This window comes from Triticum aestivum, chromosome 3A (genome assembly GCF_018294505.1).
Source record: "Triticum aestivum cultivar Chinese Spring chromosome 3A, IWGSC CS RefSeq v2.1, whole genome shotgun sequence".
In the NCBI taxonomy this organism is placed as follows: Eukaryota; Viridiplantae; Streptophyta; class Magnoliopsida; order Poales; family Poaceae; genus Triticum; species Triticum aestivum.
This window is the reverse complement of record NC_057800.1, coordinates 418,230,439-418,302,527: the sequence shown is the minus strand read 5'-3', so window position 1 is coordinate 418,302,527 and position 72,089 is coordinate 418,230,439.

Genomic DNA, 72,089 nt, shown 5'->3' with positions numbered 1-72,089 from the left:
CTAAATGAGCGATCGGTCCCACCGAGATTGCAATGCAAACTCTCTATTTCCCCTTCGTAACGTTTCGATCTAACCGAGATGAGCGAATCGGTCCCACTGAGTTTGCCTGACCAACTCTCTGTTTGCCTGTTACCAAAATCGGTCCCACCGAGTTTGTATAATCGGTCTCACCGAGATTACTTTATTCCCTAACCCTAATGGAATAGGTCCCACCGAGTTGACATGTCGGTCACACCGAAAACCCTAACGGTCACATTTTGAACTAAATCGGTCTGATCGAGTTGTATGATTCGGTCCCACCGAGTTTGGTGATTTGTATGTAACGGTTATATTTTGTGTGGAGGCTATATATACCCCTCCACCCACTCTTCATTCATGGAGAGTGCCATCATAATATGCCTACAATTCCAACATACATTTTCTGAGAGAGAACCACCTACACTTGTGTTGAGGTCAAGATATTCCATTCCAACCACATAAATCTTGATCTCTAGCCTTCCTCAAGTTGCTTTCCACTCAAATCATCTTTCTATCAAATCGAATCCTATGAGAGAGACTTGAGTGTTGAGGAGAGTATCATTTGAAGCACAAGAGCAAGGAGTTCATCATCAACACACCATCTATTACCTTTTGGAGAGTGGTGTCTCCTAGATTGGTTAGGTGTCACTTGGGAGCCTCCGTTAATATTGTGGAGTGGAACCAAGGACTTTGTATGAGCAAGGAGATCGCCTACTTCGTGAAGATCTACCCTAGTGAGGCAAGTCCCTCGTGGGCGATGGCCATGGTGGGATAGACAAGGTTGCTTCTTCGTGGACCTTGCGCGGGTGGAGCCCTCCGTGGACTCGTGCAACCGTTACACTTCGTGGGTTGAAGTCTCCAACAACGTGTATACACGATAGCACCACCTATCGGAACCATGCCAAAAATCTCTGTATCTACATCGTGTTTGCTCCCTCCAAACTCCTCCCCTTACCTTCATTAGCAATTGTTTTACATTCCGCTGCTATACTCTTAGAATTGCATGTGTAGGTTGATTACTTGTTTGTGCTAAGTTGCTAAAATCTGCCAAGACTTAAAATTGGGAAAAGGCTAGATTTTTTGTGGGTCAAGTAGTCTAATCACCCCCCTCTAGACATACTTTTGATCCTACACTATCTGTTTTAGTTAAACAATATACATGTCAATTATATAATGCCCTCTTTTTTCCACACTATATATTGTATCTGTCTCTCATACAATGTATGTACATTCAATTATGTTTCCTGTTTATCAGCCATTTGAATTGGAGCGGGTGATGGTAGTATCTTGCAGAGTAAAAACACTGTCTAAAAATAAAATAGTGCTACCTCTTGGTGGAGATAGCACCCAGGTTGTAAATGCACGAGAACCAGTCGTACCACACATAACCCAGACTCTCGCAGATTTTACCCCTACTACGATGGATAGAGAACCAGCTTCTCCCAAACTAACCCCAACCCCAGCCAATAGTAACCCAGTTCCTGTTGACACAGCACCATCTCCACCATAGAGCTCCCAAACAAGAGCAGTTAGTAAGGCAGCTCCAGTGCCCAAAGCCCCAGTACTACCACGGCGAACCCCAACTCCACCAGTTAGCACACCTATTCCTGTGGAGGAAGCACAACCAGCCATTCATAGTTTAGCATCTATCGCATTTGATGTTGTTAAATCCTATATGCGTATCTTCCCGTCATGGAAATATTATACTGAAGATGAAGGAAATGCAAGTTGTAGGTGTTTGTCCAGGAGTTATGTGTAAGTAATGTTATTCATGGCAATTACTTTGCTTTGTCCCATACATTCTACCTCCATGATGGTTATAATACAACAAATTTTCCTATTTTTATCTATAGAGAAGGACCAATTTGGAAACTCATGATGAGGTAACCTGTGCTAATACCTCTGCTATCTTCAAGAATGCTTGGTGGCAGTATCAGAATTACCTGAAGAAAACGTACTTCACTGGCAAAGAAACTCATCAAATTCCCTTACATTCTCCTGAGACACATTTACTAGACAATGACTGGGAATGCCTTGTTCTTTACTGGTCTCGAACCAAGAATGTGGTAAGGTCTCCTGAGACACATTTACTAGACAATGACTGGGAATACACACATTCACTATATGCTTGCATCTTACTATACTCTGTTCATGTAGAACAAGTGCTTAAACCTAAAGAACAACTGTTCTCATTTAAGATTCCATTGCTATCTTGCATACTGCTTTGTTGTTGTATCACTGTATTTACTCATACAAACTTATTTTTAAATTGAACTATCCAATGGCAACTCCAATGGCACAACAGGTATGTTTACGCATGTTTCTTTAATAGGTTTGCTCTTATAAATAGCTCTGTTGATTTCAATTTCAATTGTGTATACACTTGACTTCTCATATCATGCACATTACTAGCATCATAACAGGGGCAATAGTTGTAACATCCCAAATTTTCAATTTGGAATGTTATACATTAGATCATCATGCATATCATATTTTATTTTGCTTTTGGTTTTGATCCTAGAAAATCCTAAGCAACTCAAGGACCCATGGAGAGAGTTGGGGATTTCGTTATTTACATATTTGAGTTTTCTCAAATTTTGTAAACAGGATCATTTGATTTTATTTATTTTATCATCAATTATTTCTATTACAAAAATATGAGAGAGCGAATAAAATGATTTTCACAAAATATAGAAATATTGAGGATTTAATAAAAAACTCAAATAAGTTTTATTTCGGAGTTTTTCAGTTTTTTATTTGAATTTAGGAAAAATGCGCGTTTTCCAAAATTGCGTTTAGGGCCTAAATAAATGTTCACTTTATCGGGCTTGATTTTAGAAACCCGGGAAAATTTATTTCGTGATTTTTGGAGTCCGTTTAGTATTTCTTTTTATTTTTCTTCCGAGCGTAATTATTTAAAAAAACAGCGGAACCGACTATGGGCCGTACTCGGCCAGGACTCCCCTGGCCGGGGCCTTTATAAGGCGCCACCCCGAGGCCCGAGAGCCCAGCCGCCCCAGCCCCAAACCCTAGCGCCCGCCGCCAGCCGCCGCCGCCGCCAGCCGCCGTCGCCCCGCCGCCGATCCGCCGGAGCCGCGCGCCGCTCGAGGTTCGCTGCCTCGACTTCCGTCCCGTTCTTTAAAAAAATCCGTTCATCGTTTTTCTTTTTCGTCGGATTTTTCCGCGGTTATTTTCTGATCGTGATTTCTGATCCGATTTTCGTTTTAGTATAACTTTTCGCTCGTTTATCGAAATCAGGCGATTCAAGCGCCTGGAGTTTCATCTCGAAACCCTCTTTCCGAATAATCAACTTAAACAAGTTTTTGCTACTGTAAAATTTGATTTAGATCCAGATTACTAGAATGAAGTTGTTTTCTTTCGCCGTTTGATTTCTTTTGCTTCGTTCGATTTGATTCTTTTTGCAAACCAGGGTTCTTAAGTTGAACTTTCTGGTTAGATCTTCTATTTGAGTTTTACCTGTGCATTAGATGAGTACTTATTGTATGCTTGTTTGTTTTTCTGCGATAGAATACCCGGAGTGCACCGCCTGTTACTTTGAATCTCTAGGTTTCGCGGATCATCAGCAAGGCAAGTAACACTTTGATCATACCTTTTTCTACAACCCAGTTTTATTGCATTAGATCAATCCTCACACATTGCATGATTAGGATCTAATTAAATTGTGGGATGGGAAGTAGATGAGGTAGTACCTATTACCTGTTTATTTTCAAACCTTTGGGAGTTACTTCTACGTTTGCTTATTATGCCATGTTATGCTAGTAGACGTGGATTGGGTGAGTGATATCCATGACAGATGTGAGATTGTTAATTAATGGTTTATCTAAGGTGGCAACCTAAACACACATCTGGGCGGATTGAGGCACCTGGGTATTCCAGGACTTGCCTGTTTTCTCTTTTGGACCGCCACCTAGGCTCAAAGGAATCATGAGATTATTCATACTAGAAACTTCCGTGTGCAGCCACAAGCCATTATGGGCTCTGGCATAGTTGATTAAGTTGTGCGAACTCTTACAGTGGTAGACTAACAGATGTAGGGGATGTAGGTGGTACGGTCTACCCGATCTAAGGTGCTAGCGCTTCTGAAAGACTATGTCTCGGTCATCCGTCTTCTCAAACACCATGTAGTGCGAGAAAACAAACGAAGGCGATCGAGTCTTGTGGGGAAAGTGCGCAAACCTCTGCAGAGTGTAATAAACTAATCATGGTTAGCCGTGTCCTCGGTTATGGACATCTTGAGTATCTAGTACCTGGATTTTCATGTGAATCTCAACATGTTACTCTAAAGTTAATTTTGTTGGGTTTAATGATTTTTAATAGGGATTGAGAATGCTGTCAACCATTCTCAATGTTTAACAACCACCATGATAGTAATTAAAATTATTCCTTTGAAGTAGGGAAAAATTGGCTTTACGCAAAAACCGTAACCATAGAGCTTTTCCACCAGCCAAATATGCATATAGTATAGCTGTTGCATTCCATTACTCTCTATGTGTTACCTTGCCAGCATATTCCATGTGTTGACCCGTTTTCGGGCTGCAACGTTAATGTTGCAGACTTTTCAGACGTTGATTAAGGAGTTTTAGGTCGTGGTTCTATACTCAGTGATGCCGTTGGAGTTGATGGACTCACCTATCTTCCAAGCCTTCGCTGTTATCGTTATTAGATGGCCTTAAGCCATATTTATTGTAATAAGTTCTCTTTTGAGACATTCGATGTAATAAGTGTGTGATTGCTACTCTGCTATAAATCCTCCGAGTACTGTGTGGTGTCAGCAATACTGATCCAGGGATGACACCGGAGCACAGAGATCAGACTGTCTGAGGTCTGGTCACTACAGAGATGGTATCAGAGCACACGCTGACTGTAGGACACGTCCACTAAGCTAAAAGACCTAGATCACTACTCACTCTCTTCTCTTCTGACCTCTCATCTCTTCTACTCTTTAGGATGGCGGATGCAAGGAACAAGTTCACCCAACCGGATGAAGATACACCCTTTGGACGCCACTTGAAGGAAGTCACTAGATACCTGAACATAGGAATACCAAGCTTCACGGGAACCTACAAGGCCACTTTACCTGAAGAAGAGCGCTGGATGATTCAAGTTCAAGTTCCAGGAAGGACGTTCATGCCCGTCACTGAGCCCATAGAGTTTTCTTTTGATGCACCAACTTGGAGTCTAGGAAAGAGTATGGTAGCTTACATCGCCATGGGACGCATTGGAGAAGTCTACCGCAAGGATCTCAAGGATACTATCTGCTAGATTTGCGGACGCCGAGATGAACACTGGGAGATGATCAGCACCAGGAAAGATAGATCAATTGCAGCTTTTATTCAGGAGTTAAATCAGCACATTCGACGACAGGAGAATCAGATGTGCGCCGACATGATAGATCTGAAGAAGGCTAAGACTAGAATCAAGGAACTAGAGGAAGAACTCAAGGCTACACGCGAAGATTATGAAGAAGAAATTGAAGTATTGGTGGATAAGAATGCCGACCTAACTATGAAGCTAGCAATATTTATGGGAGGCCCGACACCAGTAGATGAAGGCGAAGAACCCAAGGAGATTAGCCCGGAAGACTACCTCATCATCGACGGCACCGACTCAGAACAAGATAGTAGCAATGACGACTATGTTGATGAAGCAGGAGCAGATATCATGGAGTCTACAACCGTAGAATATTTCTAGAAGACCACCTCATCAGTAGTTGTAGTCCACCATGTAAATATAGTAGTCCGAGCACTTTGCGATAGCTAGATCGATTGAATGCAATTGTTTGTTTGAGTGAAGTGAATTGTTTGCTTTTGCCTCATGTGCATATGGGTAGTGTTTTCTCTTTAGACCCCCTCTATTCTTATATGTCATCTTTTCTAAACCCTCAGATGCCTCCGAGACGTGACCCCGGATTCGCCTTTCCCCCGGAGCTCACTCAGTTGATCCAGCAGCAGAACACTTTGATGCAGTTGCTAGTTCAGAATCAGAATCAGGGGAACAACAACAACCCACCACCACCACCACCACCTGTTGACCACTTAGCCCGTTTTCTTAGGCTGAATCCGCCGGTGTTTTCCAGTAGCACCGAGCCGATAGTAGCAGATGATTGGCTCCGCAAGATAGCTAGGGAGTTGACCACAGTAGGATGCACAGATGCGGAGAAGGTTAAGTTTGCCGCACATCAGTTAGAAGGACCAGCAGCATCCTAGTGGGAGAATTTCACAGCCACCTTCCCAGTCGACACCGTCACATGGGACCAGTTTCAGTAGGCTTTTCATACTGCCCATGTTTCAACAGGCGCAATGGCCATGAAGAAGCGTGAGTTTCGTAACTTGCGCCAAGGAGGACGGACAGTTGGCCAGTATGTGGAGGAGTTTAGTAAGCTAGCACGTTATGCCCCAGATGACGTTGCTATGGATGCAGCTAAGCAGGAGAAGTTCCTGGAAGGATTGAAGGATGAGTTGAGTATGCAGTTGATGGTATCCACCTTCAACAACTACCAGGAGTTGGTAGATCGTGCTCTTATGATTGAAGGGAAGCAGCAGCAAATTGAGAACCGCAAGAGGAAGTATGGACAAGGAAAGTATAATTCAGGAGCTCAGCAGAAGCCACGTTTTACCCCTAGACCGGGAGGACATTTTTAGCATACCCATGGAGTAGGTAGCTCGCACAATCACAATGGCACCAAGAATGGTAATGGGAATGGAGGAAGCAATGGACAGAACCGCACCAACCCATCAACCCCAGCCAAGAAGGACTTGAGCCAAGTCACTTGCTATAAGTGTTTGAAGCCAGGACATTATGCAAATGAATGTCCTGAAGGCCAAAATGGCAATGGAAGTTCTGGGAAGAAGCCGAACCCTTTCAATAGCGGACAGGTGAACCACGTTAGCGTGGAGGAGGTTGAAGCTCAGCCCAATGCAGTAATAGGTAAGTTTTTGGTTAAGTCATTTACTGCACTCGTTCTTTTTGATACTGGTGCATCGCATTCATACATATCAAGGGGAATTGTGGATAAGTATAACATACCAACCCAAGCCCTTAGGTCACCCATGTTAGTAACCTCGCTAGGAGCAGAGTATATGGCTAGTCTATGGTGTGATCGGTTACCATTAAGGATTGGTAACTATGTTTTTCCCTCAGACCTAGTAGTATTGGAATCTCAAGGATTGGATGTGATATTAGGCATGGATTGGTTATCAAAGTATGAAGGGAATATTGAGTGTGCTAGTAAGTCAATTTTGCTTACCACACCAGAAGGGAGAAGGATCAAGTATGTATCCCGGCATGCGCCAAACAGGACACAAGTAAATTCCTTATCAGGAGTTGTGCTGGAGGAAGTACCAGTGGTAAAGGATTTTCCTGATGTATTTCCCAAAGAGTTGCCAGGCATGCCACCGGATAGAGACATTGAGTTTTTGATTGAGCTTTTGCCAGGCACTAGGCCAATATCGAAGCGACCATATAGGATGCCAGCAAAAGATTTGGTTGAAATTAAGAAGCAGATTAAGGAGTTACTGGATAAAGGTTACATTCGCCCAAGTTCTTCGCCTTGGGGATCGCCAGTACTTCTAGTGGAGAAGAAGGATGGATCGTTAAGGATGGTTGTTGATTATCGAGGATTGAATGAAGTAACAATCAAAAACAAGTACCCGCTACCAATGATCAATGATCTGTTTGATCAATTGCAAGGGGCTAAAGTATTTTCCAAGATCGATTTGCGATCAGGGTACCATCAGTTGAAGCGAGAATAGGATATTTCGAAGACAGCTTTTACCACCAGGTATGGGCTGTATGAGTATACCGTTATGTCATTTGGTCTGACTAACGCGCCTGCCTATTTTATGAACATGATGAACAAAGTGTTTATGGAGTTTTTGGATAAGTTCGTCGTAGTGTTCATTGATGATATCCTGGTATATTCGAAGAATGAAGAGGAGCATAAGGAGCATTTGCGTTTGGCACTTGGAAAGCTCAGAGAACACCAATTATATGCCAAGTTCAGCAAATGTGAGTTTTGGTTGAAGGAAGTAGGATTCCTCGGACACGTTATATCCGGAGAAGGTATAGCAGTAGATCCCGCTAAAGTTCAAACTGTGACCAAGTGGGAAGCCCCACCAACAGTTGGAGAGATCCGGAGTTTTCTGGGACTTGCAGGATACTACCGGAGATTTATTGAGAACTTCTCAAAGATTGCGAAGCCTATGACGGAGTTGCTGAAGAAGGATACTAAGTTCAAATGGAGTGAGGAGTGTGAGGCAAGTTTTCAGGAATTGAAGAACCATTTGGTTAGCTCACCAGTGTTGATTTTGCCAGATCAAACCAAGGATTATGAGGTGTATTGCGACGCTTCACGTCGAGGACTTGGAGCAGTGCTTATGCAGGAAGGGAGAGTTGTTTCGTATGCTTCACGACAACTGAAGCCTCACGAATTGAATTATGCCACGCATGATTTGGAGTCAGCAGCCGTAGTGCATGCATTGAAGACATGGAGACATTTCCTCATTGGAAATCATTGTGAGGTGTACACGGATCACAAGAGTTTGAAGTACATTTTCACGCAGAAGGAATTGAACCTCAGACAAAGGAGATGGTTGGAGCTCATCAAGGATTATGATATGAGATTGCGTTATCATCCCGGGAAGGCTAATGTAGTAGCTGATGCATTAAGCCGCAAGAGCCATGTCAATATGTTAATGACGGGAGAAATACCCAAGGAGTTAGCAGAAAATCTTCGTGAACTATGTGTGGAAATAGTTCCGAGAGGCTATGTAACAGCACTAGAGATTCAGTCAACTTTGATGGATAGAGTCCGAGAAGCTCAGAAAACTGACAAGGAGATTGCTTCTATAAAAGAGAAAATGAGCCAAGGAAAAGCTAAAGGATTTCGTGAGGATGAGCACAACACCCTATGGTTTGAAGACCGTGTTTATGTACCCAATGACCCGGAGATCAGAAAGTTGATTCTGCAAGAGGCACATGATTCACCGTATTCGATTCACCCAGGAAATACCAAGATGTATTTGGATTTGAAGGATATTTTCTGGTGGACCGGAATGAAGAAGGATATTGCGGAGTATGTAGCAGTTTGTGACGTATGTCAGAGAGTAAAGGCAGAACATCAGAAGGCAGCAGGATTGTTGCAACCATTGCCGGTACCCGAATGGAAGTGGGATAAGCTAGGCATGGATTTTATCATGGGATTACCAAGGATTCGTTCAGGCTATGACTCGATTTGGGTTGTAGTTGATCGATTGACGAAGTTAGCTCATTTCATCCCAGTAAAGACCACTTACACCAGTGCTAAGTTGGCAAAGATATACATGACCAGGATCGTATGTTTGCATGGAGTTCCGAGGAGCATCGTATCAGATAGAGGAACCCAGTTTACCTCAAAGTTCTGGAAGCAGTTGCATGAGACTTTAGGTACTAGGCTAGAATTTAGTACAGCTTTTCATCCACAGACAGATGGACAGACCGAGAGAGTCAATCAGATTTTGGAGGATATGTTGAGAGCTTGTGCGCTAGATTATGGATCTAGTTGGGACGATAATTTGCCATATGCAGAGTTCTCTTACAATAATAGCTATCAGACCAGTTTGAAGATGGCCCCTTTCGAAGCTCTGTACGGAAGGAGGTGCAGGACACCGTTGTCATGGGACGAAGTTGGAGATCGTCAGTTGTTTGGACCTGACTTGATTAAAGAGTCGGAACAGAAGGTGAAGTTGATTCGCGATAGGCTCAAGGTAGCCCAGTCCAGGCAGAAGAGCTACGCAGATTCTAAACGCAAAGAGACAGTTTACGAAGTCGGAGACAGAGCTTATCTTCGAGTATCCCGACTTCGAGGGATTAAGCGCTTTGGAGTTAAGGGGAAGTTAGCGCCACGATTTGTAGGGCCATATCGAGTTTTGGAGCGTATGGGAGAAGTGGCCTACAAGTTGGAATTGCCAGAAGGATTGACAGGAGTTCATGATGTGTTTCATGTTTCTCAGTTGAAGAAGTGTCACACAGAGATGGCTGACATACCTTTGAGAGACACAGTGCCATTAGAAGCAATTCAATTGGATAACAATTTGACCTATGAGGAGATACCAGTAAAGATTCTAGATTTTGCCAGCCGAGTCACTCGCAGCAAGGTTATCAAGTTTTGCAAAGTTCAGTGGAGCCACCACACGGAGGATGAAGCCACCTGGGAGCAAGAGGAAGATTTGCTCAAGGACCACCCTCACCTATTTTCTAGCCAACCCGAATCTCGAGGGTGAGATTCATCTTAAGGTGTGTAGGTTTGTAACATCCCAAATTTTCAATTTGGAATGTTATACATTAGATCATCATGCATATCATATTTTATTTTGCTTTTGGTTTTGATCCTCGAAAATCCTAAGCAACTGAAGGACCCATGGAGAGAGTTGGGGATTTCGTTATTTACATATTTGAGTTTTCTCAAATTTTGTAAACAGGATCATTTGATTATATTTATTTTACCATCAATTATTTCTATTACAAAAATATGAGAGAGGGAATAAAATGACTTTCCCAAAATATAGAAATATTGAGGATTTAATAAAAAATCAAATAAGTTTTATTTCAGAGTTTTTTGGTTTTTTATTTGAATTTAGGAAAAATGCGCGTTTTTCAAAATTGCATTTAGGGCCCAAATAAATGTTCACATTATCGGACTTGATTTTAGAAACCAGGGAAAATTTATTTCGTAATTTTTGGAGTCCGTTTAGTATTTCTTTTTATTTTTCTTCCGAGCGTAATTATTTGAAAAAAACAGTGGAACCGACTATGGGCCGTACTCGGCCAGGACTCCCCTGGCCGGGGCCTTATAAGGCGCCACCCTGGGGCCCGAGAACCCAGCCGCCCCAGCCCCAAACCCTAGCGCCCGCCGCCAGCCGCCGTCGCCCCGCCGCCGATCCACCGGAGCCGCGCGCCGCCCGATGTTCGCCGCCTCGACTTCCATGCCGTTCTTTAAAAAAATTCCGTTCGTCGTTTTTCTTTTTCGTCGGATTTTTCCGCGGTTATTTTCTGATCGCGATTTCTGATCTGATTTTCGTTTTAGTATAACTTTTTGCTCGTTTATCGGAATCAGGCGATTCAAGCGCCTAGAGTTTCATCTCGAAACCCTCTTTCCGAATAATCAACTTAAACAAGTTTTTGCTATTGTAAAATTTGATTTAGATCCAGATTACTAGAACGAAGTTGTTTTCTTTCGCCGTTTGATTTCTTTTGCTTCGTTCGATTTGATTCTTTTTGCAAACCAGGGTTCTTAAGTTGAACTTTCTGGTTAGATCTTCTATTCGAGTTTTACATGTGCATTAGATGAGTACTTATTGTATGCTTGTTTGTTTGTCTGCGATAGAATACCCGGAGTGCGCCGCCTGTTACTTTGAATCTCTAGGTTTCGCGGATCATCAGCAAGGCAAGTAACACTTTGATCATACCTTTTTCTACAACCCAGTTCTATTGCATTAGATCAATCCTCACACATTGCATGATTTGGATCTAATTAAATTGTGGGATGGGAAGTAGATGAGGTAGTACCTATTACCTGTTTATTTTCAAACCTTTGGGAGTTACTTCTATGGTTGCTTATTATGCCATGCTATGCTAGTAGACGTGGATTGGGTGAGTGATATCCATGACAGATGTGAGATTGTTAATTAATGGTTTATCTAAGGTGGCAACCTAAACACACATCTGGGTGGATTGAGGCACCTGGGTATTCCAGGACTTGCCTATTTTCTCTTTTGGACCGCCACCCAGGCTCAAAGGGATCATGAGATTATTCATACTAGAAACTTCTGTGTGCAGCCACAAGCCATTATGGGCTCTGGCATAGTTGATTAAGTTGTGCAAACTCTTACAGTGGTAGACTAGCAGATGTAGGGGATGTAGGTGGTACGGTCTACCCGATCGTAAGGTGCTAGCGCTTCTGAAAGACTATGTCTCGGACATCCGTCTTCTCAAACACCATGTAGTGCGAGAAAACAAACGGAGGCGATCGAGTCTTGTGGGGAAAAGTGCGCAAACCTCTGCAGAGTGTAATAAACTAATCATGGTTAGCCGTGTCCCCAGTTATGGACATCTTGAGTATCTAGTACCTGGATTTTCATGTGAATCTCAACATGTTACTCTAAAGTTAATTTGTTGGGTTTAATGATTTTTAATTGGGATTGAGAATGCTGTCAACCATTCTCAATGTTTAACAACCACCATGATAGTAATTAAAATTATTCCTTTGAAGTAGGAAAAAATTGGCTTTACGGAAAAACTATAACCATAGAGCTTTTCCACCAGCCAAATATGCATATAGTATAGCTGTTGCATTCCATTACTCTCTATGTGTTACCTTGCCAGCATATTCCATGTGCTGACCCGTTTTCGGGCTGCAACGTTAATGTTGCAGACTTTTCAGACGTTGATTAAGGAGTTTTAGGTCGTGGTTCTATACTCAGTGATGCCGTTGGAGTTGATGGACTCACCTATCTTCCAAGCCTTCCGCTGTTATCGTTATTAGATGGCCTTAAGCCATATTTATTGTAATAAGTTCTCTTTTGAGACATTCGATGTAATAAGTGTGTGATTGCTACTCTGCTATAAATCCTCCGAGTACTGTGTGGTGTCAGCATTACTGATCCAGGGATGACACTGGAGCATAGAGATCAGACTGTTTGAGGTCTGGTCGCTACAATAGTGTTGTTGTACATGTAGACCCTTGGTACCCATCTGAAATCTTGTTGTGTTGTTTAGTTTTGCATGCTTTTGTATTCTTTCAGTGCTGCTTTCTCTTGAACTGATGTGATTTGAACCGTGTCTCTATTTTGGTTTGGCTAGACAATGCAGTGACCATAGGACATAGATATATGTTTGTTTGATGCTTTTATAATGTACTACTTCGCAATAGAAGACTTGGTAGTTTAATCTTGTCCACCTTACTAATGAACTGGTTCACCGAAATGAGTTTCATATACTAGTACATGCTAAACCTATTTATGTGTCTGCTTGTTTCTTCTTTTAGAATGCTGACATAATATTGGGGAAGAGTGCCTTATTAAGCAATGATAAAGGAAGCGATGCAGATAAGGTTCATGATCGTGAGACATCCTTGTTGGTCTCCAACAAAGATGATAAAATAGCTAAGGAAAACTATCTTGAAGACAGTGAGGCAACCCCAAAGTCCTGTCTTGGTTTACTGTTCCAGTTACTAGCCACTACCGCTTGCACAAGCTATTCAAACTCACTATCTTAATCAGTTCGGTTTCTTGAGTCTCAACTACAAGCTGAAAGACATCAATCAGTTGTGCTGCGACAAGAAGCAGAAGGACTGCGGAAGTCCCTAGAGCATTCAGATGCATACTTTCTAGTGCAACAGTAAGCGTTGGAGGATTTAGGGCCAAACAGGACAAAGCTAATAAGCTCGCTAAGCTTATTGCCAGCATGGTGGATACCCAGGATAACGTTTCTTGAGCTCGTCTGAAGTTATTTCAGTTATGCACTTGTTTTTCTGCTGCGTTTATTTGTACTGGTGGCCAATTTTGATGGCTAGTGTATGTAATATGCTGCTTTGTTCCCTATATTTGCTCTGGTGGTGAACTTTGATGCCTAGTGGATGTAATAGCTGTAATAGGCTAGCGTTAGTTGCTTGCTTATTTATTTCCTTATTGTCTTGTTTTGTTGTTTGCTTATAGTCACTGCAGTTCTTTTTCCGTGTTTTTTAGTGGCCACAATAACCTAGTTTTGGTAACTAGGCCACAATAATCATGGCAGCACATGGACTGTTGTAACCATGGGCCTCCTACAGGCCGTAGGATCCGTGGGCCTTCTACGGGTCGTAGCATCCATGGGCCTTTTGCGGGCCGTAGGATCCATGGTGAAGGAAATATGCCCTAGAGGCAATAATAAAGTTATCATTTATTTCCTTATTTCATGATAAATGTTTATTATTCATGCCAGAATTGTATTAACCGGAAACATAATACATGTGTGAATACATAGACAAACATAGTGTCATTAGTATGCCTCTACTTGACTAGCTCATTGTTCAAAGATGTTTAAGTTTCCTAGCCATAGACATGATTTGTTATTTGATCAACGTGATCACATCATTAGGAGAATGATGTGATTGACTTGACCCATTTCGTTAGCTTAGCACTTGATCGTTTAAGTTTACTGCTATTGTTTTCTTCATGACTTATACATGTTCCTATGACTATGAGATTATGCAACTCCCGAATACCGAAGGAACACTTTGTGTGCTACCAAACGTCACAACGTAACTGGGTGGTTATAAAGGTGCTCTACAGGTGTATCCGATGGTGTTCGTGGAGTTGGCATTGATCAAGAATAGGATTTGTCACTTCGATTGTCGGAGAGGTATCTCTGGGCCCTCTCAGTAATGCACATCACTATAAACCTTGGAAGCAATGTGAATAATGAGTTAGTTGTGGGATGTTGCATTATACAACGAGTAAAGAGACTTGCCGGTAACGAGATTGAACTAGGTATTGAGATACCGACAATCGAATCACGGGCAAGTAACATACCAATGACAAAGGGAACAACGTATGTTGTTATGCGGTTTGACCGATAAAGATCTTCGTAGAATATGTAGGAACCAATATGAGCATCCAGGTTCTGCTATTGGTTATGGACCGGAGATGTGTCTCGGTCATGTCTACATAGTTCTCGAACCCATAGGGTCCGCACGCTTAAAGTTCTATGACAATCGGTATTATGAGTTTTTGTGTTTTGATGTACCGAAGGTAGTTCAGAGTCCCGGATATGATCACGGACATGACGAGGAGTCTCAAAATGGTTGATACGTAAAGATCGATATATTGGAAGGTTATATTCAGACACCAGATGAGCTCCGAAGGTTATCGGATAAATATCGGAGAACCGGGAGGTTACCGGAACCTCCCGGGGGGTTATTGGGCCTTATGGGCCCAAGTGGAGGAAGAGGAGAGGCGGCCAGCTAGGGGCGCATGGCCCCCTAGCCCAAACCGAATTGTAATAGTGGGGTGGGCCCCCCTTTCCTTCTTCTTCTCCTCCCCTTCCTTCCCCTCTCCTACTAGGACTAGGAAAGAGGGTGGAATCCTACTTGGAGTAGGATTGCCCCCCTTTGGCGCGCCTCCTCCTTGGCCGCCCCCTCCTCCTCTCCCTCCTTTATATACGGGAGGGGGGCACCCCTTGGAGACACAACGATTGATCTGTTGATCTCTTAGCCGTGTGCGGTGCCCCCTCCACCATAAACCACCTCGGTTATATCGTAGCGGTGCTTAGGCGAAGCCCTGCGACGGTAGCTTCATCAACATCGTCACCACGCCGTCGTGCTGACGAAACTCTTCCCCGAGCTCTACTAGATCGTTAGTTAGCAGGACGTCACCGAGCTGAATGTGTGCTGAACATGGAGGTGCCATACGTTCGGTGCTGAGGATCGGTCGATCGTGAAGACGTACGACTACATCAACCGCGTTGTTATAACGCTTCCGCTTAACGGTCTACGAGGGTACATCGATGACACTCTCCCCTCTCGGTGCTATGCATCACCATGATCTTGCATGTGCGTAGGAATTTTTTTTTGAAATGACTACGTTCCCCAACAGTGGTATCCGAGCCAGGTTTATGCGTAGATGTTATATGCACGAGTAGAACACAATTGAGTTGTGGGCAATACAAGTCATACTGCTTACCAGCATGGCATACTTTGGTTCGGCAGTATTGTTAGATGAAGCGGCACGGACCAACATTACGCATACGCTTACGCGAGACTGGTTCTACCGACGTGCTTTGCACATAGGTGGCTGGCGGGTGTTAGTTTCTCCAACTTTAGTTGAACCGAGTGTGCCTACGCCCGGTCCTTGAGAAGGTTAGAACAACACTAACTTGCAAACTATCGTTGTGGTTTTGATGCCTAGGTAAGAACGGTTCTTGCTCAGCCCGTAGCAGCCACGTAAGACTTGCAACAACAAAGTAGAGGACGTCTAACTTGTTTTTGCAGGGCATGTTCTGATGTGATATGGTCAAGACATGATGCTATATTTATTGTATGAGATGATCATGTTTTGTAACGGAGTTATTGGCAACTGGCAGGATCCATATGGTTGTCACTTTATTGTATGCAATGCAATTGCCATGTAATTGCTTTGATTTATCACTAAGCGGTAGCGATAGTCGTAGAAGCAATAGTTGGCGAGATGACAACGATCCTACGATGGAAATCAAGGTGTCGCGCAGGTGACGGTGGTGATCATGACGGTGCTTTGGAGATGGCGATCAAAGGCACAAGATGATGATGGCCATATCATATCACTTATATTGATTGCATGTGATGTTTATCCTTTATGCATCTTATTTTGCTTTGTTTGACGGTAGCATTATAAGATGATCTCTCACTAAATTTCAAGGTAAAAGTGTTCTCCCTGAGTATGCACCGTTGCCAAAGTTCGTCGTACCGAGACACCACGTGATTATCGGGTGTGATAAGCTCAACATTCATCTATAACGGGTGTAAGACAGTTTTGCACACACAGAATACTCGGGTTAAACTTGACGAGCCTAGCATATGCAGATATGGCCTAGGAACACTGAGACCGAAAGGTCGAGCGTGAATCATATAGTAGATATGATCAACATAGTAATGTTCACCATTGAAAACAACTTCGTTTCACGTGATGATCGATTATGGTTTAGTTGATATGGATCACTGTCACACCCTAGCTAGTTCAAGCATTAGAGTGTGCATCATGTTTAAATTCCTCTTAAATTTGAAATGGGGAAGGCAGAAACCCCAACACCCCCCTGGAAACAACTAGGGTTTACTAAAATTATTTTCAATGAACCTGAAATGCCCTTCTAAAAAGTTCACCCTCTTTGTCTTGGGTTAGAACCTCTGGCAAAACTGGTGCACAATTTTCTAGGACAACAGAAGGTCATTGAATTAAATCATAAGTATTTGATTTTGGGCATTTAAATGCTATAAAATAATTTAAATGCTCAAATAATTCTGGAAATAAATGTTTGCTGTTGGAAATATTCTAAACAGAGCCCACAATTATTTTCAGGATTTTTGGAAACGTTTTAGTATTTTTTAATAAAGCCCAACAGTTGCAGTTAAATAGAAAAACAGAAACAAATCAAAAAGAGAGAGAGAGGAAGCTCACCTGGGCCTTACCTGTGCTGGCCCAGCCCACCTGGCTCGGCCCAGCCGACTGGCCTTGCCAGTCGTCGTCGTCCTTCCGCCAGGAGGACGAGGAGCGCGTGGCCGGCGCCCGCGGCCACACGCCGGCCACCTCCTGCTTCTGCCGATGCCCTGGAGACGTCCAGGGATGCCACGCCGACCCCCACGTCCCCCTCTCATCCTCCCTCACTCTCCCCCTCATCTCTCTCACCCTCTCCCGCGATGGCCGAGCGTGATCCTCGTCGCCGTTCGCCGTAGATGTCACTAGAGCCACCCCCTCGCCCCTCCGACAAGCCCAATAGATCCGCCTCGTCGCCCTGGACCTCTCCGCTGACCCATGCGACTCCAAACACCGCCGAACACCGTGTTTGCCCTCGTCTTCAACCTCAGGGACCCGAGCAGTCTCCGGTCGATTCGTCGCTGCCAGGACCTCCCCGAGCTCGCTGACCCCCTCTCCGACCCCGCTGTGAGCTCCTCTTCCTCTCCCCCTAGCTCCCGTGCTCGTTTGGCCTCTGTAGTCGCCACTTCCACCGCACCCGAAAGCTCCCCGCCGCCGGCCATGGCGCCGTCGTGGCTAGAGCCACAGTGGCTCGAATCCAAGCTAACCGTTGTGCTCAGCGCAGCACCAGGAGCCCGTAGCCACCACCAGCTCCTTTTCCCGTGCACCGTAGCATCGAACCCAACCCCGTCTGAACTCCGGCCGCCTCTATCGAGCTTGCCGGTGTCGTTTCCGGCGTCCCCGTGTCCAACCACTTGCACCACTGGATGCGGCAGCTCCCCAGCTACGCGTAGCACGTCTCCACCGGCGATTTGGTCACCGGAGGAGAAAATCCGAAGCTCTCCGCCGTCTCGGCCTCGCCGGCGACTCAACACCAGCGGGATTAGCCCCGCTGACCAGGGGTTTGACCCCAGGTTGACTCCCCTGAGTCAATGACAAGTGGGCCCCCATCTGCTAACTAAATCAAATTAGTTTTAACTAAAAATAATTAGTTTAATTAACTACTGACATGCGGGACCCACCAGTCAGGTTTGACCTGGACGTCCCTGTTGACCACTGACGTCACCCTGACGTAATGCTGACGCAGTAATTAATTTACTGGAATTATTCTTATACAGGAAATTCCAGAAAACAGACAAAACTTCTAAAAATCATAGAAAATCAACCATAGCTCCAAATGCAAAGATTTATATATGAAAAATGATCAGAAAAATTCAATCTATCCATCTGTAATGGTTTCATGCATGAAAAAACAAGTCAACCTTGCTGTTTAAGCAGAATAAGGTAATGCACTAATAAGGCCATGTTTAATGAGCTAATATTTGAATCTTTGATTCAAATGAGTTCATTCCTTTCTGTTATAGCTTGCATTAGGCCAAGACACATTCATATTGCCATGTCATAGCATGCATCATATTGTTGCATATCATCATGTGTTGATTGTGTTCCGATGTGTTCTTCATGGTAGGTTCTGCCTCCGAGGATATTCACGAGTATCCAACTGAAGGGCAGTATTCCACTACCACTCCATCAGGCAAGCAACCCATTGATCATTCCGATACAAACCCATGTTCTCGCTTCTGCTCTTGTTTATTGCATTAAGACAACGCGATTCAAACTGCTGTGTGCTACGGTAGTTGAACCCTTATCCTCTACATGACCTGTCATTGCCACAGTAACTAGATGAAACCCACTAGCATGTGTAGGAGTTGATTGAGCCATGTATGTGATTCCTACCTTGCTATGCCTGCTATGCTTAGAGTTGTGTCAGGTCTGGTTCATCTGGGTGATGGGCTAGAGTGAAATGCTTATGTCGGTAATGTGAGGGATGTGTTGAACATGTTTTGGTAAAGGTATTGATGAGAGGCCATGTAGGAGTACATGGTGGGTTGTTTCATTGAGACCGTCCATAAGAACTGAGATCTGTATGTGTGATTTAAGATGCAGTTGCTACCGTACATTGGGCCCGAAACTAATGGACCCTCTCGGCTTCTTAATCACCTTAGTACTCTGTCCAGGAGTTGCAAATAGTTTCTGGTGTTTGTAGGTTATGTGTTGGCGGCCGTGTGTAGCGCTGACCCTAGGGGTGGGCTATGTTGCGGTAGATACACCGTGGTCGAGTATGCCGGGTGCCCGTTTGGCGTCTCGGGACCCTGTTCACATCGTTCGGGGCCGTATGTGGAAACCTCGGCCGGACTCCCTACGGATGGAACCTGGATAGGTGATAAACCTGGACTAGAGACTTAAGTGTTTAGGTAGGCCGTGGCCGACACCCTCATTGGGCTTCCGCTTGAAGGTTGCCGAGTACATGTCGTGTAAACGGCGGTAAGTGGTGAAAGCGTGTATGAAGAAGTACACCCCTGCAGGGTATAAAACTATTCGAATAGCCGCGTCCATGGTAAAGGACTACTTGGTTGCCTATACAATTCATAGACAAGTTAATGGATACTACTAAAAGACTCAAGATAAGTGTGAGTACCGGGGATGGCCCTCTCGTAGAATGACGAGGGAGGATCCACGGTGGAGTATTGTGTTGGTGAGTAGTGGACTCGTGTGTGAAAACTATTTTACTAGTGAAGTTCCATAGGATAGCTTAGCCAAGAGTCAAAGCTGGCTTGCTGCAATAACCCCACCACCTTCTTGAGAATGAGCATGTATATTAGGTTCTAATGTAAGACTTGCTGAGTACCCTTGTACTCATGTTTGCTTAATTACTGTTTTCAGACAACAACACCGCCCCCTCCGATGGGTTCTACGTAGACCTTGACGTCGACGAGTGACTAGCCACCCAGGTGGTGATCCTGGCCATGGAGGGCCCTATGTAGATAAACAGGCTTCGAGAAGCCTTCTTTCTTTCTAGTGTCTGTACTCAGACTAGTTGCTTCCGCTGGTGCTTGTATGACTGTATGACTTGAGTGTCGGGTCATGTGACCCCTATCTGTATGAACATGTTATGTATGGCTCTCTGGAGCCTTTAAATAAAGTACTTGAGTTGTAGAGTTTTGTTGTGATGCCATGTTGTATGTACTCATATCGGGCATATTGTGTGTATGATTGAAATGCTTGGTATGAGTGGGATCCGACAATCTAGTTGTTTATCCTTGGCAGCCTTTCTTATGGGGAAATGTAGTCTAGTGTTCCTTGAGCCATAGTAGTCCGCTACAGCCCGGTTCACCAGAGTCCTGCTAGCCCAGCACTACTGCTCAGGACACTTGACTGGCCGGCATGTGTTTCGCTTCGTTCCTATGTCTGTCCCTTCGGGGAAATGTCACGCGGTGATATCCGAAGTCCTGCCTAGCCTGCTATAGCCCGGGTTCCCCAGAGTCCTGTTAGCCCAGTGCTACAGCCCGGAATCACTCGCTGATGACCGACATGCTCGATGTGATTCATGTATGCCTTTCTCCATAGGTCTGTGCCGCTTTGGGTTCACGACTGGCCATGTCGGCCCGGGTTCTTTGCCATATGGATGCTAGAGACACTATCATATACGTGAGCCAAAAGGCGCAAACGGTCCCGGGCCATGGTAAGGCGACACCCATGGGATACCGTGCGTGAGGCCGCAAAGTGATATGAGGTGTTACCGGCTAGATCGATGTGGCTTGGAATCGGGGTCCTGACAATCACGTGATCACTTAGATGATTAGAGGGATGTCTATCTAGGTGGGAGTTCTTAAGTAATATGATTAATTGAACTTAAATTTATCATGAACTTAGTACCTGATAGTATTTTGCTTGTCTATGTTATTGTAGGTAGATGGCACATGATGTTGTTTCGTTGAATTTTAGTGTGTTCCTTGAGAAAGCAAAGTTGAAAGATGATGGTAGAAATTACACGGACTGGGTCCATAACTTGAGGATTATCCTCATTGCTGCACAGAAGAATTACATCCTGGAAGCACCGTTGGGTCCCAAACCCGATGCAGGAGCAACGCCAGATGTTAAGAACGTCTGGGAGAGCAAAGCTGATCACTACTCAATAGTTCAGTGTGCCATGCTTTACGGCTTTGAACCGGGACTTCAACGAAGTTTTGAAAATCATTAAGCCAAGGAGAGGATGAGGAGGTGGCTGATGGACTCAGCAATAATTCAACGAGGTATCCAAAAAGATGGATTTCCACAGTTATGTGAACAAGGAGATAACATTTGTCGGATCAAACGAGAAAATGAAGTATGCTCAAGGAAACACATGCACAATTAAACATTAATTGAAAAGGGTGGCCAAAGTATGGCCTTAGGTAGCATGATCAAATGTTAGAATGGTGATTCAGTGATCAATAGTCTAAGAATGAACGTCCGACCATTAACTTCAAAGCAATAGGGTTGCTAGAAGGGCAAAATCCAAACAGCACCGTTCACCTGTTGGTATCCCGGTTAGAACCAACACGGGGACCAAGAAAGAAAGGTGATGGTGAGAAGTATTACCTGTATCAAGAATCCTTAAGAGGTGGTGAAATTCTCACGACTTTCTTGACATTAAAGATGGTAATACTCCAAGGTAAAGAAGAACAAATGCTGGATAGCAAGGAACTCAAGGTATAACACAAAACATGACAAGTTTGTGTTGGAGGGAAGTCAATAAAGTGGTCGATGATAATACAGATCGTCGAGGGCAAGGATGGTATTTCTCATCATGAACTCAATTGACATCCTGGAAGAGCTCATAATGCCGATGATGATCATGACACTATTGTTGAGAGATTTCATGAAGATGTAATCGGTCGGCGATGACATCAGGCCAAAGGAATGATGAAGCGAAAAGTTACCGAAACCATAGGTACGACACAAACTTGAAATCAAGCTTGTCATTCAAGGAAAATTGTTATGACGAGGAAGATCGACGTAAAATTAGCTCACCTTGAAATTTTTGCTCTAGGAAGAAGGTCCAGGTAGCACAGTTAAAATCGGCATGACAAGGATATAGCCAAACAGGCTAGGAATGACCTGATCGAGTTCAAACTCGTAAGTCATGAAGGTTACCACGATTTGTTTAATCGCGGTGCAGACTTCAGTCAGTTATCAGTGTCTTTGAGTGTTTAATAACTCAGAGCCCATGAAAAATTAGAATTAGTGAGGATGTAGCACTTGATGATGAACTCATAAGAAGTATGCAATTCCATGATAATCTCGAGATACCAAGGGGTAATACTCGACGACACATCATAGTAAAGGTTGGAATAGGGTAATGCTCTGTAGAAAAAAAGTGCTCAAACTTGCACGAGAAATGGAATCAAGGAGAAACATGGTTGGAACCATGTCCACAGATACAAGATGAACTTATAACAAGGGGATTATTATCATTTACAAGAAGCTTTAAAGAAAAGTTCCACATCGGGTCCATGGGCATGAACGCAAGGGCTCAAGGTCGACTCCCACTTCTTCAATGCATAACCTTTCATTTTACTTCTCGCTTTTGATGAGGCTGTAGTGTAGAAATTTTATCTGGCGGAGCAACAGAAGAGTATGACTCGTGAAAACTTTCGGGTTCATACCGTTTGGGGAAGGCATAGGTTCAACCCATTAGGGCATCTTAGGAGTATATACCACAAATTTCAAGAATAAATAACACAAGCTGTATATACTACCTGGATGGAGCCACCTGCCCCTTCAGTCCCCATCTCCGAACAATATCATAAGTAATGTAACCGTATAAGTATATATCATATGTCCGTGATCACCTCCCGGAGTGATCACGGCCCAGTAGTATAGCGTGGCAGACGGACAAGAGTGTAGGGCCACTGATGGAACACTAGCATCCTATACTAAGCATTTAGGATTGCAGGTAAAGGTAACAACATTAGTAGCAAGGACGGGCTATGCATCAGGATAGGATAACGGAAAGCAGTAACATGCTACACTACTCTAATGCAAGCAGTATAGAGAAGAGTAGGCGATATCTGGTGATTAAAGGGGGGGCTTGCCTGGTTGCTCTGGCAAGAGAGAGGGGTCGTCAACACCGTAGTCGAACTGGGGTCACCGTCAGTCTCGGGGTCTACCGGAAAGAAGTAATGGAGGGGGAATACAATAAATAATAGAGCAATCAAGGTATCACAAAGCATAACAAGACAAAATGTGATGCTAGAGGTGACCTAACGCGGTACTAAGTGACACCGACAAGGGGGAAAACATCCGGGAAAGTATCCCCGGCGTTTCGTGTTTTCGAACAGATGAATCGGATGGGGAAAGTTACGTGTTCGCTATGCTAGGGATGTGTGACGGACGAACGGGTTGCGTATCTGGATTCGTTTCGTCGTTCTGAGCAACTTTCATGTACAAAGTATTTTCATCTGAGTTACAGATTATTTCATATTAAATTTCAAAGTTTTAATTCATTTTTATAATTAACAGAATTAATTTTATTAGGAAATGCCATTATGACGTCAGCATGACATCCGGGTGATGTCAGCAGTCAACAGTCAGTTGACTTGGTTAAACTCACGCATGGGTCCCGGTTGTCATTGTCTAAGACTAACTAATCAGGTTTAGTTAGTGTAACTAAAATGATTAGGATTATTAACTACAATTAATTAGGCTAACTAATTTAATTAATTAAATTATTAATTAATTCTTTTTTATATTATATTTTTTTATCTTCTTTAAAAAAAGGTTCCAGGGGTGGGGACTCTTGTCATAGGCACGGGGGTGCCTTAGCGGGCGTTGGGCACGGGCGCCACGGAGTGAGGCAAGCGGGGCTGCGGCAGGGCGCCAGACTGGGCAATGGCGCGGTGGCCAGTAGGGTGGCCGCGGGGCGGATGCGGGTCGCCGCCGGCAAGGTCAGGCGGACCGGAGCAAGCAGCAGGGCGCGGGCGCTGGCGCAGGAGGCGAGCGACGGCCCGGTCGGCCGTGGTGGGGCGCGGGGCACTTGTCGCGGCACCTGTGGGCAGCACACACAGGGTGCGGCTGTGGCGAGGGCAGAAACGAGGGGTGAGGACGACGCGTCGGAGCTGCAGCGCAGCAAGCTGAGCGGAGGGGGAGCACCAGCAGGGGCGCGGACGGATATGGTCGGTGCGCGACGAGCGCGAGCGCACGCGGAGGAGGAGCGGGGGCGCGGTGAGAGAACCACGGCGTGGCCGGAGCGTGAACTTACGGCGGTGACTGTGGGGCAAGGGGGAAGGACGGGGGGGGGGGGGGGCGCTCACGTGCGCATGCAAGGGATTGGGCGGCGAGGCTCACAGGAGCCGAGTCGAGGAGGAGGAGGATAGGGACGAGCGCCGGCGGGGGGGAGGCGGCGACGAACGACGAGCTCTGAGCGGCGGCGGCGGTTCGGTCCGGGCGGCGTTGGCGGGGGACACGGTCGTGGCCCGATCCAGATCTAGATCGAGGGAGAGGGGATCGTGGGGGTGGGGGAGACGAGTGGTGGGGTAGCGGGCTAGGGTTACTGCGGTGGGGATATAGGCAGGGGTGGCCTGGGTCGGCCTGGTTGGTTGTGGCCAACTGGGCCACTTGGCCCATGGGAGAGAGGGAGGGTATTTTCTTCTTTCATGTATTTTTGTTTTACTGTCCTTCTCTTTTATTTATTCTTTTCTGTTTTCATTTATAGTTTCTCTTATTTTAGTTTTATGAAAATATGACATTAGCTCCCAAAACAATGTTTCAACATAACCCACTGCCATAAAAGTTTTTTTAATACTTATAACAATTTAGTTTTGAAAATGTTTATTATTTTTAAAGCATTTAAACAATTGTATTTTCTACTGTTTTATTCATTTTAGAGTATTTAAACATTTTATAAAAGTGTGGTTTCTCCACCATAATTACCTATGCATTATTTGGCTCACTCCGAACATTTTAGTTTTAAAGTTTGAAAACTTTTGTTGTTTGCCTGATTTTGAATTTTGAATTTGAATCAGTTTCGAACTAATGCGAGATTAACAACAGTAATCATGGTGACTCAGCATCGTTAACATGGGACTACTGTAGCGTAACTATCCGGGTGTCACAATTCTCCTTCACTACAAGAAATCTCGTCCCGAGATTTAAGAGGGGAGTAAGGGGGAAAGTTCTAGTTACGATATCCTAACGGATCTTCTCGGTCTTGGTTGCTCTTCTCGAAGTGGTCGATCCATTGCGCTGATGTCTTCATTCCTCTGCTTCAGGTCATCATGATGTAGTACGCATCCTGGAACTCCGTCGTGCTTTCGACTAGGACAGGGGCGGCTCAACAACGATGGAAGGCTATAAGGGGTAATCACCGGGGGTTATCCCATGAATGATTACATGAGTATCTCTCGAGTTGGTCAAATGAAACACATCGAGAGCCAAGCAAGAAGGTACAGTAAGAAGTTTCAAGTGGTTTAGACAATCGTTCGCTGTCTGGAACGGGGCACGAAAAGGGTTCGGAGCAGCGGGAATAGGTATTGTTCCTGATACCAGAGTAGATCATCTCTAGGAAGGTGACCTGTGAACTACATACGAAGTCAAGCGCGAGGAATAACTTCGGAGATAGAGGTGTATAGGAGAGTCGGGTTTCGATCCTGGGAACTATGGGTTATGGGCCCACCATGTGAGTTAACAGTAGGAAGGGCAGTGACGTCTTGCATGACCATGTAGGCAAGACATGTCAGCGGATAGCATGTCAGTTATGTTGGCAACAACATCGGTACCAAGGGCGAGGGACAAAGAGAACCATTTTCCTTCTCGTTGAACGAGGCGGACCAATAGGCAAAGTTCTCGTCCATCGGGGGTTTCCAGGATGCCAACAACAACAGTAACAGGGTCTTACTGACAGAGTTATACACCGAGGTGCTTATAAAAGCAGTGACGTATTACTGCTTAGATCATATAAACCCCAAGAAGGTTAAACAGAACAATTGAAAGGAAAATATGATTATCAGATTAAATAGAACAATGGAAAGGAAAAATGTGTTTAAACACATATTTCAAGGGTATATCCTTCCCAAGGACAAGCAGAGCATGATTTCCTTGACAGGATATAATGTAGAAAACCCTTTAGGTAGGGGGGGATTTCATGCCATTATCCATATAGTGGGGTTTGGGTAATTGAGCAGGAGACATTTAGCATTGGGCTTCAAATGTTCTCTTTGAAAATCGGAGTACCAAAGACATGCTTCGAGATAGCATTGACATGGTCTTTAATCAAAGGTTAGACTCTAGATACACGAAGGGATTCATCATTAAGCCAAGGAGAGGATGAGGAGGTGGCTGATGGACTCAGCAATAATTCAACGAGGTATCCAAAAAGATGGATTCCCACAGTTATGTGAACAAGGAGATAACATTTGTCGGATCAAATGATAAAATGATGTATGCTCAAGGAAACACATACACAATTAAACATTAATTGAAAAGGGTGCCCAAAGTATGGCCTTAGGTAGCATGATCAAATGTTAGAATGGTGATTCAGTGATCAATAGTCTAAGAATGAACGTCCGACCATTAACTTCAAAGCAATAGGGTTGCTAGAAGGGCAGAATCCAAACAGCACCGTTCACCTATTGGTATCCCGGTTAGAACCAACACGGGGACCAAGAAAGAAAGGTGATGGTGAGAAGTATTACCTATATCAAGAATCCTTAAGAGGTGGTGAAATTCTCACGACTTTCTTGACATTAAAGATGGTAATACTCCAAGGTAAAGAAGAACAAATGCTAGATAGCAAGGAACTCAAGGTATAACACAAAACATGACAAGTTTGTGTTGGAGGGAAGTCAATAAAGTGGTCGATGATAATACAGATCATCGAGGGAAAGGATGGTATTTCTCATCATGAACTCAATTGACATCCTGGAAGAGCTCAGAATGCCGATGATGATCACGACACAGTTGTTGAGAGATTTCATGAAGATGTAATTGGTCGGCGATGACATCATGCCAAAGGAATGATGAAGCGAAAGGTTACTGAAACCATAGGTACGACACAAACTTGAAATCAAGCTTGTCATTCAAGGACAATTGTTATGACAAGGAAGATCGACGTAAGATTAGCTCACCTCGAAATTTTTGCTCTAGGAAGAAGGTCCAGGTAGCATAGTTAAAATCGGCATGACAAGGATATAGCCAAACAGGCTAGGAATGACCTGATCGAGTTCAAACTCGTAAGTCATGAAGGTTACCACGATATGTTTAATCGCGGTGCAGACTTCAGTCAGTTATCGGTGTCTTTGAGTGTTTAATAACTCAGAGCCCATGAAAAATTGGAATTAGTGAGAATGTAGCACTGGATGAAGAACTCATAAGAAGTATGCAGTTCCATGATAATCTTGAGATACCAGGGGGTAATACTCGACGACAGATCATAGTAAAGGTTGGAATAGGGTAATGCTCTGTAGAAAATAAGTGCTCAAACTTGCACGAGAAATGGAATCGAGGAGAAACATGGTCGGAACCATGTCCACAAATACAAGATGAACTTATAACAAGGGGATTATTATCATTTACAAGAAGCTTCAAAGAAAAGTTCCACATCGGGTCCATGGGCATGAGCGCAAGGGCTCAAGGTCGACTCCCACTTCTTCAATGCATAACCTTTCATTTTACTTCTCGCTTTTGATGAGGCTGTAGTGTAGAAATTTTATCTGGCGGAGCAACAGAAGAGTATGACTCGCGAAAACTTTCGGGTTCATACCGTTTGGGGAAGGCATAGGTTCAACCCATCAGGGCATCTTAGGAGTATATACCACAAATTTCAAGAATAAATAACACAAGCTCGATAGTAGAGCATGCTTGAGAAAGCAGAGGATACAATTTACCAAAGGCATTATGTATCCAATGAAAGGCTCACAGACTTATTGAATATGAAGGACGTTGTCGGATAGAATCCAACAAAGGATCTGGTGGTCCTCAAGGGATCTGGTGTGAGCATCGGTACTCAACCAGAGGGAGAAGCAATGCAAGGAGATCAGACTTTAGAAACAACTGACTAATTCAGAGCTCAAATGCAAAGGAATTATGATTTTCAAATCAAGGGATCAGAAGCAATGTTCTGATTAGGGATGTATAAGTTGAGTATCCTTAGGGGTACAATCGACAGCAATTGGATGTGTTGAGAACCAGCTCATGTTTAAAATGACGTCTGAGCCGGAAAGATAATTAAAAGGATCAACTGATGATTGCGTTCATTCGCACTCATGTTGAATCGAAGGGATCAAAATGACGGTGCCTAAGGATACTAACGAATATTGCCAGACATATGGAAATCATCCATCATGCAAGCAGACAAGTATTGCAGAGCAATAAGCTACTAAGGATTTTTGGAGGATCGAATAGTATCTCGATGACCATTGTGAAACACATGAACAACTGGGGGATGAGCGGATACTCGATAAGTGTGAGAATTATCCGTAGGGGTATTCAGGTGACAAAGAACAGCAAGGCAGTAAGCTCAAAGGATTATTGAAACAATGACGAGTATTTCGGGGTATCTTGTAATAACAAGACCAACTGGGAATAAAAGTAAGAACGACAGGTGTAAGTATTTATCCATAGGGATTTTTTGGTGGTAGGGAATTGCAAAAGCAACATGCACAAGGTCTCTAGAAAATATCGGAGAGTATTGTCAGAATCTTCTGTTGAAGCAGTCGACCATCCGTAATGAAAGGGTTCTCCGACAGGAAGTGGTAGCGAGAACCTAGAGTTAGATTTTAGCAAAATCATTTAACCCGAATAGAAGAGAGATCAGAATCCCAGAGTATAGATCGAGGAATAAAATATCCTAATGACACCCGATGGCGACATGGGCCCAGGGGCCGCACAGCCAAGTTAGTAAAACAATTTTCATCGACTAGACTCAACTTCGGCCAAGGAGTGTGAAAGGGGGATTCCTACAGGCAGTTGGCTCTGATACCAACTTGTGACGCCCCTGATTTGACCGTACACTAATCATACACGCAAACGTGTACGATCAAGATCAGGGAGTCACGGGAAGATATCACAACACAACTCTACAAATAAAATAAGTCATACAAGCATCATATTACAAGCCAGGGGCCTGAGGGCTCGAATACAAGAGCTCGATCATAGATGAGTCAGCGGAAGCAACAATATATGAGTACAGACATAAGTTAAACAAGTTTGCCTTAAGAAGGCTAGCACAAACGGGGATACAGATCGAAATAGGCGCAGGGCTCCTGCCTGGGATCCTCCTAAACTACTCATGGTCGTCGTCAACGGGCTGCACGTAGTAGTAGGCACCTCCAGTGTAGTAGGAGTCGTCGTCGACGGTGTCGTCTGGCTCCTGGGCTCCAATGTCTGGTCGCAGCAATCGGGTATAGGAAGGGGGGAAAGAGGGAGCAACGCAACCGTGAGTACTCATCCAAAGTACTCGCAAGCAAGGAGCTACACTACATATGTATGCATTGGTATCAAATGGATTAAGGGTATCATATGTGGACTGTACTGCAGAATGCCGGAATAAGAGGGGGATAGCTAGTCCTTTCGAAGACTACGCTTCTGGTAACCTCCATCTTGCAGGAGGAGAAGAGAGTGGATGGTAAGTTCACCAAGTAGCATCGCATAGCATAATCCTAACCGATGATCCTCCCCTCGTCGCCCTGTGAGAGAGCGACCACCGGTTGTATCTGGCACTTGGAAGGGTGTGTTTTATTAAGTATCCGGTTCTAGTTGTCATAAGGTCCGGGTACAACTCCAAGTCGTCCTGTTACCGAAGATCATGGCTATTCGAATAGATTAACTTCCCTGCAGGGGTGCACCACATAACCCAACACGGTCGATCCCATTTGGCTGAACACACTTTCCTGGGTCATGCCCAGACTCGGAAGATCAACACGTCGCAGCCCTACCTAGGCACAACAGAGAGGTCAGCACGCCGGTCTAAATCCTATGGCGCAAGGGTCTGGGCCCATCGCCCATTGCACACCTGCACGTTGCGTACGCGGCCGGTGAGCAGACCAAGCAACATCCATTACAAAGGAAGTTGCGTTACGCGGTCCAACCCGGTGCGCGCTGCTCAGTCGCTGACGTCAAGAAGGCTTCGGCTGATACCACGACGTCGAGTGCCCATAACTGTCCCCGTGTAGATGGTTAGTGCGTATAGGCCAATAGCCAAACTCAGATCAAATACCAAGATCTCGTTAAACGTGTTAAGTATCCGCGAACACCGACCAGGGCCAGGCCCACCTCTCTCCTAGGTGGTCTCAACCTGCCCTGTCGCTCTGCCTCAAAGTAACAGTCGGGGGCTGTCGGGATCTCAGGCCCACCACTACCTGGATGGAGCCACCTGCCCCTTCAGCCCCCATCTCCGAACAGTATCATAAGTAATGTAACAGTATAAGTATATATTATATGTCCGTGATAACCTCCCGAAGTGATCATGGCCCAGTAGTATAGCATGGCAGACGGACAAGAGTGTAGGGCCACTGATGGAACACTAGCATCCTATACTAAGCATTTAGGATTGCAGGTAAAGGTAACAACAGTAGTAGCAAGGACAGGCTATGCATAAGAATAGGATAACGAAAGCAGTAACATGCTACAGTACTCTAATGCAAGCAGTATAGAGAAGAGTAGGCGATATCTGGTGATCAAAGGGGGGGCTTGCCTGGTTGCTCTGGCAAGAGAGAGGGGTCGTCAACACCGTAGTCGAACTGGGGTTGCCGTCAGTCTCGGGGTCTGCCGGAAAGAAGTAACGGAGGGGGTATACAATAAATAATAGAGCAATCAAGGTATCACAAAGTATAACAAGACAATACGCGATGCTAGAGGTGACCTAACGCGGTACTAAGTGACACCGACAAGGGGGGAAACATCCGGGAAAGTATCCCCGGCGTTTCGCGTTTTCGGACAGATGAACCGGATGGGAAAGTTACATGTTCAGTATGCTAGGGATGTGTGACGGACGAACAGGTTGCGTATCCGGATTCGTTTCATCGTTCTGAGCAACTTTCATGTACAAAGTATTTTCATCTGAGTTACAGATTATTCATATTAAATTTCAAAGTTTTAATTCATTTTTATAATTAACAGAATTAATCTTATTAGGAAATGCCATTATGACGTCAGCATGACATCTGGGTGATGTCAGCAGTCAACAGTGAGTTGACTTGGTCAAACTGACGCATGGGTCCCGGCTGTCATTGTCTAAGACTAACTAATCAGGTTTAGTTAGTCTAACTAAAATGATTAGGATTATTAACTACAATTAATTAGGTTAACTAATTTAATTAATTAACTAATTAATTAAATTATAAATTAATTCTTTTTTTATATTATATTTTTTAATCTTCTTTAAAAAAGGTTCCAGGGGTGGGGCCTCTTGTCATAGGCACGGGGGTGCCTTAGCGGGCGTTGGGCACGGGCGCGACTGAGCGAGGCAGCCGGGGCTGCGGCGGGGCGCCGGACTGGGCGATGGCGCGGTGGCCAGCAGGGTGGCTGCGGGGCGGATGCGGGTCGCCACCGGCAAGGTCAGGCGGACTGGAGCAAGCAGCAGGCCGCGGGCGCTGGCGCAGGAGGCGAGCGGCAGCCCGGTCGGCCGTGGTGTGGTGCGGGGCACTTGTCGCGGCACTTGTGGGCAGCACGCACAGGGTGCGGCTGTGGCGAGGGCAGAAACGAGGGGGGAGGACGACGCCTCGGAGCTGCAGCGCAGCAAGCTGAGCGGCGGGGCGAGCACCAGCAGGGGCGCGGACGGACATGGTCGGCGCGCGGCGAGCGCGAGCGCGAGCGCGCGTGGAGGAGGAGCGGGGGCGCGGTGACAGGAACCATGGCGTGGCCGGAGCGTGAACGTACGGCGGTGACTGCGGGGCAAGGGGGAAGGACAGGGGGCGCTCACGTGCGCATGCAGGGGATTGGGCGGCGAGGCTCGTAGGAGCCGAGTCGAGGAGGAGGATGGGGACGAGCGCCGGTGGGGAGGAGGCGGCGACGGACGACGAGCTCCGAGCGGCGGCGGCGGGCGCTGGAGGCCTCCAGGCGGCGTCGGCGGCGGTTCGGTCCGGGCGGCGTTGGCGGGGGACGCGGTCGTGGCCCGATCCAGATCTGGATTGAGGGAGAGGGGATCGTGGGGTTGGAGGGGACGAGTGGTGGGGTAGCGGGCTAGGGTTACTGCGGTGGGGGTATAGGCAGGGGGTGGCCTGGGTCGGCCTGGTTGGCTGTGGCCAACTGGGCCACTTGGCCCATGGGAGAGAGGGAGCGTATTTTCTTCTTTCATGTATTTTTGTTTTATTTTCCTTCTCTTTTATTTATTCTTTTCTGTTTTCATTTATAGTTTCTTTTATTTTAGTTTTATGAAAATATGACATTAGCTCCCAAAACAATGTTTCAACATAACCCACTGCCATAAAAGTTTTTTTAATACTTATAACAATTTAGTTTTGAAAATGTTTATTATTTTTAAAGCATTTAAACAATTGTATTTGCTACTGTTTTATTCATTTTAGAGTATTTAAACATTTTATAAAAGTGTGGTTTCTCCACCATAATTACCTATGCATTATTTGGCTCACTCCGAACATTTTAGTTTTAAAGTTTGAAAACTTTTGTTGTTTGCCTGATTTTGAATTTTGAATTTGAATCAGTTTCGAACTAACGCGAGATTAACAACAGTAATCATGGTGACTCAGCATCGTTAACGTGGGACTACTGTTGCGTAACTATCCGGGCGTCACAAGGTAGGAGTTAATGTTCCAGTTGATAGTGTCATTGACAGAGTTCTTCAATCACTGCCACCAAGCTACAAGAGCTTTGTGATGAACTATAATATGCAAGGGATGGATAAGACAATTCCCGAGCTCTTCGCAATGCTAAAGGGTGTGGAGGTAGAAATCAAGAAGGAGCATCAAGTGTTGATGGTCAACAAGACCACTATTTTCAAGAAAAAGGGTAAAGGGAAGAAGAAAGGGAACTTCAAGAAGAACAGCAAACAAGTTGCTGCTCAAGAGAAGAAACCCAAGTCTGGACCTAAGCCTGAAACTGAGTGCTTCTACTGCAAAGGGACTAGTCACTGGAAGAAATAAGAAGGATGTCAAGGTAAAGAAAGGTATATGTGAGATACATGTTATTTATGTGTACCTTACTAGAGCTCGCAGTAGTGCCTGGATATTTGATACTGGTTCTGTTGCTAATATTTGCAACTCGAAACAGGGACTACGGATTAAGCGAAGACTGGTTAAGGACGAGGTGATGATGCGCGTAGGAAATGGTTCCAAATTCGATGTGATCGTCGTCGGCACGCTACCTCTACATCTACCTTCGGGATTAGTTTTAGATCTGAATAATTGTTATTTGGTGCCAGCGTTGAGCATGCACATTATATCTGGATCTTGTTTGATGCGAAACAATTATTCATTTAAATCCGAGAATAATGGTAGGTCTATTTATATGAGAAATATCTTTTATGGTCATGCACCCTTGAAAAGTGGTCTTCTTTTGTGTTGAATCTCGATAGTAGTGATACACATATTCATAATGTTCAAGCCAAAAGATGCAGAGTTGATAATGATAGTGCAACTTGTTTGTGGCACTGTCGTTTGGGTCATATTGGTGTAAAGCGCATGAAGAAACTCCATACTGATGGACTTCTGAAATAACTTGATTATGAATCACTTGGTACTTGCGAACCATGCCTCATGGGCAAGATGACTAAAACGCTGTTCTCTGGAACAATGGAGTGAGCAACAGCCTTGTTGGAAATCATACATACTGATGTATGTGGTCCAATGAATATTGAGGCTCGTAGCGGGTATCGTTATTTTCTCACCTTCACAGATGATTTAAGAAAATATGGGTATATCTACTTAATGAAACATAAGTCTGAAACATTTGAAAAGTTCAAAGAATTTCAGAGTGAAGTGGAAAATCATCGTAACAAGAAAATAAAGTTTCTACGATCTGATTGTGGAGGAGAATATTTGAGTTACAAGTTTGGTCTACATTGAAACAATGTGGATAGTTTCGCAACTCATGCCATCCGGAACACCACAGCGTAATGTTGTGTCCGAACGTCGTAATCGTACTTTACTAGATATGGTGCGATCTATGATGTCTCTTACTGATTTACCGCTATCATTTTGGGGTTATGCTTTAGAGACGGTTGCATTCACGTTAAACAGGGCACCATCGAAATCCATTGAGACGACACCTTACGAACTGTAGTTTGGCAAGAAACCAAAGTTGTCGTTTTTAAAGTTTGGGGCTGCTATGCTTATGTGAAAAAGCTTCAACCTGATAAGCTCGAACCCAAATCGTAGAAATGTGTCTTCATAGGATACCCAAAGGAGACTGTTGGGTACATGATAACCCACAAGTATAGGGGATCGCAACAATTTTCGATAAGTAAGAGTGTTGAACCCAACGAGGAGCTAAAGGTAGAATAAATATTCCCTCAAGTTCTATCGACCACCGATACAACTCTATGCATGCTTGACGTTCGCTTTACCTAGAACAAGTATGAAACTAGAAGTACTTTTTAGGTGTTGTTGGATAGATTTGCAAGATAATAAAGAGTACGTAAATAAAAAGTAGGGGCTGTTTACATAAAGAAACAATAAAGTAAATATAGCGAGTGTGGAAAAGTGGTGGTAGGAGTTGCGAAATTGCCCCTAAGCAATTGACTACTTTACTAGACCGATAGCAAGTATTATGTGGGACAGGCCACTGCTAGCATGTCATCCCTGACCTGGAATTATATGCACTTATGATTGGAACTATTAGCAAGCATTTGCAACTACTAATGTTCATTAAGGTAAAATCCAACCATAGCATTAAGATATTTTGGTCCCCCTTCAATCACGTATGCATCAATTTCTATGCTAGGTTGAAGCTTCTGCCACTCTTGCCCTCCAATACATAGTCCTATCAACATATAACTAACCCTATGGTGTGATCCACGCGCGCAATTATATGATGGGCACCAAAAGACAGCAACATAACCACAAGCAAATTAAATCAATCATAGCAATTCATCAACCACCGATAGGACAATGAAAATCTACTCAGACATCATAGGATGGCAACACATCATTGGATAATAATATGAAGCATAAAGAACCATGTTCAAGTAGAGGGTACAGCGGGTTGCGGGAGAGTGGACCGCTGTAGATAGAGGGGGGAAGGTGATGGAGATGTTGGTGAAGATGGCGGAGGTGTTGGTGTAGATCGCGGTGATGATGATGATGGCCACGGCAGCGTTCTGGTGCCACCGGAAGAGAAGGGGAGAGGGGGGCCCTTCGTCTTATTGTTCCTTGACCTCCTCCCTAGATGGGAGAAGGGTTTCCCCTCTGGTCCTTGGTCTCCATGGCATGGGAGGGGTGAGAGCCCCTCCGAGATTGGATCTGTCTCTCTGTCTCTCTCTGTTTCTGCATTTTTAGATTCTTCCCTTTCACCGTTTCTTATATACCCGGAGATCCGTAACTCCGATTGGGCTGAAATTTTGACACGATCTCTATCCGGAAATTAGCTTTGTTGTGGAGAAAGAAGGGCATCAACTGCCTTACGGGTGGCCCACGAGGGTCAGGGCGCGCCTGGGGGGACAGGCACGCCCTCCTGCCTCGTGGCCACCTCGGGCACCATCTCGCGTGGATTTTTCTTCCCAAAAATCATATATATTCCAAAAAAATTCTCCTTTAGTTTTTATCCCGTTTGGACTCCGTTTGATATGGATATTTTGCGAAACAAAAAACATGCAACAAACAGGAACTGGCACTAGGCATTGGATCAATATGTTAGTCCCGAAAATATTATAAAAAGTTGCCAAAAGTATATGAAAGTTGTAGAATATTGGCATGGAACAATAAAAAATTATAGATACGAGGGAGACGTATTAGCATCCCCAAGCTTAATTCCTGCTCGTCCTCGAGTAGGTAAATGATAAAAAAAAGATAATTTTTGATGTGGAATGCTACCTAGCATAATCTTCATCACATATCTAATCATGGCATGAATATTAAGATATGAGTGATTCAAAGGAATAGTCTATAATTTGACATAAAAACAATAATACTTCAAGCCTACTAATAAAGCAATCATGTCTTTTCAAAATAACATGGCCAAAGAAAGTTATCCCTACAAAATCATATAGTCTGGCTATGCTCCATCTTCACCACACAAAATATTCACATCATGCACGACCCCGATGACAAGCCAAGCAATTGTTTAATAATTTTGACGTTCTTAAACCTTTTCAACTTTCACGCAATACATGAGCGTGAGCCATGGACATAGCACTATAGGTGGAATAGAATATGATGGTGGAGAAGACAAAAAGGAGAAGATAGTCTCACATCAACTAGGCGTATCAACAGGCTATGGAGATTCCCATCAATAGATATCAATGTGAGTGAGTAGGGATTGCCATGCAACGAATGCACTAGAGCTATAAGTGTATGAAAGCTCCAACTGAAACTAAGTGGGTGTGCATCTAACTTGCTTGCTCATGAAGACCTCAGGCATTTGAGGAAGCCCGTCATCGGAATATACAAGCCAAGTTCTATAATTAAAACTCCCACTAGTATATGGAAGTGATAACTCAAGAGACTCTCTATATGAAGAACATGGTGCTACTTTGAAGCACAAGTTTGGAAAAAGGATAGTAGCACTGCCCCTTCTCTCTTTTTCTCTCATTTTTTTGTTTTTATTTTTTATTTTATTTTTATTTTTTCGTGGGCTTCTTTGGCCTCTTTTATTTTTTTTGTAAAGTCCGGAGTCTCATCCTGATTATGGGGGAATCATAGTCTCCATCATCCTTTCCTCACTGGGGCAATGCTCTAATAATGATGATCATCACACTTTTATTTACTTACAACTCAATATTACAACTCGATATCTAGAACAAAGATATGACTCTATATGAATGCCTCCGGCGGTGTACTGGGATGTGCAACGATCTAGCGTAGCAATGACATCAAAAAACGGACAAGCCATGAAAACATCATGCTAGCTATCTTACGATCATGCAAAGCAATATGACAATGAATGCTCAAGTCATGTATATGATGATGATTGCATGGCAACATATCTAGGAATGGCTATGGAAATGCCATGATAGGTAGGTATGGTGGCTGTTTTCAGGAAGGTATATGGTGGGTTTATGGTACCGGCGAAAGTTGCACGGTACTAGAGAGGCTAGCAATGATGGAAGGGTGAGAGTGTGTATAGTCCATGGACTCAACATTATTCATAAAGAACTCACATACTTATTGCAAAAATCTATTAGTCATCGAAACAAAGTACTACGCACATGCTCCTAGGGGGATAGATTGGTAGGAAAAGACCATCGCTCGTCCCCGACCGCCACTCATAAGAAAGACAATCAATAAATACCTCATGCTCCAACTTCGTTACATAACGGTTCACCATACGTGCATGCTACGGGAATCACAAACCTCAACACAAGTATTTCTACTAATCCACAACTACCCACTAGCATGACTCTAATATCACCATCTTTATATCACAAAACTATTGCAAGGAATCAAACATATCATATTCAGTGATCTACAAGTTTTATGTAGGATTTTATGACTAACCATGTGAATGACCAATTCCTGTCATCTCTCTAAATAGATATAAGTGAAGCAAGAGAGTTTAATTCTTTCTACAAAAGATATGCCCCTGCTCTAACAAATATAAGTGAAGCAAAAGAGCATTCTACAAAAGGCGATTGTCTATGTAAAGAGAAACATGCAATCCAAACTTCAAGTGATATAAGTGAAGCACATGAAGCATTCTATAAAGCCATACTCAAAAGATATAGGTGAAGTGTATAGAGAATTCTATAAATCAACCAATGACTATCACATACCAGCATGGTGCATAAAAGAAAAATGAAAACTAAATGCAAAAGACGCTCCAAGATTGCACATATCGCATGAATGAAACGAATCCGAAAACACACCGATACTTGTTGAAGAAAGAGGGGATGCCTTCCGGGGCATCTCCAAGCTTAGACGCTTGAGAATCCTTGAATATTTACTTGGGGTGCCTCAGGCATCCCCAAGCTTGAGCTCTTGCCTCTCTTCCTTCTTCTCACATCGAGACCTTCTCAATCATCGAACACTTCATCCACACAAAACTTCAACAGAAAACTCGGTAAGATCCGTTATTATAATAAAGCAAATCACTACTCTAAGTACTATTGAAAACCAATTCATATTTTATTTTTGCATTGTGTCTACTGTAATATAACTTTTTCATGGCTTAATCCACTAATATAAATTGATAGTTTCATCAAAACAAGCAAACTATGCATCAAAAACAGAATCTGTCTAAAACAGAACATTCTGTAATAATCTGAACATTCACCATACTTATTATACTTGAAAAATTCTACCAAAATTAGGAAAAATAAACAATTTGTATAGGAAGACAGTTCAAAAATAATCATAACCATTTGACGTTCCAGCTAAAAATTTAAAATCGCGCACTACAGCCAAAGTTTCTGTCCTGCACCGTACAGACCATCAAGCAAATGTAAACATCCTAAAGGCAAACCTTGGCACATTATTTTTATAATACAATGGAATTGTACAAGGGTATAATTATTTTTATTGAAAAGTTTCTGTAATCAAGATTCACAAAGTTTCCGTGGGCATGAACAAAGTTCAAGGCTAGCTCCCACTTCAACAATGCTTGTCTTTCTCACTTTCGCTTTCCTTTTTGAAAAAGTTTTGGGTTCCCCTCTTTATTTTTGATGTTTCTAAACTATATGAAAGAAATCAACAGAAATAAATGACTCTCTAAAACTTCCGGGTTGTCTCCCTGGCAGCGCTCTCTTTAAAGCCATTAAGCTAGGCATATAGTGCTCAAGTAATGGATCCACCCGGATCCCAAGGTATATCAAGGCCAATTTTAATTAACAATGATTTGTAATTTAGTGGTGAGCACAAGGTAACATATATAATGTAATGACGAAGTCTAACTCTCTTCATATGCATTGGTATGTCATAAAAGAACAATTCATGCACACAAAGTAAAGGCCAATGCATAGTATAAACAGTTTCTTGCAATTTTATCATATTGGAAACATAGAGAGGTGGAGATATAGTTCCTCTCTCATAATAATTGCAAGTAGGAGCAGCAAGCACATGTGTCGGTGTCAAAACCGGCGGATCTCGGGTAGGGGGTCCCGAACTGTGCATCTAGGCCGGATGGTAACAGGAGGCAGGGAACACGATGTTTTACCCAGGTTCGGGCCCTCTTGATGGAGGTAAAACCCTACGCCCTACTTGATTAATATTGATGATATGGGTAGTACAAGAGTAGATCTACCACGAGATCAAGGAGGCTAAACCCTAGAAGCTAGCCTATGGTATGATTGTTGTATGTTGGATTCTATCGACTAGCCTGGCCCCGGTTTATATAATGCACCAGAGGCCTAGGTTAACAAGAGTCCTAGCCGAATACGCCGGTGGGGAGAAGTCCTTGTCTTGATCGCCAAGTCTTGTGGAATCTTCCTTGTATGCGGCATCCGTCCGAACTGGCCCATGAGTATACGGCCACGCGGGTCCTTGGCCCAATCTGATAGATCGGGATACGACGTGGTGAGTACCCCCTAGTCCAGGACACCGTCAGTAGCCCCCTGAACCGGTCTTCAAGTTAGGGACGCTCCTCGATTCTTCCGAACTGTTCTTCATCTTCGGTTGCCGGTCTTGAAAACTGGTTCAACAAATCTTCTTTATCTTCGATCTTGAGGATCGCCGAAATGCATTCGACGAGTTTACACGTCGGGTATCCGAGGAGCCCCTTTAAGTTTCCGGCCTTTATCAATGCCTTGTTTATTTTTATGCCACACCTCGGGTTTGAAGTTGTTCCTGGGAGGCAGGGTCCTCTTGTGTCCGAGCTCCAACGCCGGATTGCATTCGAGGTATCTTTTGCAGCCGAGTACCAACGCCGGACCGCTTCCCAGCTCTAGCGCCGGAATGTATCCGAGCTCCGACGCTGGACTATGTACCCGAGCTCCAACGCCGGACTGTATATCTGAGCTCCAACGCCGAAATATATCCCAGCTCCAACGCCGGACTGTGTCCAGGCTCCAATGCCGGACTATATCCGAGGTGTCATATCACCTTGGTTCAAAAAAGTTGAAGGAGGTTAGCCGAGCTTAATGCCAGAAATGCCCTCTATGGAGCCAGCCACTAGCGCCCGAGCTTTATGCCGGACTGCTTCCGAGGTGGTGCACCACCCCGACTATGGGCCGATTTTTTGTTAATATTTTTTATTGGTGCAATTTATTCTCTGCCGAGATATATAGCCAGTAGCCCTCAAGGTGTGTATCAGTCTAAAACTTGAGATGCACATGAAGGATGACATAAGACTGCTGATCCCAGTAGCCGTTGAGACTCAGGTTGATTTGCAAAATCGGCCTGAGGATCAAGTCCTAGCTCGGCAGAATACTTCGGGACACAAAAGCAGCGTGCTCAGTCCTCAAGACTCAGGTTGGGTGCGGCCGACCAACCTGAGGATTGAAATCTCCTTGGAAACTGTACTGCACTTGAAATTTTCTGCATTAAACAGGCAATGCAGTTGCCCCCGAGACACTGGTCGGGTGCAACACCAGATCAGGGGATCGATGTGCCCCTTTAATATTTGTAAATAATAAGCCCGAAGCCCAGTAGCCCCCGAGCCTTAATGCGGGCACGGGTGGCCGAATTAAGGATCAATATCCATAGTAAAATCACAAATTATGTGTAATGACTCTATGTATCCAAGTACTTTACGTCATTAATGCTCGGATCCGCATTGTACAAAACTTTGTTGACCGACCATCGGCTTCCACCTCCTTGGCCAGTAGCCGAGGAGTGTTTGTCCTACTTTATAAAGCCTTTATGAGGGCAAAGATTTACGACAAACAAGGCAATCTGGCCATACGGTTTTATAAACAAAGGTACACAGAGAGATATGTTATATTACTGTTTAACAGAAGAAATGTATTCCAAAGAAAATAGTCCTGCTATCGGTTCCTTTCTTTGGGTTGTCATGCTAAGCATGATCATGAAACCTCAGCTCGAATGTAAGAGCAAAGTATCGAGGATTTAGTTTGGGAGGCCAGTTAATAGCCCCCGATAGTGTTCGGCGACAGTCGAGGTCAAGCCATAAACACTTCGGCCACTGTTATGAATGGCCCGTCATAGTCATCGGATCGCTGACCAGTTTACGCTTATTGTGACAGTCAGTTTTCGGCTTTCTCCACTAAGGTGCTTAACCATGTGAGCTGGAAGCACAATCGCAGTGGTTCTCCCTTTGCACGCCTAGCCGAACAAAACGGAACGTAGGAAGCAAGTGCAGGAGCCGGGCAACCCAACTATTGACCGAAGACACAATTCGAAACCGATGCATATATAGAAATATCTGAGAATGTTTTTGCCGAATCCCTAAAGGTGTCCGGCGTTGCACTGCGAGACTAATGCTGGAAAAGCACAAATAGTTTAAAAGTTCCAAAAAGCTTGGAAAACCAAGAAATGTCAGGAAAAACATGACATCCGAACAAGATCAAGTGTTCGGTGCCAATTCGAAAATTGGTCTTAGAAAAAAGAAGTGCTTCTGTCGTCCTTTAACATGACACATCCTATCTCAAGACTTCGAGCGGGTTAGCCTACGGCTTCAACCTCCTATCCCGAGGGCAGAGTACTTCTCATTAGGCCAGTTTAGCAAACTAAACTCTAGCGGCTTTGAGAGAGAAATTAGGCTCCCTGGCTAGTGACCGCACACTCGCGTCGAAAAAAAGGAGTGATAAATAATAATAATAGAACTTTGCAACGACTGAGAAGAAGAACACTTATTATAAAACGGCTCAAATAAACTTAAGAGCCCCCAAGTGACTTGGGTAGAAGAATGATTGCATGTATCGAAGTACTTATATCATATCTATGTTCAACCGAACTTTAAACGCGTCTTAACCGACCGTCGGCTTCTCCCTCTTTGGTTAAGGACCGAAAAGTGTTATGTACTCCATCAGTCGAGAATATCGACGGTGTTTCCAATAACCAGGCAATCAGGCCATAAGGCTGTAACAGACAAACCGCGCTCAGGGAACTTATGCTATATTACTGCGAAGAGTAAGAAGCATCTTCGAAGAAAATAGTACCCCCACCGATACCTTTCTTCGGTGATCATTGTTATTACGAGACTTGTGCAATAAATTTTTTTGTACTCATGAGTTCCGCTGTGTGCCGACCATCATTGAATAACTATAAGAGCGCTAGCTTTTGGCTTCACCCAGTCTGAGGTCCGGCTCGGCTGACCCGATCGTGACAATCACAGAGGTGCTCCCTTTACTCCCTAGCCGAACAATCGGGAACGTAGGGGTAAACACAGGAGTGAGGCAACCCAGCTTGCAAATCGCTTAAGTCAATATGGTGCATATTGTGGCGTAATACACGAGCAAGGAACGAAGCCGTACAAGTATAATCATATGCAACAGGAAAAGCTTCATAAAGGAAGCCCCCAAGTAAATGGGGTATTTGAATTTATGCGTCACAAACAAAGTTTGGACAAGAAAATTTTTTAGAAGCAACTTTTTTCCAAAATAGTATAATGCTTGGTCGAACCGAACGCAAGTTAGAAATTAAAGCTTTGAGCATGAAAGCGACTTAGCTGGTTAATGTGTTCGGTATTGATGACGCGGTCCGAGCTTGATGTGGGGCAAGGTTCCATCCCTCAAGCCGGTCCCGAGGTGGCGGAGCGGAGAGCTTGACACGCCGAAGTGGTGACATAGCACGATCAATGCAGACCGGCAGAGTGATGCCGAAGTCCCCAGATCATTTTCCTGTGCACAAAAATAGTGCAAACTGGAGATAATAGTAATAATGATAATTAAAAAAATCGTTGCATAATAAATAATTTATGCAAAGTGAGTAATAAAAGAAATATGGCCTAGCGCCGAAGTCAATATCGATGCAGGGCGTCGGTGTGATGCGGTAAAGGCGTGGCAAAGCCTGAATTCGTAGGTCGGTCCGAGCTCCGAGTGCGGCGTTCGTCGGACTATGTACGAAAACTGACCGAACCACCATGCGTCTGTCGTTAATGCGGCCACCATTTGATAGACCTGTGTACATATGACGGACAAACCAGAGTAATAATTCCTTGGGAAAAATGAACCCAAACAAGCAAAAAATACTGGGATCAATGTTGGGGATATCGCTTATCGGGAACTTATCGGTCGGCCCATGATAAGGGGTAAATCGGCCAGTTTATCGGCATATCGGCCGATTTATCGTCATATCGGTTGATTTATCGGCCGATATATCTTATCGGTCAGACACTGGTAAGCGATAAATCGGCCGATTTATCAGATTATCGGAAGATATCTTGAACAGTGACTGGGATTAATAGCACCTGGTTTATTTGTTGTAGCAATCCGAAGGCAGGTGATTCCCAAAATTGGGACTCGCTCCGCACACCCATTGCCTGATGGGCGATAAAACGATGGCATGGCAATGCTGCTAAAGGTTGACTCGCCGAGGCAAAGCCCTCGGCCCAGCTAACGTGACGGAGCTGGTCGGCTAGTGACGTCGAAGTGTCCGGAGTAGGTTGATGAAGAGATGGCGAAGCCCCCGGTCCAGCCGAGATGTCGAAGCCTCGATGTCAGCCGATGAGTCGAAGTAGGTCGGCGTGATGGACACCAGCTTGAAGAAGCAATAGTGCGGCCCTGTCGATGCAGGTCGTGACGTGGTCGATGCCGGCTTGATGAAGCGACCGTGCGGCGATGCCAGTATGCCCGCTCCGTGTAATCCATGGGGCGGCGATGTTGGTGATGATTTATCCTTCGCGATGTCGGGCTCTTGTTCGGCTTGCTGAGATGATGATCCGAAGAAGTTGAGCTCGGCTCAACAATGTGACGTCGTGTCTAGCGCAGGTCGGCAGCCGTGGAGTAATATTGCCGGACTGGTTTGACACCAGCATGATGTTGAAGATCATGTTCAAAAGATCTTACAGTTAGTGGGATGTGTTCGGGAACAAAACACAATACCCCATACAAAACTTCCTTCAAAAGGGATGTTCGAAATCCTGTTCATAAAAAAGAAGAACTCGGGTCGGATTCGTTTTCGCGTAGAAAACAGATCTGAAAAGTGATGCACTAATCGGAAGGTTCTCGGAGTTTGGACGGTCGGATCGAGCCGAAATTTTGAGAGGTGGTAGATATAGGAATTGCGCAGCCGATCAACGGTTGGATCTTCTAAAGGACGTCCGAGCTAGAAGCTGGACACCATGCCCTAAACTCATCCAAATTCCCGTCCAGATTTGACAGGGCTCCGGTATATCGTGGATTGCCAGAGATTCCTCCATCGGAACTTGACGAAATTTTGCAGGGTTGTTATAGACTCAATTCCGCACAATTCCACCAAAGCGATCATCAAAGCGATATTCAAGGAGGTGGTGGTGGCAGATACGAGTTCGCTGTCCAGAAAAACAGCACGGTCGCTTGAGGGCAATGTTGACGTTGAGCCCCCGAGCTCCATAGATGATTCCTCCGTGATCTTGATAGAGATCGGAGTTGATGTTTGATGAAGGCCCTCGTCCGGACATGGTGATCCGAACACGGGGCGCAATTCTTGGTCGAACCAAGGTGACCAGTCGAGCTGGTGACGAAGATGCCGAAGTCGCAGTTGATCTGCAGGCGAGCCATCGATCCTTTTGTCGATCACACAGCGGAACTCTCAATGAAAGCACCAATGTCGGTGTCAAAACCGGTGGATCTCGAGTAGGGGGTCCCAAACTGTGCATCTAGGCCGGATGGTAACAGGAGGCAGGGAACACAATGTTTTACCCAAGTTCGGGACCTCTTGATGGAGGTAAAACCCTATGTCCTGCTTGATTAATATTGATGATATGGGTAGTACAAGAGTAGATCTACCACGAGATCAAGGAGGCTGAATCCTAGAAGCTAGCCTATGGTATGATTGTTGTATATATTGTATATCTATCGACTAGCCTGGCCTCGGTTTATATAATGCACCGGAGGCCTAGGATAACAAGAGTCCTAGCCGAATACGCCGGTGGGGAGAAGTCCTTGTCTTGATCGCCAAGTCTTGTGGAATCTTCCTTGTATGTGGCAGCCGTCCGAACTGGCCCATGAGTATACGGCCACAGGGGTCCTCGGCCCAATCTAATAGATCAGGAGACGACATGGTGAGTACCCCCTAGTCCAGGACACCGTCAACATGCATATTATATTCATCAAAATCATCATGTGCAACGGTATAAGGCAACCCATCAATATAATCCTTAATAAGTGCAAACTTCTCCGATATAGTGTAGTCGGGAGAATTCAAAAAGATAATAGGACTATCATGCGTGGGTGCAATAGCAACAATTTCATGTTTAATATAAGGAACTATAGCAAGTTCATCTCCATAAGCATAATTCATATTGGCATCTTGGCCACAAGCATAGCAAGCATCATCAAAAAGGAATATTTCAAAAGAATCGAAGGGATCGTAGCAATTATCATAATATTCATCCTTCGGTAAGTACGAAGGGGAATTAAACAATGTATGACTTGAAGAGTTACTCTCATTAGAAGGTGGGCACGGGTGATCAATCCGCTCTTCCTCCTTTTGTTCTTCGCTCTCTTCCTCATCTTTTTCATCCAATGAGCTCACAGTTTCATCAATTTCTTCTTCCATAGACTCCTGCAAAATATTAGTCTCTTCTTGGACAGCGGAGACTTTCTCAATAAGTGCATTAATTTCGGAATTGTATTCCTAATTCTCATAGCAATATTTAAGGATAGCTAAATTTTCAGATCTATAAACAGCATCATCAAAATCTTCAAACTCTTTACACATATATTCAATTTCATAAGCACCCATAAAAGCAACAAATTCTTCTATTTGTTCCACATCATAGTAATCATATATACCATTAGCATAAGAACCTAAGGTTTTATTATCATTGAATTTGCATGAAAAGGGAAGGTGTGGAGCCTTCATCCTAGAGCAACAAGTATAATCATAACTCACGCATAATTGCCAAGCATACCACTTCAATATATGAATTTGATCCCATAATACTTTCCCTTTTTGTGTCAAGCTATAATCCCTAAAGTATTCTCGTTAATCCAACGTTACTCCCATTACATAATTGAATGGGGTTTTCTCAGGATTATTAAAGTAGTACATAATATCTTTCACATAACCAACATCGAGGGTTTTAGGAGGTTTCCCATCTCCATGAGCAGAAAGTATACCTAATTTTTTGGTATTTCGTGTTCCATATCCATAACTAAAGATAAAGAACAACTAAGAACAGCAAATAAAAATTACTTAGTGATAAAGCAAACAAGCACACACGAGAATATTCACCCCACGCTATTGCTACACGGCAACGGCGCCAGAAAAAGGTCTTGATAACCTACAAGTATAGGGGATCACAACAGTTTTCGGTAAGTAAGAGTGTCGAACCCAACGAGGAGATAAAGGTAGAATAAATATTCCCTCAAGTTCTATCGACCACCGATAAAACTCTATGCATGCTTGATGTTCGCTTTACCTAGAACAAGTATGAAACTAGAAGTACTTTGTAGGTGTTGTTGGATACGTTTGCAAGATAATAAAGAGTACGTAAATAAAAAGTAGGGGCTGTTTAGATAAAGAAACAATAAAGTAAATATAGCGAGTGTGGAAAAGTGGTGGTAGGAGTTGCGAAATTGCCCCTAAGCAATTGACTACTTTACTAGACCGATAGCAAGTATTATGTGGGAGAGGCCACTGCTACCATGTCATCCCTGACTTGGAATTCTATGCACTTATGATTGGAACTATTAGCCTGCATCTGCAACTACTAATGTTCATTAAGGTAAAACCCAACCATAGCATTAAGATATATTGGTCCCCCTTCAATCCTGTATGCATCAATTTCTATGCTAGGTTGAAGATTCTGTCACTCTTGCCCTCCAATACATAGTCCTATCAACATACAACTAACCCTATGGTGTGATCCACGCGCGCAATCATATGATGGGCACCAAAGGACAGCAACATAACCCCAAGCAAATTAAATCAATCATAGCAATTCATCAACCACCGATAGGACAACGAAAATCTACTCAGACATCATAGGATGGCAACACATCATTGGATAATAATATGAAGAATAAAGCACCATGTTCAAGTAGAGGGTACAGCGGGTTGCGGGAGAGTGGACCATTGTAGATAGAGGGGGGAAGGTGATGCAGATGTTGGTGAAGATGGCGGAGGTGTTGGTGTAGATCGCGGTGACGATGATGATGGCCACGTCAGCATTCCGGCGCCACTGGCAGAGAAGGGGAGAGGAGGCCCCTTTGTCTTCTTCTTCCTTGACCTCCTCCCTAGATAGGAGAAGGGTTTCCCCTCTAGTCCTTGGCCTCCATGGCATGGGAGGGGCGAGAGCCCCTCCGAGATTGGATCTGTCTCTCTGTCTCTCTCTGTTTCTGCGTTTTCAGATTCTTCCCTTTCATCGTTTCTTATATTCCTGGAGATCCGTAACTCCGATTGGGCTAAAATTTTGACATGATCTCTATCTGGAAATTAGCTTTCTTGCGGCGAAAGAAGGGCATCAAGCGCATTATGGGTGGCCCACGAGGGTTAGGGGCGCACCTGGGGGGCAGGCGCGCCCTCTTGCCTCATGGCCACCTCGGGCACCGTCTCGCGTGGATTTTTCTTCCCAAAAATCATATATATTCCAAAAAAATATCCGTCAGTTTTTATCCCATTTGGACTCTATTTGATATGGATATTCTGCAAAACAAAAAACATGCAACAAACAGGAACTGGAACTGGGCACTCGATCAATATGTTAGTGCCAAAAATAGTATAAAAAGTTGCCAAAAGTATATGAAAGTTGTAGAATATTGTCATGGAACAATAAAAAATTATAGATACGACGGAGACGTATCAGTACACCTTCTATCACAGATCCTAAGGCAAGACATTTGTTTCTAAGAATGGATCCTTTCTAGAGAAGGAATTTCTCTCGAAAGAAGTGAGTGGGAGGAAAGTAGAACTTGATGAGGTAACTGTACCTACTCCCTTATTGGAGAGTAGTTCATCACACAAACCGGTTCCTATGACACCTACACCAATTAGTGTGGAAGCTAATGATGATGATCATGAAACTTCATATCAAGTTACTACTGAACCTCGTAGGTCAACCAGAGTAAGATCCGCACCAGAGTGGTACGGTAATCCTGTTCTGAAGGTCATGTTACTTGACCATGACAGACCTACGAACTATGAGGAAGCGATGAGAGCCCAGAGTCCGCAAAATGGCTTGAAGCCATGAAATCGGAGATGGGATCCATGTATGAGAACAAAGTGTGGACTTTGGTTGACTTGCCCAATGATCGACAAGCCATCGAGAATAAATGGATCTTCGAGAAGAAGACTGACGCTGATGGTAATGTTACTGTCTACAAAGCTCGACTTGTTGCAAAAGGTTTTCGACAAGTTCAAGGAGTTAAATACGATGAGTCCTTCTCACCCGTAGCGATGCTTAAGTCCGTCCAAATCATGTTAGCAATTGTCGCATTTTATAATTATGAAATTCGGCAAATGGATGTAAAGACTGCATTCCTGAATGGATTTCTGGAAGAACAGTTGTATATGATGTAACCTGAAGGTTTTATCAATCCAAAGGGTACTAACAAAGTGTGCAAGCTCCAGCGATCCATTTATGGACTGGTGCATGCCTCTCGGAGTTCGAATAAACATTTTGATAGTGTGATCAAAGCATATGTTTTTATACAGACTTTTGGAGAAGCCTATATTTACAAGAAACTGAGTGAGAGCTCTGTACCATTTCAAATATTATATGTGGATGACATATTGTTGATTGGAAATGATATAGAATTTCTGGATAGCATAAACGGATACTTGAATAAGAGTTTTTCAATGAAAAACCTCGGTGAAGCTGCTTATATATTGGGCATCAAGATTTATAGAGATAGATCAAGACGCTTAATTGGACTTTCACAAAGCACATACCTTGATAAAGTTTTGAAAAAGTTCAAAATGGATCAAGCTAAGAAAGGGTTCTTGCCTGTGTTACAAGGTGTGAAGTTGAGTAAGACTCAATGCCCGACCACTGCAGAGGATAGAGAGAAAATGAAAAGTGTTCCCTATGCTTCAACCATATGCTCTATCATGTATGCAATGCAATGTTGTGTACCAGACCTGATGTGTGCCTTGCTATTAGTTTAGCAGGGAGGTACCAAAGTAATCCAGGAGCGGATCACTTGATTGCGGTCAAGAACATCCTGAAATACCTGGAACAGACTAAGGATATGTTTCTCATTTATGGAGGTGACAAAGAGCTCGTCGTAAATGGTTACGTCGATGCAAGCTTTGACACTGATCCGGACGATTCTAAATTGCAAACCGGATACGTGTTTATATTGAACGGTGGAGCTGTCAGTTGGAGCAGTTCTAAACAAAGCGTCGTGGCAGGATCTACGTGTTAAGCGGAGTACATAGCTGCTTTGGAAGCAGCAAATGAAGGAGTATGGATGAAGGAGTTCAATGAAAATCTTTTGTGACAATACTGGTGCAATTGCCTTGGCAAAGGAATCCAGATTTCACAAGATAACCAAACACATCAAGAGACGCTTCAATTCCATCCGGGATCAAGTCCATGTGGGAAACATAGAGATATGCAAGATACATATGAATCTGAATGTTGCAGACCCGCTGACTAAGCCCCTTCCACGAGCAAAATATCATCAGCACCAAGACTCCATGGGTGTTAGAAACATTACTGTGTACTCTATATTATTGACTCTAGTGCAATTGGGGAACTGAAGGAAATATGCCCTAGAGGCAATAATAAAGTTAGTATTTCTTTCCTTATTTCATGATAAATGTTTATTATTCATGCTAGAATTGTATTAATGGAAACATAATACATGTGTCAATACATAGACAAACATAGTGTCACTAGTATGCCTCTACTTGACTAGCTCATTGGTCAAAGATGGTTAAGTTTCCTAGACATAGACATAAGTTGTTATTTGATCAACGGGATCACATCATTAGGAGAATGATGCGATTGACTTGACCCATTTTGTTAGCTTAGCACTTGATCGTTTAAGTTTACTGCTATTGTTTTCTTCATGACTTATACATGTTCCTATGAGTATGAGATTATGCAACTCCCGAATACCGAAGGAACACTTTGTGTGCAACCAAACGTCACAACGTAACTGGGTGATTATAAAGGTGCTCTACAGGTGTCTCCGATGGTGTTCGTGGAGTTGGCATAGATCAAGAATAGGATTTGTCATTCCGATTGTCGGAGAGGTATCTCTGGGCCCTCTCGATAATGTACATCACTATGAGCCTTGCAAGCAATGTGACTATTGAGTTAGTTGCGGGATGTTGCATTACGAAACGAGTAAAGTGACTTGCCAGTAACGAGATTGAACTAGGTATTGAGATACCAACGATCGAATCTCAGGCAAGTAACATACCGATGATAAAGGGAACAACGTATGTTGTTACGCGGTTTGACCGATAAAGATCTTCGTAGAATATGTAGGAACCAATATGAGTATCCAGATTCCGCTATTGGTTATTGACCAGAGATGTGTCTCGGTCATATCTACATAGTTCTCGAACCCGTAGGGTCCGCACGCTTAAAGTTCTGTGACGATCGGTATTATGAGTTTTTGTGTTTTGATGTACCGAAGTTAGTTCGGAGTCCCGGATATGATCACGGACATGATGAGGAGTCTCGAAATGGTCGAAACGTAAAGATTGATATATTGGAAGGTTATATTCGGACACCAGATGAGTTCCGGGGGTTATCAGATAAATACTGGAGAACCGGGAGGTTACCGGAACCTCCGGGGGGGGGGGGGGGGTTATTGGGCCTTATGGGCCCAAGTGGAGGAAGAGGAGAGGCGGCCAGCTAGGGGCGCCCCCCCCCCTAGCCCAAACCGAATTGGACTAGGGGGCTGGCCCCCCTTTCCTTCTTCTTCTCCCCTTCCTTCCCCTCTCCTACTAGGACTAGGAAAGAGGGGGAATCCTACTTGGAGTAGGATTGCCCCCCTCGGGTGCGCCTCCTCCTCCTCGGCCGCCCCCTCCTCCTCTCCCTCCTTCATATACGGGGAGGGGGCACCCCTTGGAGACACAACGATTGATCTGTTGATCTCTTAGCCGTGTGTGGTGCCCCCCTCCACCATAATCCACCTTAGTAATATCGTAGCGGTGCTTAGGAGAAGCCCTGCGACGGTACCTTCATCAACATCGTCAACATGTCGTCACACTGACGAAACTCTTCCCCGAGCTCTACTGGATCGTGAGTTCACGGGACATCACCGAGCTGAACGTGTGCTGAACACGGAGGTGTCGTACGTTCGGTGCTGAGGATTGGTCGATCGTGAAGACGTATGACTACATCAACCGCGTTGTTATAACGCTTCTGCTTGACGGTCTACGGGGGTACGTGGACGACACTCTCCCCTCTCGTTGCTATGCATCACCATGATCTTGCGTGTGCGTAGTAAATTTTTTGAATTTACTACGTTACCCAACACATGGACCTTCTACGGGCCGTATGACCCATGGGCCTTCTAGGGGCCGTAGGGTCCATTGGTCTTCTACGGGTCGTAGGATCCATGGGCCTTCTACGGGGCGTATAATCATTTCGCCAAACATGGGCCATACTATTCGTGGACCATAATGGGTCGTTAATAGGCCGTATTTGATAACGCTATGAAAACAGCCGAATGGGTTAACAGGCCACAAACGGGCCGAATGTAACCACGGGCTGTATTTGGCCCACAAACGGAATAGGCCACTAACAGACCATTTCTAACCGAATTCTAGAAATGAGCCCAAGAAGAAATGGGCCCTTAGAAGGCCGAAAGTTAACACGGGTTGGAAACGGCCGACGGAATAATGGGCCATTAATGGGTGTAAAGCGCTACACTGTTCATTATGGGCCAGTTTCATCTCGGGCCTTTAATGGGCCGAGAGTTACAAAGGGCCTCATATGGGCCAAAAGACATCATGGGCCATACATGGGCCGGAAGTTACGACTGGCTGGAATCATATTGGACGGCCCAGATGAAGCTACTGGGCTTAATTCCGATGGGCCATTACGGGCCAGTAGTAAGCGGGCCGTAAATGGGCTATATACGAATAGACCATTAACAGGCTTTCCATGGGCCGGCCTGTTACCTTTTGACCAAGTCAAACGGGCCGACCTTTTCACCGGAATGGGCCTCTGTTGGGCCGTGCCACGTGTCGACGTATCATAGGCGCCTCCTGTCCAATGAGTGGATGACATCTGTCCGAACGTTGAGCCGACACGTGTTTCCTCCAGCCAATGAGAATTTTACATGTGGGAAATTCTCATTGGTCTGGGCTGTTAAAGGGTTACCGGATCGAAAACCGGACCCGATAGCTTAATGGCGTCCCATTACGGTGGATGCCACATGTTAGTCACCCTTGACGAAAGCACTTCTATGGTGCGCGATTTATCATCATGGAAGTGGACACTTCTGTGATGATAATTTTGGTAATGTCATGGAACACTTCTACGACAGCACAGGTATGACTATCTAGATTCTGTCATAAATTTGTCATGGATGTACATGCATGACAGAAAACGTGACCTATGGTGAAAAACACGTATGATCACGGAAGTGTCTTTTTTTGTAGTGTAACCATTAATTTTCAATAGCAAAGTTCAAAGAGCACATTGTTTGGAGATCTGATTTACTAGGACGTTCTCGAATCGATTCACTGTTCATTATCTAGCCTTTGTCATATGCGTTTGCTTGAGGACAAGCAAAGATTTAAGTGTGGGGGAACTTGATAGAGTATTTCTTCATATAATCTTTTTAGCCTTTTTGCATCACATTGTAATCATATTTTCACATTATTTACTTAAGAAATATTCAAATACCCCCATTATGCTACATTTACAACACTCCTCCATGTTTTGCAGAAAAGGGCGAAAAGGCCCAAAATCCTTCTATAACGGAGAGTGTCAAGAAACTATGGTTGCTGTAATGTACGTAGGGACCCTACCGTGAAGAAAAGAAGTAACCAGAGGGCCCAAGCTAATGTTGGAGGGATCATGTTGCGAAGAAAGAATAGAAGTGGAAGGGCAACAGGGCAAAAGTGGCAGATCTGATCGAAGGGGAATAAAATCCCTAGCGGCATCCTTCTTTCTCCTTGGGGCCTGGCATCTCTCTCTTTCCCTCACCCTCCTTCTCCACCTCCGGCCTCTGCCACGGCCAGGCCGGCATGGTGGTGCGCCTCCCGCCTCATCACCCATCTCAATCCACCACTCCACCATCACCTCCATCAATCAGCATCGCGCCACCAACACCTTCCACCATCAGCCGCACCTCACACCGCCACCAGCAGCCCCATCGCATCTCCACCACCTCTGCTACCCATCGGTTGTTCCTCCTCTCTTCTCTCAATGCCCCTGCTGCTTCTCCCTTCTCCAACCTCCTGCTGCTGCCTCCTCTTCCCCAAACCCCGTTGCTGTTTCTTTCTTGTCGCGCCCCTACTTCTTCTTCCCCCTCTCCTTGCTACAACTCCTTTCTCTCACGCCCCCCTGCTCCTCTTTTTCTTACGCCGATATGCAGCCGCTTCGCTCTCCTCCACATCCCTGCTGTTACTTCTCTTCTTTCCCTAACGCTTTTGCTGCTGCTCCCCCTTTGTTGTTGCTCTTCTCCGAACCCAAACTGCTGCTACTTCTCCCTATGTGTGTGTGTATTTTCTATGAACACTGAGTGTTGAAACTCATTCAATTGTAAACTGCTTTACCCTACTTCAATATGTGTGATTCACTTGTCAAGTAGATGTCTGTTACATTCAGTTTACTTGTTCTGAATTTTATGTTGAAATTGCTCTATGTGGTAGTCAGTTTTGTTATCATTTATTTTTCAGTCTCTATGATAGCTATGTACTATTGACATGTGCATGTGATGTGAAACAATTGTATTTTGTCCATGATCTTGTTCTTTCCTTGTTCTCATACTTGCTAGTTATATATACATATACATGGTCTTGTATTGTTAATTCCCTTTGTTGAGGATGTCCGTCTGTAGTTTCTATTTTCTCAAGTGATATGAACACACCAAAAAGAGAGAGAGTTTCAATCTTAATCTCCTCGTGCCGTTCGTAATTTTATTTGTCATCATTCTTGGTTATTTTAGGTTTATATTCTCTGCTTTCATCACCCAATATCTCGTTACCTAGCTTTAGCCGAGCATGGCCGTTGTTCGCCTAGTCCCTGTGGAGAACACGACACTCGCAGTTTGGGCATAAAACCCCACTGTACTTACAAATGATCCATAACGAAAACGACTCCCAAGCTCTTTGCGATGCTGAAATCGGCAAAGGTAGAAATCAACAAATAGCATCAAGTGTTGATGGTTAATCAAGAACACTAGTTTCAAGAAAAAGGGCAAGGGAAATAAAGGGAACTTCAAGAAGAATGGCAAGGAAGTTGCCAGTCCCGTGAAGAAGCCCCAAGCTAGACCCAAACCTGAAACTGAGTGCTTCTACTGCAAAGGAAATGGTCACTAGAAGCGGAACTGCCCCAAAATCTTGGCAGATAAGAAGGATGGCAAAGTGAAGAAAGGTATATTTGATATACATGTTATTGATGTGTACTTTACTAGTGTTCATAGTAGCACCTCGGTAATTGATACCGGTTCAGTTGCTAAGGTTTGTAACTCGAAGCAGGAGTTGCAAAATGAACAGATACTAGTTAAGGGCGAGGTGATGATGTGTGTTGGATGTGATTCCAAGGTTTATAAGATCACCATCGCACACTCCCTTTACCTTCGGGATTAGTGTTGAACCTAAAATAAATGTTATTTGGTGTTTGCATTGAGCATGAATATGATTATATCATGTCTATTGCAATACAGTTATTCATTTAAGTCAAAGAATAATTGTTATTCTGTTTACATGAATAAAACCTTCTATGGTCATACACTCAATATAAATGGTTTATTGAATCTCGATCATAGTGATACACATATTCATAATAATGATGCCAAAAGATGCAAAGTAGATAATGATAGTGCAACATATTTGTGGCACCGCCGTTTAGGTCATATTGGTGTAAAGCGCATGAGGAAACTCCATGCGGATGGACTTTTGGAATCACTTGATTATGAATCATTTGATGCTTGTGAACCTTGCCTCATGGGCAAGATGACTAAGACTCCATTCTTAGGAACAATGGAGCGAGCCGCTGACTTACTGGAAATAATACATACTGATGTATGCGGTCCGATGAGTGTTGAGGCTCGCGGCGGGTATCATTATTTTTTGACCTTCATAGATGATTTGAGTAGATATGGGTATATCTACTTGATAAAACACAAGTCTGAAATATTTGAAAAGTTCAAAGAATTTCATAATTAAGTGGAGAATCATCGTAACAAGAAAATAAAGTTTCTACGATCTAATCATGGAGGCAAATATTTAGTGAGGCGGAGAATCACCGTAACAAGAAAATAAAGTTTCTACGATCTGATCGCGGAGGCAAATATTTGAGTTACGAGTTTGGCCTTCCTTTAAAACAATGTGGAATAGTTTCACAACTCACGCTGCCTTGAACACCACAGCGTAATGGTGTGTCCAAACGTCGTAACTGTACTTTATTAGATTTGGTGCGATCTATGATGTCTCTTACCGATTTACCACTATCATTTTGGGGTTATGCATTAGAGACAGCTGCATTCATGTTAAATAGGGCACCGTCTAAATCCATTGAGACGGCACCGTATGAACTGTGGTTTGGCAAGAAACCTAAGCTGTCGTTTCTAAAAGTTTGGGGTTGCGATTCTTATGTGAAAAAGTTTCAAACTGATAAGCTCAAACCCAAATCGGAGAAGTGCGTCTTCATTGGATGCCCAAAAGAAACTGTTGGGTACACCTTCTATCACAGATCCGAAGGCAAGATTTTTATTGCTAAGAATGGATCCTTTCTAGAGAAGGAGTTTCTCTCGAAAGAAGTGAGTGGGAGGAAAGTAGAACCTGATGAGGTAATTGTACCTTCTCTCGAACTGGAAAGTAGCTCATCACAGGAATCAGTTCCAGTGATGCCAACAGCAACTGGAGAGGAAGCTAATGATAATGATCATCAAACTTCAGATCAAGTTACTACCGAACCTTGTAGGTCAACCAGAGCATGTTATGCACCAGAGTGGTACGGTAATCATGTTCTGGAAGTCATGTTACTAGACCATGACGAACCTATGAACTATGAGGAAGTGATGATGAGCCCAGATTCCGAAAAATGGCTTGAGGCCATGAAATCTGAGATAGGATCCATGTATGAGAACAAAGTGTGGACTTTGGTTGACTTGCCAGATGATCGGCGAGCCATAGAGAATAAATGGATCTTCAAGAAGAAGACTGACACTGATGGTAATGTTACTGGCTGCAAAGCTTGACTTGTTGCGAACGGTTTTTGACAAGTTCAAGGAGTTGACTATAATGAGACCTTCTCACCCGTAGCGATGCTTAAGTCTGTCCCAATCATGTTAGCAATTGCCGCATTTTATAATTATGAAATCTGGCAAATGGACATCAAAACTGCATTCCTTAATGGATTTCTCAAAGAAGAGTAGTATATGATACAACCAGATGGTTTTGTCAATCCTAAAGGTGCTAACAAAGTGTGCAAGCTCAAGCGATCCATTTATGGACCGGTGCAAGCATCTCGGAGTTGGAATATACACTTTGATAATGTTATCAAAGCATATGGTTTTATACAGACTTTCTAAGAAGCCTGTATTTACAAGAAAGTGACTGGGAGCTCTGTAGCATTTCTAATATTATATGTGGATGACATATTATTGATTGGAAATTATGTAGAATTTCTAGAAAGCATAAAAGGATACTTGAACAAAAGTTTTTCAATGAAAGACCTCGGTGAAGCTGCTTATATATTAGGCATCAAGATCTATAGAGATAGATCAAGACGCTTAATTGGGCTTTCACAAAGCACATATCTTGATAAAGTTTTGAAGAAGTTTGAAATGTATTAGTCAAAGAAAGGGTTCTTGCCCGTATTACAAGGTGTGAAGTTGAGTAAGACTCAAAGCCCGAACACGGCAGAAGATAGAGAGAGAATGAAAGTCATTCCCTATGCCTCGGCCATAGGTTCTATACGATATGCCATGCTGTGTACCAAACCTATTGTGTACTTTTCCATGAGTTTGGCAAGGGGGTACAACAGTGATCTAGGAGTAGATCACTAGACAACGGTCAAAATTATCCTTAGAGGACTAAGGAAATATTTCTCAGTTATGGAGGTGATAAAGAGTTTGCCGTAAAGAGTTTTGTCGGTGCAAGATTTTACACCGATCCAGATGACTCCGAATCTCAATCTGGATACATATTGAAAGTGGGAGAAATTAGCTAGAGTAGCTCCATGGAGAGCATTGTAGACATAGAAATTTGCAAAATACATACGGATCTGAATGTGGAAGACCTGTTGACTAAACTTCTCTCACAAGCAAAACATGATCACATCTTAGTACTCTTTGAAGTATTAATCACAAGGCATCGTGGACTAGATTATTAACTCTAGTAAACCCTTTGGGTGTTGGTCACATAGCGATGTGAACTATGGGTGTTATTCACATGGCGATGTGAACTATTGGTGTTAATTCCATGTTGATGTGAACTAGATTATTGACTCTAGTGCAAGTGGGAGACTGAAGGAAATATGCCCTAGAGGCAAAAATAAAGTTGTTATTTTATATTTCCTTATTCATGATAAATGTTTATTATTCATGCTAGAATTTCATTAACCGTAAACTTGATACATGTGTCGATACATAGAAAAAAAAGTGTCTCTAGTAAACCTCTACTAGACTAGCTCGTTAATCAAAGATGGTTAAATTTCCTAACCATAGACATGTGTTGCCCTTTGATGAACGGGGTCACATCATTAGGAGAATCATGTCATGGACAAGACCCATCCGTTAGCTTAGCATAATGATCGTTAACTTTTATTGTTATTGCTTTCTTCATGACTTATACATATTCCTTTGACTATGAGATTGTTCAACTCCCGAATACCGGAGGAAGACCCGATCAGGCTTGGAATCCCGGTTACAAGACATCCTCGACAATGGTAAAACAAGTCCAGCAAGACCGCCCAATGCGCCGACATCCTGATAGGAGCTGCACATATCTCGTTCTCAGGGCAACACCGGATGAACACTATGTACAGCTAAAACCAGCCCTCAAGTTTCCTCGAGGTGGCGCCACAAGTGGCTCTGTTTCGGACCAACACTTAAACAAGCACTGGCCGGGAGGGGGGTTAAAATAAAGATGACCCTCAGGATGCGCGACTCCCAAGGGAAAAAGGCTAGGTGGCAAATGGTAAAACCAAGATTGGGCCTTGCTGGAGGAGTTTTATTCAAAGCGAACTGTCAAGGGGTTCCCATTATAACCCAACCGCGTAAGGAACGCAAAATCCGGGAACATAACACCGATATGACGGAAACTAGGGCAGCAAGAGTGGAACAAAACACCAGGCATAAGGCCAAGCCTTCCACCCTTTACCAAGTATATAGATGCATTAATTAAATAAGAGATATTGTGATATCCCAACAATAACCATGTTCCAACATGGAACAAACTCCAATCTTCACCTGCAACTAACAACGCTATAAGAGGTGCTGAGCAAAGCGGTAACATAGCCAAACAACGGTTTGCTAGGACAAGGTGGGTTAGAGGCTTGGCTTAACAATATGGGAGGCATGATAAGCAAGTGGTAGGTATCGCAGCATAGGCATAGCAAAAGAGCGTGCAACTAGCAAGCAAAGATAGAAGTGATTTCGAGGGTATGGTCATCTTGCCTGAAATCCCACAAGGAAGAAGAACAAGTCCATGAAGAAGACAAACGGACGTAGTCGAACGGATCCTCACAACTCCGAAACGAAACCTAAGCTTCGAAGCGTGCATTATCGGAGGGGTTCGAGTTCGAAGCGGTGTAGGGGAAGTAGAAGTTCTCGGACGTCGAGGGAAGTAGTGGTTCACACAACGGTAGTCGAAGTAGTCGTTTCTGGGTCATCGGTAGTGGAACTTGACGGAAAGCACGTCGACAGTAGCGGTACAGACGTTCTCAGGGTACTTGTCGGTCCGGTCTTGGTGTATGAAGTACATGGCAAACGTAGTGGTACTCGGTGTCTTGTCGAACCCAAGCGACGGTAGTCATACACGTATTGACGAGGTACTTGACGTTTCGGTCTATTGTCGTTCGAGCGTCCGTGTGGTCTTGCCGGTGGGGTACTTGGAGCTTGCGGTTCGACTCCGAGGTCATAGCCGTGTAGTCGAACTTGACAAAAATGGGTCTCGCTGGGGACTTGGCGCATCCATCAGGAACTTGGTGGTACTTGGCGTCTTCAAACTTGTTGGTTTCGTCAACTCGAAGGGGTACTTGGCGTTCTTAGCGATTTCGAAGACGGCGGTAGAGGTACACTTGTTGTAGGGGTACTCGGCCATGGGATCAAACTTAACAATTCCAAACGCTTCGAGGTCACCAACAGTTTTGCGATTACACGTCGAAGTAGTGGTGCTTGTGGTCTACGAAACCAGCGATCGTCGAGGTACTTGTAACAAAACGACAACGGTGACCCAAAGGCCAAAATTAACCAATTACACCAGAAAGCCACAGAGTTGTTGTCGTCTTGCTCCGGGTGTTTCAACGATGGTGGTGGTCATCCATGGAAGGGCGCTAGTTGCCGAAGAAGGGCCACGCCACGAGGCTCAGCGAGGAAGGCAGCACGCAGGAAGAGCAGCTGCAGCAGCACAACATCGCTGCAGACATAGGAGGAGGAAGGCCATGGCAGAGGAGGGGCTTGTGCACAGGAGGGAGCAGCAAGGCGGTGCTGGAGGGAGGAGGCACTGGACTTGCGCTCTGGTGGGAGGGAGGAGGAGGCACAAGAGCGCGGCGGACTAGCGGGAGGTTCGCGGGGTCTCGGGCATGGCGTGCAGAGGAGGCAACGGCACGGAGGATGTAGGAGGGAAGGACGAGGCGTTATGGAGGAGAAACCAGAGGTGGGGATGGGGTCCTGTCGACAAGGTTCGACCGGAAATGGGCAGGGCGGTGGAGGATGGCCTGATCTGGTGGTGGAAGAGGCAGCAGGAGGTCGCCGGCGCGAGGGAAGGAGAGTAGGGGAACAAAGGGAGATGGAGGTGGATCGAAGAAGGGAGCGGCGCTGCTCTCCCTCTCTGATGGCGCATCGAGGGATGACTCGGTCTCTGGCGCTGCAACGGGAGAGATGGGATCGAGGGAGGGATCGAGAGGACAGGGGTCGAGCAGATGGCATCGGGCACGGGCGCTCCTGGCGGCGTGAGGAAGGAGACGAGGGAAGGGAACGAAGGAGATGGAGAGGGAGCGGCTGGGCCTAGGTTAGATCAGGGGAGAGACTGGGTCTTGGATGCCGGCCCAGGGAGAGGGAAGTGGTCAGAGGCCGGCTGGAGCTGTTGGGGTCCTTTCACCCTCTCTCTTCTCCCTCCTAATTCTCATATTCTGTCTTTTAAAAAAAAACAGATGTTACAAGAAAATATTAGGGGGTTAAGGAGAAGGGTATGGCATATATAAGAACATCCCTCAGATCCTGGGTTTCTGAGATATTAGAATAAAATGCTTTGGCAACTTTTTTAGAGGTAGAAAAATGATCCAAGTTTGAATTAATTCAAACTTGACGCATTTTTGACCCAACCAAAACAACTCAGAAAAAGATGAGATTTGGCAGAGAGGTAAATGGCATGGTCCAATAATTATAGGAAAAGAATGAACATTTTTAGGTGACAGAAAAATGTCATTTGCAATAAATGGGTGAGAATTGAAAGGAAGAAAACTAGTGATTGGGTGTTGCACTTGATGAAGGATTGCTGACAAGAGAAAGATGCAAGTGTGTTTTGGCTGATTCCATAAGAATGGAATATTTATTATAGCTCCCTAATATATTGGGAGGATATGTTATATAGAGAAATCACCATGCGAGTTCCCTCAATTTAAATGGATCGAAGATCCATACGATTTTATTGTTGAGAAAAAATGGCATGATGACATGATGCAATGCAAATGATGCAAAGAAGAAAGCAATGAACCAAACAAATCACACGATGAAACTCGGAAACCATGGAAGCCATCTGAAGCTCCGTTCTTGGGGCGTTACAACACTCCACCACTACGAGAGGATCTCGTCCCGAGATCTAGGATGGCACCGAAGGGAAAACGAAAGAGGAAGAGAAGAGCTAAAACTAAGTTGCTTCTTTGACCAATGATTGAAACCGCGAACCTTGAAAAGGTTGAACAAATTTGAAAGAAAGAATACAACAAAGATGAACAGAGTTGAAAACACTCCGTTAAGAAAGAGGAATAAGAAAGAACTGATTTGGTTAACACTCCGGTTGAAAGGATAAGCATGAAAAGAATAAGGTCCTGACAAGAACAAGAAGAAGGGTTGAAGAGATCAACATCACAATGCCTCCGGAAGAAAAGAGAGAATGAAATGGAATGAATGGAGGAGAAAAACAATATCTTTTATCTCGAATGAGCTAGAAAGCATCTTAGGAGAAGGGTCGAACGTAATTGTTGGAAAACCAACAACGAAAAGAGTAAGATTGTAGTGGGCTTATGGAGAATATCTCAAAATTATGAGGTGAAATTCTGCCACAAATGGAAATGGATTCAATTGATATCAACAAGGAGACGGGAAAACTTATTCCACCGGAAGGATAAATGAAGAACTTGGGTCATTTATAAGCACCATAAATAGCAACAGTCCTTAGGGAAAGATTTAGGTGAAATATAACCCAAGATAAATCCAAAGAAGAAATTGATGGGTTTAAAATATCTCATTCCTAACAACATGTGAATCATGAAACATGAACCCAAATTATCAAGAATGACATAATACCACCTCCAATGATATGGGAGAAAGAATTGCACTCCGGATAGCAAGATGAAGAAACTTGAGCTCCTAAGAAAAGAATGTTGATGAACCACCATGTAGAATCTCCATGAAGAACTCCGTTACAAAAGAATAACGGAAAGAAAGAGAAGTTGAAAACACAAGGTGAACCCTTGTAATGATTAGATGAAGCTTTGCGACGAGATAGAGTGCAAACTTGGAACTCCGGAAAAGAAAGATGGACAACTTGAATCGAGAATTTGATGAACCTCCGGAATAAGAAATTAAATCACTTGGATGAAACAAGAATAAGAATTACATTATGCTTATCCTTCACCAATTTAATTCATGACAAGCAACGGATTTGGCATACTACTTATTCTCGTAGAAAGGATTAAGCGAGATATAGCGCAAACTTGAGACGGTCTTCAACAAGCCATCGGTAGGATTTGGAAAACAACGAATGAGTTGATATGATAACCATGGAATAGAATCTTGAGCAAACCACCGTAAGAATTGAAAATGAATAAAGAGAAGATAAAGAAACACCGGGAAGAATTAGCAAATGAATGAAGATGCTTGAGAGAATTTAGATACAAGAGAACGAAGGGATCATGAACTGATTAGAGATTACTTGAACGAAGCATCGGTAAGATAGGAGAATGGTAACTGACATCTGAGACTGACTAAACCTGAGTTGATGGACTCCGGATAACAAACTGAGAAGACTCTTGAATTGCTCCGGATAGGTGAAAAGAATTCTCACGATCAAAACAATTACGAGAGGATGGCGACAAGCTAGAATCATGAATCTTGAAGAGAATGGAGCAAGATTAAAGAGAAACTCTTCTTCGGTCTTCAAAATCCGAGAATGACGACGAGAAACACCACCATGAATTATTTAGACACTCTGGAAAGGTTGAGCCAACGATGGAAAGAATTTAACCGATCTTGGAGAAAGACATTTGACTGTTGACAATTCATTCTTATGTGAAACTTCGAAAAGAATTTTTGAGGATAGCTCTGGGAGAATTAGAAGAGTCAGGTAAGATCCTGGGAAAAGACCTGTGGGTTAGGGCCCACTCAAAAGAAACACCGTTGAAATGATTTAAAAGAGAGGTTGCACCGGTTGAATTAAATGGCTTGAATGAGATAACAACCTCGAAATAGGTTGAACTGATCTTGAATGAAAAGACGAGCCTTCTGAGATATCTTGAGCACTTCGGGACAATAGGATAGTGAGAGGTGAACGATTAAGAATTGCACCGGCATGAGAAAGCCTTGAAATGAGGAAAGGGATATGATCCACAAAGTTTGAATTGAATCCACCGGAGAAGAAAACGAGTGAAGAGTGACGAACTTGAAGCTCCGTTAGAATCTTCATGAGAATCGCCGGATAAGAACATTGACGGAAAAGGAATGGAGAGGCTTCACAACAATAAAATGATACTTGAATAAGAAATTCGAGTCCTTAAGGAAAAAAGGTGCGAGGGTGGGAAAAACAAAGGCAACTTGGAGACGGATGAAACAAACACCATTGAGAAGAAGTGATAATTGATCTTGCGGAAGTTGAAATGATCGGATCCACTTGAAGAGAAACACACCGGTTTAAAAAGGATTGACAAAAACAATCTTGATGATCAAGAAGGATTGGTATTCCCATCGGAGTATGAGAACGCCATTTGGGGAAGGTATGGAATCAACATTTGACTTCGACGCAACTCGAATACCACAACTCAAAACAAAACAAAGAATTGGCTTGCAGAATAAGCCGGAACAAACATATGATAGAGATTTTGTCCGAAGTTTTCGTGGTGGGGCCTACACGGGCTCGATCGTACAGCACCATCATGTACAAGGCAGTGCACATGACATGCGAAGCATCCCCGAGTCAGCATAGCCAAGGACTCTTTAAGACACAACGAGACCACTGTAAAACCAACCGTGGATAGGCGGACCACTAGACGTCGAACCCCAATTTCATATCATACATCCGTCGGAAAGATATCCTAAGAGCTACTTGAATTCCCACTTATAAACTCCCGAAATTTTCCGGTTATGCAATCAGGTGTTGGGGATACAGGGGAAGCATAATATATCACCCAAGCTAACAAATCCTACATCCAGCTGATCCATCCTTCAACACATAACCAGGAAACCTTCGGAAATCGTCTACCTCAACCTTCGAAAAGCATCCGTTATACGAGTTATGGCAATACTCCCGAACTCCTGCCCCAGTACTGGGTGGCGTCGAGGTTATCTCACCAACAACTGCATAAAAGAGATTTTCGATGTCGGTGAAACTAAACTCAGGTATTCCAGAACTGCAACGATAAAATTGTGACGACAACACCTTGGAGCTCAACTCCCCGGGACACTGCCACAACCCCTAAAAGACAGGAGGCACCAAGAACAATGTTCTCGTCATAATTCGATCGGAATGATTCCAAGATACCCGCGTGATCCTAAAAAAAATTTAGTGAAAGTTTGAGAAGAGAAGAGTCAAAACTCTACGCCAGGATGCCTCACCAGAGCGATGAAGGGATTGAGGAGTAAAAAGAAGTCCTAACTCTCTGATATATATAATTCCTAAAAGACTCAAAAAAAATTTCTAGACTCCACAATGCCAGCTATTCGATCAAGCAGGGGGCTCCTAAGGTCGGGGAAGGCTCTGATACCAACTTGTAACGCCCTCGATGTGGCTATATCTCCCGTGTGTCGAAGCACGACTTAGAGGCATAACCGCATTGAAAGCAATGTTGCAAGTGAGGTAATCTTCACACAACCCATGTAATACATAAGGGAAAAAGATACATAGTTGGCTTACAATCGCCACTTCACACAATACATGAATAAAGCATTACATCATCCAGTTACAATCAAGGCCCGACTACAGAGCCAAAATAAAAGAAGACTACCCCAAAAGCTACACAGATCCCCAATCGACCCCAACTGGGCTCCACTACTGATCAACTGGAAACGGATCAACACAAAGGACAAGATCCTCATTGAGCTCCTCCTTGAGGTTGGTTGCATCATCTGCACGGACTCATCGGCACCTCAAGCTGGTTTTGGAAGTATATGTGAGTCACGGGGACTCAGCAATCTCACACCCTCGCGATCAAGACTATTTAAGCTTATAGGAAGGGTAAAAGGTATGAGGTGTAGCTGCAGCAAGCGACTAGCATATATGGTGGCTAACATACGCAAATGAGAGCGAAAAGAGAAGGCAAAGCACGGTAAATAAAAGTATGATCAAGAAGTGATCCTAGAACAACCTACGTCAAGCATAACTCCAACACCGTGTTCACTTCCCGGACTCCGCCGAAAAGAGACCATCACGGTAACACACGCAGTTGATGCATTTTAATTAAGGTCAACTTCAGGTTTTCTACAACCGGACATTAACAAACTCCCATCTGCCCATAACCGCGGGCAGGGCTTTCGAAAGTTCAAATCCCTGCAGGGGCATCCCAACTTAGCCCATCACAAGCTCTCACGGTCAACGAAGGATATTCCTTCTAGCGGGAAGACCCGATCAGGCTCGGAATCCCGGTTACAAGACATCCTCGACAATGGTAAAACAAGTCCAGTAAGACCGCCCGATGCGCCGACATCCTGATAGGAGCTGCACATATCTCGTTCTCAGGGCAACACGGATGAACACTACGTACAGCTAAAACCATCCCTCAAGTTTCCCCGAGGTGGCGCCGCAAGTGGCTCTAGTTTGGACCAACACTTAGACAAGCACTGGCCCGGGGGGTTAAAATAAAGATGACCCTCGGGATGCGCGACTCCCAAGGGAAAAAGGCTAGGTGGCGAATGGTAAAACCAAGATTGGGCCTTCTTGGAGGACTTTTATTCAAAGCGTACTGTCAAGGTGTTCCCATTATAACACAACCGTGTAAGGAACACAAAATCCGGGAACATAACACCGATATGACGGAAACTAGGGTGGCAAGAGTGGAACAAAACACCAGGCATAAGGCCGAGCCTTCCACCCTTTACCAAGTATATAGATGCATTAATTAAATAAGAGATATTGTGATATCCCAACAATAACCATGTTCCAACATGGAACAAACTCCAATCTTCACCTGCAACTAACAACGCTATAAGAGGGGCTGAGCAAAGCGGTAACATAGTCAAACAACGGTTTGCTAGGACAAGGTGGGTTAGAGGCTTGGCTTAACAATATGGGAGGCATGATAAGAAAGTGGTAGGTATCGCAGCATAGGCATAGCAAAAAGAGCGTGCAACTAGCAAGAAAAGATAGAAGTGATTTTGAGGGTATGGTCATCTTGCCTGAAATCCCGCAAGGAAGAAGAACGAGTCCATGAAGAAGACAAGAGGACGTAGTCGAACGGATCCTCACAACTCCGGAAAGAAACCGAAGCTTCGAAGCGTGCATTATCGGAGGGGTTCGAGTTCAAGCGGTGTAGGGGAAGTAGAAGTTCTCGGACGTCGACGGAAGTAGTGGTTCACGTGACGGTAGTCGAAGTAGTCGTTTTGGGGTCATCGGTAGTGGAACTTGACGGAAAGCACGTCGACGGTAGCGGTACAGACGTTCTCAGGGTACTTGTCGGTTCGGTCTTGGTGTATGATGTACATCGCAAACATAGTGATACTCGGTGTCTTGTCGAACCCAAGCGACGGTAGTCATACACGGATCGACGAGGTACTTGACGTTTTGGTTTGTAGTCGTTCGAGCGTCCGTGTGGTCTTGCCGGTGTGGTACCTGGCGCTTGCGGTCCGACTCCGAGGTCATAGCCGTGTAGTCGAACTTGACGAAAACGGGTCTCGCTGGGGACTTGGCGCATCCATCAGGAACTTCGTGGTACTTGGCGTCTTCGAACTTGCCGGTTTCGTAAACTCGAAGGGGTACTTGGCGTTCTTAGCGATTCCGAAGACGGCGGTAGATGTACACTTGTTGTAGGGGTACTCGGCCATGGGGTCGAACTTAACAATTCCGAACGCTTCGAGGTCACCAACAGTTTTGCGATTACACGTCGATGTAGTGGTGCTTGTGGTCTTCGAAACCAGCGATCGTCGAGGTACTTGCAATAAAACGACAACGGTGACCCAAAGGCCAAAATGAACCAATTACACCAAAAAGCCCCAGAGTTGTGGTCGTCTTGCTCCGAGTGTTTCAATGATGGTGGTGGTCATCCATGGAGGGGCGCTAGTTGCCAAAGAAGGGCCACGCCATGAGGCTCAACAAGGAAGGCAGCACGCAGGAAGAGCAGCTGCAGCAGCACAACATCGTTGCAGACACAGGAGGAGGAAGGCCATGGCAGAGGAGGGGCTTGTGCACGGGAGGTAGCAGCAAGGCGGCGCTGGAGGGAGGAAGCGCTGGACTTGGGCTTCGGTGGGAGGGAGGAGGAGGCACAAGAGCGCGGCGGACGAGCGGGAGGTTTGCGGGGTCTCGGGCGCGGCGTGCAGAGGAGGCAACGGCATGGAGGATGTAGGAGGGAAGGACGAGGCGTGATGGAGGAGGAACCAGAGGCGGGGATGGGGTCCTGTCGACGAGGTTCGATCAGAAATGGGCAGGGTGGTGGAGGCTGGCCTGATCTGGTGGTGGAAGAGGCAGCAGGAGGTCACCGTCGCGAGAGAAGGAGAGCAGGGGAATGAAGGGAGAGGGAGGTGGATCGAAGAAGGGAGCGGCGCTGCTCTCCCTCTCTGATGGCGCATCGAGGGATGACTCGGTCTCTGGTGCTGCGGTGGGAGAGATGGGATCGAGGGAGGGATCGAGAGGACAGGGGTTGAGCAGATGGCATGGGGCACGGGCGCTCCTGGCAGCGTGAGGAAGGAGACGAGAGAAGGGAACGAAGGAGATGGAGAGGGAGCGGCTTGGCCTAGGTTAGATCAAGGGAGAGACTGGGCCTTGGAGGCCGGCCCAGGGAGAGGGAAGTGATCAGAGGCCGGCTGGAGCTGTTGGGGGTCCTTTCACCCTCTCTCTTCTCCCTCCTAATTCTCATATTCTGTCTTTTAAAAAAACAGATGTTACAAGAAAAGATTAGGGGGTTAAGGAGAAGGGTATGGAGTATATAAGAACATCCCTCGGATCCTGGGTTTCTGAGATATTAGAATAAAATGCTTTGGCAACCTTTTTAGAGGTAGAAAAATGATCCAAGTTTGAATTAATTCAAACTTGACGCATTTTTGACCCAACCAAAACAACTCAGAAAAAGATGAGATTTGGCAGAGAGGTAAATGGCATGGTCCAATAATTATAGGAAAAGAACGAACATTTTTAGGTGACAGAAAAAATGTCATTTGCAATAAATGGGTGAGAATTGAAAGGAAGAAAACTAGTGATTGGGTGTTGCACTTGATGAGGGATTGCTGACAAGAGAAAGATGCAAGTGTGTTTTGGTTGATTCCATAAGAATGGAATATTTATTATAGCTCCCTAATATATTGGGAGGATATGTTATATAGAGAAATCACCATGCGAGTTCCCTCAATTTAAATGGATCGAAGATCCATATGATTTGATTGTTGAGAAAAAAATGGCATGATGACATGATGCAATGCAAATGATGCAAAGAAGAAAGCAACGAACCAAACAAATCACACGATGAAACTCGGAAACCATGGAAGCCATCTGAAGCTCCGGTCTTGGGGCGTCACACAATATGAGAATCCAGGTTCCGCTATTGATTATTGACTTGAGATGTGTCTCAGTCATGTCTACATAGTTCTCGAACCCGTAGGGTCCGCACGCTTAACGTTCGATGACGATTTGTATTGTGAGTAATGTGTTTTTTATGACCGAAGTTGTTCGGAGTCCCGGATGAGATCACGGACATACCGAGGAGTCTATAAATGGTCGAGAGGCAAGGATTTATATATTGGAAGGTTATATACGGACACCGGAATGGTTCCAAAGAAGATCGGTGATTTTTTGGAGTACCAGGAGGTTACCGGAACCACCCGGGAAAGTTATTGGTCCTAATGGGCCATAGCGGAGGAGAGGAGGCAGGCCACAGGAGGTGGGTCGTGCCCCCTTGCCCCAATCCGAATTGGACAAGGGGAGGGGGCGCAGCCCCCCTCTTTTCTTCTCCCTCTCCGTCCTTTCCCATTTCCCCCTCTCCGTTGGAAAAGGGGGGGCGAATCCTACTAGGTTTGGAGTCCTTGTAGGACTCCCCCCTGGCGCGCCTCCCCCTTGGCCGGCCTCCTCCTCCCCCCTCCTTTATATACGTGGGCAGAGGGCACCCCAAAGGCGCAACATCAATTATCTTAGCCGTGTGCGGTGCCCCCCTCCACAATTTACCACCTCGGTCATATTGTCGTAGTGCTTAGGCAAAGCCCTGCGCGGATCACATCATCAACACCATCACCACACCATCGTGCTGACGAAACTCTCCCTCGACCCTCTACTAGATCAAGAGATCGAGGGACGTCATCATGCTGAACGTGTGCTGAACATGGAGGTGGCGTAGGTTCGGTAGTTGGATCGGTTGGATCCTGCAGACGTTCGACTACATCAACTGCGATACTAAACGCTTCCTTTTTCGGTCTATGAGGGTACATGGACACACTCTCCCGTCTCGTTGCTATGCATCTCCTAGAAAGATCTTGCGTGATCGTAGGAATTTTTTTGAATTACTACGTTCCCCAACACTACTACTATTACTCCACGAATCGGCCACTATCCAGCATGCATCTAGTGTATTAAGTTCATGGAGAAACGGAGTAATGCAATAAGAACGATGACATGATGTAGACAAGATCTATCTATGTAGAGATAGACCCCATCGTTTTATCCTTAGTAGCAATGATACATACGTGTCGGTTCCCCTTTTGTCACCGGGATCAAGCACCGTAAGATCGAAGCCACTACAAAGCACTGCTACCTCTTGAGCATGCGTTGGTTTTCCCTTGAAGAGGAAAGGGTGATGCAGCAAAGTAGCGTAAGTATTTCCCTCAGTTTTTGAGAACCAAGGTATCAATCCAGTAGGAGACTACACGCAAATCGCCTAGTACCTGCACAAACAAACAAGAACCTTGCAACCAACACAATAAATGGGTTGTCAATCCCTTCACGGTCACTTACGAAAGTGAAATCTGATAAAGATAATAAGATAAATATTTTTGGTATTTTTGTTGTATAGATTGAAAAGTAAAGATTGCAAAATAAATAGAAAACCAGAATTGTGGATCAGAAACTTATATGATGTAAAGTAGACCTAGGGGCCATAGGTTTCACTAGTGGCTTCTCTCAAGATAGCATACATTACGGTGGGTGAACAAATTACTGTCGAGCAATTGATAGAAAATCGCATATTTATGATGATATCTAGGCATGATCATGAACATAGGCATCCGTGTCAAGTAGACCAAAACGATTCTGCATCTACTACTATTACTCCACACATCGACCGCTATCCAGCATGCATCTAGAGTATTAAGTTCATAAGAACAGAGTAACGCATTACGCAAGAACAGAGTAACGCATTACGCAAGATGATATGATATTGTCGGCGTTCTGGGAACGGGGGTCCCCAGACTTGCCTACCCGCGGCCCACGGCGTGGCTTTGCTAGCAGGCCTGTACGACCCATCTTCATCAACAAGGAATCAAGACCCTCGCGAGGCGGACGATGCAAGACCTTCTTAGGAGCGGCCTCACCAGGCTGGCTCGTGTGGGGCGGAGAGTTCAAGGCCAGTCAAACCTCGCGAGGTTCTCGTGATGTAAGCCATGACAATCGAGTACCAGGTGGGTGCTAGGCGGGCGCCAGCACGCGTAGCGTCCTTGTTTCCTCTTTGGTGCTAAGGGGGCAAGCGCAGGCGCGGAGTACCGGGGCATCCAGCAAAGGTTTCCATATTGGTGCAACGAGACCAAGACTAGAAGGACGGCAAGACAGAGGTCACCGTGGAGCCCAAGACGGCATCACCACTAGAGCCTTTGGCAGGCGAAGACTGCTTTTGTCAGGATAGCTTGTACTAGTTGTCCCCTTTCAAATTGGCCATTGTTGGCTCCCTTCCCGCTCAATATTTGGGGAGAGTACCAAGGCCTCTATAAATAGGACTAGCCACCACCGTAGCTAGGGGAGAGAGATCTAAGATTGGAGCCACCACATCCTTGGTGGCACACCCACCAAGCACAAGAACACCTCAACCTCAGGAGGCTGTTCTACCCCTTGTACTGTTTGTCTTCAGCCCAAGAGGCAATCCACCACTACCCCACTGGAGTAGGGTATTACACCACAACGGTGGACTGAACCAGTATAAATCTTGTGTCCTTTGTGTTGCGAGTTCGTCGAGTTAATTCGTGAGATCTGGGATAAGTTAGGACGCGGATCGATATAGGGGGAGATCTTCGCGCACACCCCAGTGTTCGAACCTTAAGGGTTTTGCCAGAACCTGTGATCCGACATTTGGTGCGCCAGGTAGGGGTGCGCCGGAGTCTCCTTCTGTCGGCTCGCGCTCCACCATCTCGACACCCTCTCCCCATGGCAGGTGCATTGGCCACCCAATTTCAAGCCGGAGATGCCGCCGCACTACGACGGCGCGGCGGACCCATCGGCTTTCGTGCTAGCATACGAGGAGGCCGTCCTAGAAGCCGGGGGTGACGGCAAGATCATGGCCAACTGGTTCCCAATGGCCCTTGTGGGCGCGCCGCGCGCCTGGCTCCTCCACTTGCCGAAGTCTTCTGTCTCCACCTGGGAGGAGCTGCGCAGCCTCTTCGTCGCTAGCTTCGAGGAACCGGCGACCCCCATCGTCGATGCTCTTCTCGGCGGTTCGCAAGCACCACCCTCAGATCGGCACGTCAAGTCGTACCTTCGCTAGATCGGCGTCTCTTCCGAGCGCCCGGGGGCTCCGCCCGGCCGGGCCGTGCCTAAGGCCAACCTCGCCTTCGACTCGAAGGACCATCCGGCCTCCATCGCCGGTATGGGTGCGCTCCTGATGCTGTGCGCACCAACCATCTGCCACGTATCCATCACCAAGATGCTCGTCGACGGTGGCGCCGGCCTCAATGTGCTCTCCGTCGAGGCCTTCAGCCTCCTTCACGTACCGTTCGAGCGGCTCTACCCCAGCAAGCCCTTCTCGGGAGTTTGCGGAGGCCCC